This window comes from Onychostoma macrolepis, chromosome 18, assembly GCF_012432095.1.
Source record: "Onychostoma macrolepis isolate SWU-2019 chromosome 18, ASM1243209v1, whole genome shotgun sequence".
NCBI classification, from domain to species: domain Eukaryota; kingdom Metazoa; phylum Chordata; class Actinopteri; order Cypriniformes; family Cyprinidae; genus Onychostoma; species Onychostoma macrolepis.
In genome coordinates this window covers 6151879-6223967 of record NC_081172.1, presented here as the reverse complement: position 1 = coordinate 6223967, position 72089 = coordinate 6151879, and the positions used below count along the sequence as shown (strand labels likewise).

Genomic DNA, 72089 nt, shown 5'->3' with positions numbered 1-72089 from the left:
TAATCTAGATACTTACATTGCATTGAAGGTACACATTTACATTTTACAGGATACAGGAAAACCAAAATAAATAGAAATTAAATTTAAAAAAGTAAAATAAAATAAAATAAAATAAAATAAAATAAAATAAAATAAAATAAAATAAAATAAAATAAAATAAAATAAAATAAAATAAAATAAAATAAAATAAAATAATAATAAATAAAGTAAAGAACAACCCCGGCAACCACTACAAAATAACTAATTTAGAAAATAAATGCAATAAAAAGAATAGGCCCAAAATATAACTACAAAAAATGATTGTCCAGTGAAAATACAAGCACAAAACTCAACTTATTTAAGCTCACTGGACTTACATGCAATAGTATCACTTAGTAACACTAATGCCAAAGCAATACTAAGAAAGTACCTTGGCAGCAAATAGAAATATACAATATGTCTAGTGGAGACGACCTTTCCAAACTTAGAAATGCTGTAATACCTACAGCCAAGATAATGTACAACATATAAACATCTTAAAACAGAGCCGCCAACCAGCTGCAGGCCAGAAGCTTCACAGATCAAAGCACTCTGGGAAAAAGATCAAGGAGTCGCACCTATATGAACGTCAAAATATGTACCAATATGCAGCCTTAAAACCCTTTAAATTAGAAAAGTTACTCAAGGCATCAAAAGAAACCAAAAGTCACAAATATTATCATGCAGACAGACTATTGGCAGCTGGCTCATGTTCACATACAGACAGTGCGTCTTCAGAGTTGGTGGGATGGGAATAGCTCTGTCACACTAGTGAGAATATACAACCTAGTTTAGGTTACTGCCGCTAAGACCAGACTGCCTAGTAATAAGATCCAGCAATAACACATCTAGTTAGATAATACTGATAACGATGGGCATACATGCCATTGTTATAGACAACAACATGAAATAGCAAGGGCAAGTACATATACAGTAATAACAGCAATACAATTTTGGTCCATATTGCATACACTAGTGTATATCATGTTATATGTTTTCCGAAAAAAAAAAAATTATATATATATATATATATATATATATATAATAAAAAAGTAACCAAGAAAAAACAAAAGCAAATTATTAATCATAATATTTTTTTGTGAATTTTTAAATATAAGCATAATATAATAATAATAATAATAATATAATAAAAAATAAATAAAACTATTTTTTAATTTTATAACAACATAATTCCACCAACCATATACAAGAAAAACTGAGAGGTACTTTAACCATTTTTTAGGAGAATTTAAGAATAAAATAAACTTAGATTTAATGTAACCATACATGTATTATTTTTATTACACATACATATAATAAAGTCCATAAAAATACTACTCATTTGCTCAATGGTAGATTTTTTGCCAAGTAATACACACTAAACATGCTTGTAATTGTAATTCTGTATGAATAAAACATTAGAGATGTTTTGATAAATGAAAAGCTCAATGTTTCTCTTGGTTTTCTGGCATTTGTTTTGTTGCTTTGTCATAACCGCAGGATCTTATATTACACATTATTGTTGCTTGAGGCAATATATGCTGGTATCTGTGGCATATTTGACCCCTCACGATGGGTACATGCCCCTTCTGAAGATGGCTCTTGGCAAGCTGACACACTGGATGTGTCGGCTTAAAAACCATATTAATTACCAGCCAGACTCCTGAGTTCTGTTATTCAATACCTTCATCTCTCATCACGAAACAGTCGGCCATACACACACACACACACACAGTGTACCCTGCAGCCAAAAGCCAAACATTTCCATTACTCCGTGACCTTTCCTAAAATACCATAATGGAAACCACAGGCTGTTTAGCATTTGCATACTACACCAACATAAGTTCAGCCAAGAGCCTTTAACCTAAACACCAAACCTATACCTAGCCACCATGGAAAACTCTACAGTAATTGACAAAACCAAATACAAACCGTGAAGGAGACATGAATCCGTCCAATATGGGACTAACGTTCTCAAGCAAACAAGTTTCCACCATGATACCGAGCTACTTTAACCAGGTCTCGGTGCTCCTGAGGCCAGGCAGTAAAATGGCGCCATATCCCAGGACAAATACGCAGCTTTATTCTGGAACCACAAATCTGTTATTATTCCTCATGGTCTTCCAAGAGAAATTACACAAAGTTTCATGTTTAAAGGTAATAATGAGCCAGGCCGATCCGGCCCTTTGAGGACGAAAAGAAAACAACACCGTTACGAATAAAGAGCCAAGAAATAAGTACAGTCACCTCCACATGTGAATCAACGAAATATAAACATCAAAATGAATAAGCAAGCTAACACAAATACATGTCTTCTTAATCAAACTGTTCCATTTTCACCATGACAAACATTGGTGCATTTTTATTCTGGATTCTGCACTTACCTAAGATGACAAGTGGTCTTTATTAAAGATCAGATGAAGTGGTCGATTATGAATGTTCTCAAAATGTTACCACGAATGCCAAGTTCTATCATGTTACTTGGCACAAGCTGATTGGTTCAACATTTAAATGGTTGGTTAGCATTCACTACAGTATTTTGCAGCATGAAACCCTCCACCTTCCCCAGCTCCACCTGTATAGATCTGCTACGGGTTATTATATTATATATATATATATATATATATATATATATATATATATATGTCATTCATGGAACATTTTTTTTTTTTCTGAAAAGTTTTAGTTAGACATTTTTTAAATGTTACTACATGTTTCAGAATGTTGAGAGAACATTCAAAGTAATATTCCCTTCATGTATGCAAAATGATCAAATTGAATGTTTTTAAAACGTTTTTAAAAAAATGGACATTTTGAATGTTTAGAGAATATTCAGAATTTTTTATATTTTATTTAAATTTCAATCAACTGCTTGATTGTTACTGTATATCGTCAAAAAATGTAAACTATTTTATCGCTTATCGATATTTTAAAAGTTTTATATATAATACAGCCTAGTAGTACGTAAAGTACACTCACATAAAGCGATGTATATTCTATAGCAAGCTACATGATTAATCGTAGTATCACAAAAATGTCATCTGTATTATCACACAGCTCTATATTATATATATTTTTTTTAGCATACATACATTGCACTCATGTAAAATAAAATACACTATATAGCAAATCTCAACTGTCTGATTTTTTTGTTTATTTTTTTCCACATAACTATCACCCAGCTCTTTATATAAAGTTGGATAAATATATGTGTATGTCCAACGATAGATAGATAGATAGATAGATAGATAGATAGATAGATAGATAGATAGATAGATAGATAGATAGATAGATAGATAGATAGATAGATAGATAGATAGATAGATAGATAGATAGATAGATAGATAGATAGATAGATAGATAGATAGATAGATAGATAGATAGATAGATTTGTTCCAAGGGAATTGTCCCCTTAATAATGGGGCTGAAAGTTGCTTTGGATAAAAGTATCCGCTGAATGACTTCAGTGACACATAGCATCGTGGCAATAGGACATGTCTTCACTCGTAACGCAGGTCATTAAGACAGCGGAGTGTGGAAGATGCCTGCATGTTTTGAGGTTAGAGGAATGGTGGTTGATCAGAAGGAATGGGCTGGATCTGAATTCTTGTGTTTGAAGTTCAAGTAAAGGCGAGCGGTTCAGATAGCTGGGTTGATTTTGGCCTGGTTAAAGAGCAAAAAAAGCTCTGGGTGTTTACCCGAACCCGGGGTGTGTTTGGATTGGATATCCTCATTGCCCTTCACTGTGATCCTCTAGACTACTGGAGTTTCCCCTAGTCGGTTTCCTCGTCCTCTGTCATCCAGCGGGAACGATCTGCCAAGATTTTGTTTTTCTGCAATGAATCATGGATGTCCAAACAAGCTGGCGTGTTATATGCAATCTAAAAACCGCCACATGCACGGACACAAGTGCAGGACAGGCTGTGGCCCAGTTTCTCAGAGCGCCTGAATGTGTTAGACACGCGCGTGTGGCATTAGTGAGACGCTTGCTCTCCGTGTGGTCTGTAAGACTATACGAGCATGTATCGCTCATACGTGCCTGTCTCGGTTTCACATGGATCTACTGATACTACACCCAGCGTTCCTTTAGGGAGCTAATGACCGATCAGCGCTTTCATTCAGCTTTTGTTCTGCGAGTACGTACACTTGCATGAATAACTATAAAGGACTCTTTCATCGTATCTGCCATTTATTTATTACTACAGCTGTTCAGGAGTCCCTCCATAGTGCTGTGGTCAACTCAGGGTTATTATTGTTAACTAAAACTCAAAGCATAAAGAAAATAATTTTATTTTGTTCGTTTTATTAGTTATACTAAAATAACACTGGGTTAAATTAGTACAGGAGATACTTAGTTCTTCCCCTGTGACAACAACAATAATAAATGATATATATATATATATATCCTAATTGCTAGGATATTCATGTTCATTTCTAAGCCCAAAGTAATAGCACAACACTCAACAATCCACAAAAATGTAAAGTATCATTCGTTGCAAACAAACCAAAAAACATATAAAATAAAATAAATTTAGCCAATAATTATTCTATCTAAAATAAAAAAGAAGGGGGGAAAAAAACAATCAAACTAAAATCAATATATACTAATTTTGAAATTTGTTAAAAATTACATTTATTTATTAAATGAGTTATTAAATTATTATTGTTTTAAACCTTAACTTAAGATTATCATTCAATTATGGCAAAGGTAAACAAACAAACAAATAATCAATGACATGTTTACCAATAAAAAAAATAAAAAAATAAAATTAATTTATTAAATTATTATATAACAATTTAAGTTAAAGTTAAAAATAAAACAATAAAACTAAAATTAATCACTTAAATGTTACAAGTGAATTTAGCCATCACAACATTATAATTTACAAACTGAAAAATATATTTTTTTAACAATTTTGAAATTTGTTAAAACCCATGTCATTAAATTATTAGTGTTTTGATGATTCAAGGTTAATATTAAATTATGGCAAAGGTAATGAATGAAGTATATTTAATTGTGCACAATCAGTGCCTAAAATTGTATTTTTTATTACATTTGCCATCATCTAATGTTAATCTTAGATTACTCTTTAAATAAATAAATTATGATTAACCAGTACCAATTTGTGTATATAGAAAATGTCCAATATTGGCCGATAACCAATATCGCAAAACAGAAGTCCATCTAGACTGTGCTGGCAAGCACATATGGCTCTTGCTATAAAATTGAGGAGAAAGCAGTGTATTTCACAGCCTGTGACTAGCTATAACATTACAACCATTAATAAAGATCAAATTAAGATGTACCAGGAAGTGCTAAAGCTACTGAAATCCGCTCCACAGACACCCTGATCACTCCCATGAGGCGCATATGCAAACACATTGACATAAGCTCCTCCATTACCCTAAAGGCCTTGTGTGTGAGGACGGTGTCGACTGAATCACACTGACTGCTGATTGGACGTCTTCATGTCGGCGTAGTTTAATGTCTCTGTGTCTTCAGTGTGTCTGTTTCCACTGGGACGCGGGAGGTTGGAGTGTATGTGTCCGACCTCTTATTTTTAGTGGATGTAAACAGTATGAGTGACGCTCTTGTCAGTTATCTCAGAGTTTGAGCGAGGCTCTGAAGATGGATGGGTTAATTAGTTGGGTCAAGGTCTCTCCTCAACATTCCTAAAGTGACATCCATACAGCACGGGGTTAAAACTTCACCTCCCACAGTCAGGGCTGATATACTTTTAAAGTAACGCGTGCAGAGTGTCATCTCAAGGTTTGCGTCTCTACAGCACAATTCTGTTTGTCTCTAATTGTTTTCAAAAGAATAAAAGGATGTGATGCAGACTGGCTCCAGTGGCTGTCTGAAATTAAACACAAAAACTCATGTCCTGTCTACAAAGATGATTTATTATTTTAAAGGTATTCATAACATGATCTGGAGCAATAGATAAAAGTGAATCAATTCATAAACGTTTATTGTTTTCAACGTATGAATCCATAGTGGCAATTAAATAGGCATTAAATATTTATTTAGCTATCTCTAAAGTGCACTGGAATTTGTTTTAGATGATTAGACTTGACGTTATGGTGCCTTGGAAGCCTGCCTGAAATCAGTGTCCTTAAGAGGTGCCTTCAAAACATTGTCTGCGATTATAATAATTAATGAAAACTAAAATCTAACATTAAAAATGTTTTCATTGACTGAACTGTAAGTTCTATAAAAGCAGAACTGAGGTGAACTAAACGATACATTTTCATCACTCCAATACTAATTTAAATAAAAATGGCAACAAATGAAGTTTAGTTTTACCAGTTAGAGAATTAACTTTGGCAGCCCTAAAATCATAAAGCTACATTAAAATAATAAATAAATAAAAATAAAAAAATAAAAAAAATACATTTAAATAAATTTAAACTAAAAGTAAACAAACTAAGCTAAACTGAAAATAGAAATAAAATAATAATAATAATAAATATTTGAAACTATAATAACCCTGTAGTGAAGTCAACTCTGCGATGGAGGCACTTACTGACTTACCTTAAAATACATATTGAATACAAACTGAAAAAAGTTACTGACTGAGCTGTAAGGCACAGCGTGTGTGTTTGTGTGTGTGTGATAGCTAAGTACATTAGCGTTAAGTGTTTGTAGGTGTTGTGTGCTAGTGAATGATGTGATAGCACGTCTCCTAGAGTCTCAGTAGCCAATTATCTCGAGCTATCAGCATGTGTATGTGTGTGCTTAAAAGCAAAGTCCTGTATCCCATCTGCACCTCTTATATAAAGTGGTTGATGGCGTCTTTCAATGACCAGACATGACACGCGATGGACAAACAACTCTGCTGTGTGTTTGTGTGTGTGTGTGTGAGAGAGTGAGAGGGGTTGAGTAATGGACAGACTCAGGCTCAGATGTCACTCAGGATGCAGGTGTGAGTCTGATAAGTTGACCGCATCCACTGCAAAGCCCTCTCATTATCCTCTTGAAAGAGTGAGATGGAAGATGTGGAGGCAGCTATTTCAAATGAATAGGAAAATCGTCATGCCAGTTTCTTAGCAAGACAGTAATTCAGTTTGGAAAGGAATAGTTCAGCCAAAAATTGTGTCATCATTTGTTCACCTTTATGTTGTTTCAAACCTGTATGGCTTTCTGTCCTCCACTGTACAAAAGAGAATGTTTGAAAAATTATACTAGTTGCTCTTTTGCATTAGTTTTCAGGGGGATTTTCAGTAAATAAAAACTTAGAGGAATATTCCACCAAAAAATAAAGATTCTGCTATCATTTACTCATCCTTGTGTCATTCCAAAACTGTGACTTTCCTACTTCTATGAAACATAAGAAGATATTTTGAAGAATGTTTGGAACCAAACAATATTGACTTCCATTGTATGGATAAAATACTTTTTTCTTAAATGCATTTCTCCAAATATCATCATCTTGTATGTTTCACAAAACAAAGCAAGTCATCAAGCAAGTTTCTATATTAATTCAATATGAACATACAAGCCATGTTCATGATACATTTATGCTAACTTCAGTGTTCATTTTGAAGCTTAAAAGCTCCAGTTCCCAATTACAGTTCACATTAATAAGACAGCAACTAGCACAGTATTCAGGATTTTTAATTTTGTGTCTATTATTTTCCTAATAGAGAAACAAAGATATAGAAGTTTTGCTCAACATGAACAAAAAAATAGTAGGAAAAACCACCACCCTGAAGCAACAACACTACACTGTTCATATACTGGGAAATACCAATTTTTATATTAGTTAGATTGTTTTTTTTTAATACAACAATTTTATGGATTGCAAATTCATATTCAAATATATTCAGACACAGAGCAACTCTTTCACCAGACCTTATGAGTAGCACCACCTGAATAAACATACTAAAACAACAGGTGTAAAGGCACCCTTTAAAAGGCCTGTTGGTTGGCCAGCTGAAGGATCATTCTCACTCTTAAGAAAGTCAAATCACAAACCAGATCTCTTCAAAAAAAAAAAAAAAAAACAATATAATCCCCAACATTTCTCATAAAAGTACAAATAATCCAAACTATACCATCCAAATTCATTTTCTTAACACATGCCAACAACTGAGATAAAGTTGATCATGAAGTCATTCAAGTCTCCTGAGCTCTGAACTTCTTCCAGACACAAATTTTATGTAACTCTAAGTTTAGCAGAACAAATGGGTAGAAGTTTTTCTCCATTTTGGTCTCACTGTCCTTCACAACTCAGCTTTAACAATAGGAAAAAGGCAATATACTATTGAGCATGTCACAATGGCTATTTCCTGCCAAGTACAAACTATCGTCTGCTCAGCCAATGAAACGAGATGTTAGATGTCACGTTTTAAAGATCAAGCTCCACTAAACCACACAAGTTATTTTCTCAGAGCACCGTGACATATGACAACAAGAGAACAGAAAAAAGTGATGACGATTGTGCCGACTAATCGTTTTTTGCATCTTAGCGTAACCGTGAAGGGCAGTCAAACTGTTTAATGCCGTTCATCTGTGAGGTATTTGGCACAGACGAGGACTGGAAAGTCTCTGCCATGCCCGTGACTGTATCCTTCATGCTTTCTAGAGTATGAAATGATACTTCAGCCTCTGTCAGATTAAAGCAAAAGCAGAAGATGGGTTAGATAACCTTTAACTATAATGAAAACTTTGCTCACTTTCAGTATTTTTTGCCCTTCTGAATGTCCATTTTCCTATGTATGCAGCATATGGCCTTTAAACATCCTTTGGATCTGCATTACTTGACTGGAAGAGCTGCGTTTGGCTTCAATCCCAGAATGCATAGTGCTCTGCACAGACTATGTCAATGAGTACATGTTTGTTTTAAACAACCTAATATCGTAGGTCAACTCCAGACACAAATTTACCCTACTCTAAGACTAAAAGAAGTTTTTAATGGAGATGTTCCAGGAAAAATGCAGGTTAATGCAAAACTAAAATAACATAGGTCTGGACAAGCTTTCCTGTTATGCTAATATGGCTCTTTTGGTTAAAATAGCCACTCCTAATTATATTAAACACAACGTGTTTTTTATACAGCACGGAGCTCTTTAATCATGGCTGACACACTGGATGGGTTTGTGGACCTGATTAGCGCTCGCGGTTTTGACTCATCCTTCAGAATAGGTTATTTTGGTCATTTTGCACGATGTTAATTTAGATTTTCTGGCAGGTTAGGCCTCTGTGTGGCGTCTGGATCCCTCACGGCTCAGGTGCTGAAGAGCGGAGCAGTGATGACCATCTGCAGAGACTTCAAACAAACTGCCATCTGCTTCAGATTACCGCAACCAAAGCAGCTCACCAATAAACCAGCCATAGAGAGAGAGAGAGAGAGAGAGAGAGAAAGGTGGCATGCATACAGCTCTCATCAATCACTTTCACTTCTTCTCACAGACTCCTAAAAACTCTCTCGCACCTGTGTTGTGGATGCAGTTGCTATCAAAAACACCATATTTTGCTTTCCTTGTTAAATTGTACTTTACTTGTTGGCGCTCTGCGTGGAATATGGCATTAGTTGAATGTGCCATTGTTTGAAGCGTATGGAAATTGCTAAATATAATACATCTATCAGTCTGCTTAGGCTCATATTTGTCCCAGTGAAGGTTCTCTCAACACTCACTCAACAAATGGTTGTTATGGTGCCATTTCAGGTGCATTAATGGAAATGAAAACATCTGTTCGCTCGCAGACGTTAATTAGCGGTGATAAATCAGTGGTTAGAGAGCTCCTCTGAGATGAGATGTCTCATTCTACCAAATCCACGGTCATCAGCGTCATTGCTTGCTTACTATGACACTGGAGTGTAATGAGGCCACTAAGTTCATCAAAATTACTCAGTTTGAGGAATGAAACAAGCCCCAAAACAGACAAACAACCTCTTCCTGGCTTTAGTGCACTATTTATCAGAGATACACTATAGTAAATTGTAAAGCCCTTTTCCAAATGGCACACTTGATATGGACGTGTGGTACTCCACAAGTCATTTTGAGTCTCATTTGTCAAGTTTATTATTTACAAAGCTACTCACTAGTGCCCCTATTGTGCATTTTTACTATTCATTATTTTATTATTTATTATTTTGATTAAATGCTTTTAAAAAAAAAAAAAAAAATTAAAGCTTTTATTCAATAAGCATTAAACTGATCAAAAGTTACATTAAAGTCTTTTACGAAAAGAGTTAAAAAACCTTTACAAAAACAGCAATTTAAAATCATTCTTGTTGTTTTGAACTAAAATGATCCTGGTCTCCACAAAAATGTTAAGCAACACAATTCTTTTTAACATTTATAATAAAAAAAAATAATAATAATAAAAAATAAAATGTCCCTTGAGCAGTAAGTCAGCATATTAGAATGATTTATGAAGGATCATGTGACACTGAAGACAGGGGTAATGATGCTGAAAATTCAGCTTTGCATCACAGAAATAAATTACATTTTAAAATATATTCAACTAGAAAACAGTTATTTTTGATCAAATAAATGCAGCCTAAAGAGACTGTAATTTAAAAAAGCCTGTAAAGAAAAAAAAAGAAGAAAAAAAAACATGAAAGCTAAAAACTCATTTACCAAAAAAGTACCTAATTTTAATAATTCGCTATAAATATAATCGGATAATCTAATAAAAAACAAATTATGTGACATATTGAATTAAATCTGTAAAACACACCAAAGCTGTATGAATTTGATTAAGACTGAAGTACAATGAAAGCAGCTCTTTTGCGTGTTTTTCCTGCCAGTAACATTTACCTGATTTAACAATGCATGCTGAGTGTTTCTTTTGGCATTGTTTGCTCTATGTTTACTCAGCTGGGGTTATTCTCTTATGTAACATTCATGCAAATTCCAGCACGCAGTGGATTTTAAGTAATTAGCATTTTTTACAAGGGCTTTTTGGAGGCTTTCCTCAATAAAACAGAACAGGTCTTTATAAAAAAAAAAAAAAACATTTATTAAATTTACCCACTTCTCATTTTTTGTTTACAGCATTATGCATATAGACACATGACACTAAAGAGCTATATTTAAGTCTCTTGTCCATATGCCTTTATATAGCTTTGCTCAAAGATACTCAAAACTAATATTGCAGTGTACATTAGCTGAGAAGTTGTGATTAAAATGCAGCTAACAGCACTGACATGTTTGGAGGTGTTTTATATAGAGTGGGCTGCTTTCCTGGACACAACAGTGCATGTTTATGAGAAGTCTTGAAATAATTGCAGAGATGAAACGCCTGGACAAAAACTCTCGACCCTTATCAGCTGACTAGCAATACATTCAACGATCAGCCTGCCTTGTGCTATATGATTTCATTACACTGACAAAATACTGTATGAATGCAACTATTCATGCCTGCCGCCTGCGCAAATCTGCTGGATTAAATCAGCAAACATAATCAGAGTTAATCAGAGCCTCAGAGTAAAAAAAATAAAATCATGAGATAAAGCTTAAAATAAGAATGTTACTTTATGAGACATAATAACAAACTTTGAGAAATACAGTTACGATTGCTGAACATAAAGTCAATGTGAGAAATAATGTAATAATTACCTTATTTATTTATTTATTTAGCCTATTTATTTACTTACTTACGTACTTAACTCTGGGATGGAAACAAGCTTCCATGAAAAAAAATAAAATACTCAAAAACTTAAAACTGTATGTGTGCGTGCGTGCGTGCGTGCGTGCGTGCGTGTGTACACACATCAAGAGTTCATTTGCAACAACCGATAAATGGCACTTTAAAAAAAAAAAAAAGAGCTGATTGCCGTGCAATAGATCTGATCCCTAAACACGATTTGTCGTGAGCGGTATTGTCCACTTTCAAGGCATCGCGAGTTCACGTTTTATTGCAGAAGCCGACAAGCGTCCTTAGGCTTGTTTGAGATCATAGACTGTAAAAAAAAAAAAGTTACAAATATTACAAATATATATTTGATTATTATATCCGCCAATTCTGCGCAGATTTTGCTCATCTCAAACAAGCCTCTTGATGTTTTTGAACAGAAACCGATATGTCCATTTTAGCAAATCAGCACGCTGTATTCAGGTCAGGTGACAAGCCTGCTTTCACTTTGAAAACACGTGCTAGCTGAGAGGAGTTTCTGTCAAAGCTGGCTAAAAGTGAACGAGGATGGATAATTTCCACGAACTTGATGAACCTGTGATATCTTCTTTAGGCTTAGAGGAAAATAAAAGCTGAAACGTTTTCACGGAGCCTTGCAAAAGCAGCGCGTTACATGTTGAGGGAAAAGCTCCATGTATTGCGTGTAATCACATCCATACAGTTTATGATCACAACAACGTTTGTTAGGCATCTACATTGTCACCTGGGGAGATTACAAAGTTTAAATGAGTGTTTTTTAAAACTCTAAAACATGAAATGTGGAGTTATCTGCTTTTGCTGTAAAACAAACTTTTGATATGTAAAAAAAAAAAATATATACTAAGTTATTATTACTTAATCAAAACAACCCAACTGCAGTTTGATTGATATTACTTGGAATGCGCAATAAAAATACGTGATTTCTGGAAAAAAAAATTAGTTATCGGTTTTTGCAAATGAACTCTTCACATCTAAAGTCTTTACAAAATAAAAGTCTTTACAGTAGATACAAGTAAAATAAAATGACTATCACACTCTTAATAGTCATACCAGGAATAAGTGAAAAACACTGACTGGATCAGTACTTCTGAATATGTTTTTTAGGCAGGATTATATTGTCAGCTACACCCACCATCGTCCAAGGATATAAAGAGATGGTGAAAGGAAGAAGACTGCATGAAGAAAAGAAGTAAGAGATATTCTAAAAGACAATCTGACACCAGTTCTGCGGTGTTCTTCAGAAACTTGCTACCAGTCAATGTGCTTTTAATTCCTGTGCAGGGCGAATCTGATCTCTGTCCTGACTCTGGCCTTGGCCTTTAGTGAGTGAGTGAGAGTGGAGAGTGTATCAGTGATCAATAGAGCACAAGAACACACTTACTCACTGCTGTTTACTGAATCACACTCGAAGACCTGTCACACGAAACCTTACGGCTAGTTTATCAGTGTCTTATGATCAGAGGTGGGTAGTAACGAGTTACATTTACTTCGTTACATTTACTTGAGTAAATTTTTTGGGTAACTAATACTTTTAGAGTATATTTAAAAATGGGTACTTTTACTCTTACTCGAGTACATTTTTAGTGAAAAAACGGTACTTTTACTTCGTTACTGTGGGCGACGCTCCTCTCGTTACTTTATCTTAATGCATACAAGTTAAAAATCCTTCAATTTATTCCAAGCGCCATTTACTTTTTTCTGGGCAATGAGCGATGCCCGTTCGCGAATGATTCATTCTTTTGAGTCAATTCTATTCAAGGCTTGATCAAACCAGTTGGCAGACCAATGAATCGGTTCGCGAATCAGTTTGAATGATTCGTTCAGTTCCTGCCGCATGCGCTGAGTCGTCTGAAGCGGTTCTCACTCAGAGTTGTAACATCAAGAGCGCTGAAGACGTGGCTCTGGATCAACAGTCAGTTGAAAACATCTGCAAAGGTTATGGTTTGCTAGCTATGAAGATCTTTATTAGACGAACACCGCGTGTGCTGTCGGTTCCACAGGTATAGATTCGTTTACAGTACACGATACCACTATGACATTACCAGTTTGTTGTACATGTACCTTACACATTAAATACAATGTATATTTGATTAATTAAATAAACTGTGACAGAGTATGAAATACACACCCGATAACCCGCGTTAGTTCCAGGAGGAATGCCTTGCCTAGACACAATTAATATGGAAATTTTCACAATCTTTACGCTTGCAGAAATAAAGGCTACATTTGTTTACATTTTGCAGAACAGACGGAAGAAGATCCGTCAATGTGCATTTGTTTCGTTATGTTCAGATGTTCTGTAGCGGTCATGTGAGGAGATTTTACTCTTCTCCGTGTCAGAGGTTATATACATTTATAATACATAATTAAAATTTAAAATATAATTAAATTTAACTCAGTGATCAGGGCCGGATTATCCATAGACGGGATTGGGCGAGTGCCCTGGGGCACCAGCCAATAGGGTGGCACCAAGTGATTACGATAATGACAAGACCTTTAAAATATTTTTTCATGTTTTGTATATATTATTTTGCTGGAAGAGATACAGATGCATAGAAAATGAACAGTTAATGATACAATATACAGAGAGAATATCAAATACATGCACGCATATAAAGAATTGCGATTGGGTCAGGTCCCAGTGTATTTGCCCCTCCCCAGTCAGAGTCGAGCATATTTATTCACAAATGGATAGGCAGCATCGACTTGGCGGTTGTGCAAACGTAAATTAAAAAAAAAAGAGAAAATATCATGACACATAGCCAGGGCTATACAGGGCGACTGAAAAGTAGCTACTGTGTGCGACTATCAAAACATATTTAGGAGCACCTGTGCGACTAACCCGATCAGCATAGGCTATTTGTGTTTGCGCTGAGAGGAGCTTCAAAGATTTCTACTTGCGTGTTTGTGCAGCGGTGAGTGGGCCTACTGTATCGCAGACATATGTTGATTCCTTGAATGCAATGTTAATCAGAATCCACTCACTGCTCAAAATACTTTTGTTCAGTGCTGAGTTATGCACGCTCACAAATGCTCTCGTTATAACAAACAAAGTGTAGATAGTGTAAATAAGAGATTCGTTGTGCAGTGTAGAGAGCTTCATTGATTATAATGGAGTTTTGTGAGATTGCTGAAGTGAGTAACAGCTTTTAAAGATTATTAAAGGTATTTGTAAATGTGATATTAAATTAATACAACAGCTCAATAAACAATAAGTTATATAAAGTGATGTACATTGTATGACTTTTAACAATATTGCCTGATTTTGCTCTATTTAGTCAAGGAACATAGTTTCAAACAGTCACAGCCGAGCCTGCGCGTCTCCATTCAAACATAGCGGTGTTTCATTTATGAATGAACCTGCGTTTTTAAATGAGTCTAGTGAGTCAGTGATTCAATTACCCACTCATAAAGTGAGTCACTTGCTTCGTTCCTGAATGAATCAGCTGTTCAAACGAATCAGTGACTTACCGCCACCTGTTGGCAGTTTTATTTTTATGTTTAAAGTGTCCTTTCAGTTATTTAAATCATTTCAATCAAACAATAGTTCTATATTCAAAATGTTATATTTAAAACATTAATCTCACAACATTGCTATGAATTTAAAACATCCATGCCACCTCTGAGCCTCTCTAAATGTCTGTAAATTTACCTACATGCCACTTTTGTGTTCTTCTGTGCCACCTTTGTAGTGGAAACTAATTTTGTTGAATGATTTCTTTTGATTAGTAACTTATTCTTCTTATTCTACCTGTTCTTATGGAATTGTTTTTTATTATTAAAAAACGGGGGCCTTCAAATGTGGTCACCCTAGGGCACTACACTGTGTTAATCCGGGCCTGTCAGTGATGCAAATCAGAATTTGTATCAGCTGTTACTCCAGTTTTCAGTGTAATATGATCCTTCAGAAATCATTAAAATATATTGTTTTATTACCAGTGTTGTTGAAAAAACAAAAACAAAAACAGCATATGCTGGTTAGGTATGTTTTGAAGCTGGGATGCTGGTTTGTGCTGGTCATGTGCTGGTCTTGAGCAGGTCGGACCAGCTTAGGACAAGCAAAGGACCAGCTTAAATCAGTTCAAACCAGCATCCCATGCTTCAAAACATACCATACCAGCATATGCTGTTTTTTTCAACAGGGAACAGTTTTGCTGCTTAATATTTTTTGGAACCTGTGACAGTTTGTTCAGGATTCTTTTATGAATAGAAAGCTAAAAAAGAACAGCATTGATAATAAATCAGGCTGATAAAAATTCTGATTTGCATCACTGAAATAAATTACATTAAAAAAAAATTAAAGGTATTTTGAACGGCAGTGTGTGTGTGTGTGTGTGTGTGTGTGTGTATAAAATTGTATCTAAATATCTATATATCTAAATAAAAATAGACTATATTCAGTATATGATCCAAAGTAACTAGTAACTAACTACTTGAGTAGTTTTTTTATCCGATACTTTTTTACTCTTACTCAAGTAACTATTCAGACTATTACTTTTACTTTTACTTGAGTAAATATTTCTTCAAGTACTTTTACTTTTACTTGAGTACAGTTTTTGGGTACTCTACCCACCTCTGCTTATGATGTCTTATGATTTCTAATTACTGTGTTTTTGTGTAGTGTTTCAGTACATATTTAGATTTAGAGTATATTTATATATCTAGAAATGAACTGACAATTGATGTGACTTGAATGTATGTGTGTGTTTGTGTGTGTGTGTGTGTGTGTATGTGTCAATAATTTCCACATTTAAAGTCACATCGATTGTCAAACCTACTGTCTTTTTGGATTGTTCGCTTTCTTTGTCTCCAGGTTTTTTAGGTGAGATCTACAGTTTTGGACAAGTGCAACTAGAGGAGTTAGATTGATATTTCTGCCTCAACAGACACTGGAAAACCAGTAGACCTAAATAAATAAGACTGACAGCATTCAACTAAATTTTCTGCTCTATTATTTGCCTCAGAAAAAGAAGAGAGCTTTTCTTTAGCAAGGCCAATGAAATACACATGATATTGTGATTGTATTAAATAATCAGCGTAGGAAACTGAATGGTTATGATACCAAGACGTTTGAATGAAATTATTTCTGACATGCACTGAGAGGTTCGCTGTGGTTTCCAGAGTGCAGCTCTGAAAAGTCGCCAAAATCCTGTCAAACTGCACTTGTTTTACGCAAGCTAACATTCCTAGAGTTTAATCTGGGACAGAGTTTATACACTCAGCACTGCTTTGAAGCTCATTAGTAGTTGATATAATATTTTTCTCATTATGTTTTTGTGCCTAACATGATTGCTGTCTTCTGGTGAGTCAACTAGACAGGCAGTAAAGTAGTCGCTTTTTAAATTTATTTATTTATTTTTTAGCTTTAATGATTTTCAGCCGTTTTAGCACACTAACAGCAACTGTAAAGTCCCAGCCATGAGCCAAAACACTCTCTGGCAACTTGAGCCTCTAAATTCATCCCTTTAAAGGAAGAGTTCAACCAAAAAATGAAAAATTGCTTAAAATTGACTTACCCTTGAGCTATCCAAGATGTGGATGAGTTTGTTTCTTCATCAAAACAATGTGAAAAAATTTAGCATTACATTACTTGCTTGCCAACGGATGCTCTGCAGTGAATGGGTGCCGTCAGAATGAGAGTCCAAACAGCTGATAAAAACATCGCAATAATCCAGTTAACGTCTTGTGAAGTGAAAAGCTGTGTGTTTGTAAGAAACAAATCCATCAGAGGCATTTTAACTTCAAACCAAAATACAAATCCAAAATAATCCATAATCATGTTTTCTCCAGTGAAAAAATCCCGTTGTTTAGATATTTTAGATTTTTTTTTTTTTTTGACTGTTTTCACTTGTAAATAATGCTTGATCTGTGCATATTCCTCTCCTAATTCAGATGAGATTACTTTTTTTTTTTTTTTTTTTTTTAAAAAGGGGTATTATGGACAGAGAACACATAGCCAAAAGCAAGAATTTGAAGTTAAAAATGTCAGTGTTGGATTTGTTTCTTACAAACACACAGCTTTTCACTTCACAAGACATTAATTTATGCACTGAAGTGGTGTGGATTATTGTGATGTTTTTATCAGCTGTTTTGACTCTCATTCTGACGGCACCCATTCACTGCAAGCAAAGGATGCATTGGTGAGCAAGTGATGTAATGCTAAATTTCTCTAAATCTGTTCTGATGAAGAAATGGCCTGAGAGTAAGGAGATTTTTAGCAAATTTTCATTTTGGGGGAACTATTTTTATAATGCAATGTCGATACAGCCACAAACAATGAAAAAAAAAAAGAAAAGTCAACAATAAATTTCAAGACAATTATTGTTGAACACTGACTGTTTGATGCTTTTTAGGTTACATCAGGTTAGTGTTATTGCAAATGACATTGTTTCTCTGTGTTGAGTGATCCATGAAAAGCTTGTGCTGCCCTGCCACAACCTTTTACCCACAAACCCTGGGAGCACAGGGTCAAAGGTCAAACCGAAGGTTTTTGAGTGGAGTTGATTGTCAAGTTATTCAAAATATCTCTTAGGTGAGTAAATTAGTTAAACGAGTGAAAAAAAACTAATCGGTTACAAAGATTCTGTTCACCATTCAACAGATATTGCCTCATTCACAAACTTGAGTATTGAGTATTCTTTCATCTTCCAAAACATCTGCATAGTGATGATCAGCAACGGCAGGTTTCTACTAAAGGCACCCTCCATCATCTTTGATGTCAGCGACACAAGCAGCCTTCCCAGAGCTCCTACTGACCCTAAATCAACAAACATTTACCCATAACGCATGATCAAGACGGGGGAGAACTGAATACAGATGAGTCTATGCAGGAGCTGTAACTCAATCCCCAACCATCTGACCCTTGCACTCAAAAAACTCCATCAGCCAAATCAATTCAGCTAATTATGAGTCCAATACAGGCAGATTATTTGCTCTTTACTGATGATTCTGCTTTTGTGAATGTCACACCTAATTTATCTATTCACAAAATTAATGCTATTCTATTCACAATGTCTGAGCCACCTTGCCACCTTATAATATTTTATTTAATACTTTTGTTTAGTATTATTTTGTAATCAAATGGCCAATTTTGTGTGCCATTTTATGTTCTTTTTTATTTTAAGGTTATATATTTTATTTTAATGTTTATTGCATTATTTTAGTGTAATTTGTGTTACCCTAATGGCACCTTTTTGACATTGTGTGTGGAATAAAGGAATTCCCTGTATCTACAGGCCCATATTGTTTGGATCTTAAACCAGCTGCAGCCTGTAATGTCAGAGATGGTGGTGCATGGAAAATTAAGATGCTTCCTAAACACAGACATACATATGTATCCTGTGAATGAAGCCATCACTCCACAGGTGTGTGTGTGTGTGTGTGTGTGTGTGTGTGTTCAGCGTGTCGTGGCAGCGCTCAGGTGAAGAGATACCGGGCATAAATCAGGTGTGAGCTTCACAGGTAGTCATTACCCCCTCAGAGGTAACAACTGTTTCTCTCTCCATCATACATTCCTCCTTCCCTTCTTCCCTCAGGACACTATCAATATTCCTCTCTTGTCACTGGCTTAAAGGAAGCTGCTCTCTCTCTCTTTCTGTCTGTCAGCGCTGCCGTACACATCTGGAGCAGCGTAATTGCCCTGTAATATTCTGCCAACACACACCTTGTCCCTCCTTGATATCTCAATCCTCTACTTTTTTCCATGACATTTGTGTTGAGAAGTCAATCCTGTCAGCTCCTGCGTTCAAACGCACACAAACATACCTGTATGTGTTTTTGTAGCTTATATGCAGATAAATTATTCAAATCAGTCAGCTCAAAGAAATATGTCTATTATATTAAAAATACCGTTGTTTTTTTTTCAATAGTCCTTATTTATAATATTTAGATGCTGTTGTTTCAAAGTCTTCTTCTCCTTTTTTTTTTTTTTTTTTGTTCAGCAAGGACACATTAAATTGATCAAAAGTGACATTAAAACATGCATAATGAAATCAAATAAATGCTGTTCTTTTTCAGTCTCAATTTCCAGAAAAAAGATTAACTGTATAAAAAAAGCTTGTTTTCAGCTTTGACAATAATTTAAATAAATAAATAAATAAAATTCTCGAGCAAGTCGACATATTGAATGATTTCTGAAGGATCATGTGACACTGACGACTGGAGGAATGATGCTGAAAATTCAGCTTTGCATCACAGGAATAAAATAAATTTTAAAATATATTAAAATAGAAAACAATATTTTAAAACTGTAATAATATTTCACAATATTACTTGCAAAAACATTAAAAAAATCTTGCAGACAAACGGTAGTATTTATATACACATATTTTCTCAGAATGCATTTCCCAGAATAAATTCTACTTCCTGTCATCCCAATTCAACTTCCTGTGGAGTAGCCCAATTCAATTTAATGTATTTGTTTTTCATGTCCATCTCACCACTATTATCTGCTTACATTAATATCTATTACTAAAATGAGAATAATCGTGTGCATCAGTCAATACTAGACTTGATACTAGGAAAAAGAAAACTTAAATTTAGTAGCAAGAATCACAACTGGCCTCTAGTTTTCTACTGGTTTCTTGCGATAGGTGCTCCAATTTGTTCTGGGTATTAAATAAACCATGAAGCTTCAAAAACTCTCAAACGCACGGTCTGAAATATTCATCAGCTTTGTTAACAAAGAGAGAGCGAGAGAGCAAGCGCTCTTATAAACTCAACAACAAAGCCGAGAATAATAGATAAGAAACCAACACAATATTTCCCTGCTTATTTCTCCCTTTTCAATGATAAATTAATTCAAGCAGAATACTGTAGAACATCCATTCCACATGAAGATCATATAATTATCTATATCCGTCTTTTCTCCTCTCCACAGGCTTTTGGAAAACCGCAGGCTTGCCGTAAGGAATTCGTGAACCCTGTGTGCCGGATTCACGGCGGGAGAGAATCAAAAACACTCAACGCAACTACTGATGATACAACCACAAATTCCTCAAATACTCAGATCTCAGCTGGAGCAGAAGCAACTTTATATGGTTATGATAATGCTGCTTGAAATGGTATGTGCTTTCGCTCCAGGTCTCATAAATCATCGTTTTTGTCTTTGTCCTGTAGAGGACACGGTCATCGTGTGTCCTGTGTCCACTGGGAGAGTGTAAGATACATTTGTTAGTTTGAGTCAGGACACTCATATCTGCAAACGTGCACTTTTTGGGATCAAGAGTGGACTGACCTACAGCAGAGTCTGTTTTATCTAGTTGCACAAAATTAATGTCTACAAAACTGTTCAGCATCATACTCTGTATATGGTATATACTCAACTTTACTTGAAGAAAGTACAGCTAAAGCACTTTCAGTTCACTAAGCATATGACATACATATTATTGGTTTTGTATTAAAGCACCAGCTTTTCACAGAAAATGTGAGGCTGTAATGATAAAATGAGCAGTGAGCAATACTAAACAAAGGAGATGATTATAAAACATTTCAGATCACAGTCCAACCCAACACATGGTAGCTGGGCAAAAACATCTTTACTTTCATAAGTTGGCAGCCAGCATTGGTAAAATATGCAAAATCAGAGCCAAGTAGCAAAACTGTGGCCCAATTTAGTCTCGATATCTTCCAAAAGACTTGAAGGAACATGAATGACTGAGGCAAGCACACTAATTTCTACCAACAAAGCACAGAGCTTGCCCATCAGGTCAGACTCACTCTTTTGTGGCCTTCAGGTCACATGGTGACTTCAAATCATGTAAGATCAAATGTAGAAGTTGAATGCAAGTCGTAATTATGAATGGGATTTTCTTTAGTTTCCAAGTTAATTATTAAAATTAATGGGTTTTTTTTTTTTTCCAATGAATCATATACAAAATACCATAGCATTGCACAATTGCAATAGAATATATAATGATTCGATTTACAGAACCTTTATAAATTGAATAAAATAACAAAAAAGCAAAAATATACCCTACGCACATTCTTTAGTCATCATTTTGTAGACGTAGAGTTAAAAAATGAATTACATATATATATTTTGAATAAATTTTTTTTTAAATGAATTTTATGTAGAAAAGGTACATCGTTATCTTGATCCAACTAAAAGTTATTTGAACAGACCTGATGACGTAATTGCTCAATATTTTTATGGGATGAATTTGCCATCATGCTCTGTGGCTGCATGTAAATGTGAAAATAAAATAAAATAAAAATGGGAAATTGAAAAAAAAATGAAGAAACAAAAATCTGCTAAAACAAACTTAAACTTCACATTAATTGTAGTTTTCCTAAACTTATAAGTAGCAGTATTTAAATATATGATTATTGGCAAAGACACTCATTCGTATAGACAACACCCAGCTGAGCCTAATCTATCCCATTTGAACCTCTCATGCTCTTTCTGTCTGTTTCTCTCTTGTTCCATCAACCCGCTCCACCTTTGACCTGCCTCAGCTCGAAGCAGAACATCTCTGTTAATAGATGCTGTTGTATGGTTAGAGAGCTCCAGTGATTACCACTACAGGAGGGCATTCTGGAAAGAAAAGATCACTTTCTGCTTGTCTTGGCCATGGCGGGAGGTACAGGAAAAGACAGTGGTATTACTCAAGACTTTAACACTGATAAATGAGTTCTCCCATCAGCCCAGAAACAGTCATTTCCATTTCATTGCACTCCACATGTGGTTGTCACTGCCGTCCACGGCCGTGCCCCAAATCAGACAAAAAAGCCCTTATTGTCGAATCCAGAGCAAAGTGTTGGTGTTCTGGCATGATGTGGTTCATTCAGGACTTGTTTACTTGTGTAAAATGATTATTAATTAGGTTAATGACGGATTAAACTGGCGTTTATTTCTCCCTTTAAGATGCAATGAATTTGTGAGTGTTGATTTGTGTGTGCGATTGTGACCTACTGACCTTGACTTCCTCAGCAGGGCACCGCATGTACTATTGACCAAACGATGGAGGAGATGAGAAATCCTGATTGGAGAGGAGTCCTGACCTTGAAAACACAAGCACACACGCTTCAGGCGGTGAGGTTATCTGAGGTCATGCTCTATTGTAAAGTATGTGTGAGGAGTTCACTCCCTCTCTAACCTGATCTGAGGCAGCTTTACACCGTCCAGCGATGAATCTCTCAGATCAATCATAACAGCAGCACTGCGTGACTTTCGTTCAGAGGTGAAGTCATGGGATATATGAGATATAACTGTGCCTGGAGTGTGTGTCTGCGCGTACATGTGATTATGCGGCTGTGGCAGAGATATGGGGTCAGGTTGTTTAATCTATATTACATCACATGTATTGAACTCTTGTGTTTAACCCTTAAATGGTTTTTGTATCCTGAGGGAGACAGATATTGGAGAGCCTGGGGGAGGAACAGTGAGTGAGACAAAAATAATATACTTGGAATAAATACTCTGGTATAAACACTCCATCTTTACCTAAACATAAAATAACAAGATATACTATGAAATTCAAAATGAAAAGCAATAATTTGAAGATTATTTACATCCTATTTGTAGTGGTAATAGTAAATAATTTTCTGTGGTATTTTGTGGATTAAAAAAAATGGCAAAATACATATGATGTTATATTAAAATCATAAAATACTGAAGTGACGACAATGAATTGAATATATTATATCTTGCTGCCTGTGCCATAGCAAATTATTATTATTATTTTATTTATTTGTTTCTTGATAGCCTTAAATTTGTGAAGGATTACATGAAGGGATTGGTCACCAAAAAAAAAATACAATTCTACTCACCACAAACTCTTTTCATTATGCTATCATATACCTTCAGAATACTTAAAATATAGTGCACGAGTCTTATGGACCAAATTTTTGGCACTCTTGGAGCTTAACAAGACCATGGTCAACATAAACAGCTAAATCTCCTTTTGTACTCACCTGAAGGAAAAAAATACTTGGTTTGAGTGAATTGGAGAAAGGAAGACAGAATTTGCATTCTTGCGTGAACCACTTCTTCAAATAATAAAGTCATTGTCTTTTCTTGATTGCACAGTTAAGTAGAAATAAAAAAACTGTTTATTTCAACACCATGGTAATTTTAAATATTGTCATGTGCCGTAAAACAAATGACCTACAGTAAGACACATCGCAAAAATACAAAAATAATGTAATTTACTCAGTGAAACATAAATGCTTGATTAAAAATGTAATTTCAAAAGAGAACTCTATGTAAATAATCCTAAAGCATGCACAATCTCATGTACAAATAATATAAATATTTACATACATTCAACATGAATGCAATTTTATTCTTGGTTAAAATTAGAGCGCAATGAACTGGTGTTATGTTTCTTTGAAAAACGTCTCAATCCAGACATTTTTAGACTGGAAAAATCTTTGTTTTGAACATTGTTTATAGATTTACAGGAATATAATTTTAGTATACCATACCTTGCCCAAAGAGGCTTTAACAAAACTAATAGATTCTGACGTATTTTCAAGATCAGTCAAGATGACTGGTGTTCAAGTGGGTATTTTTGCAAAAAAGGATCTGTGTGTCACTTTTTTTAAGGGACAAGTCAAGAGATGATTAATTTCTGTCTTTGTATTTGGTTTAGAGTTCATTTCCACATCCAGAGGCTCCATGGGCATTGTGACCCATCTAACCTCACACTCGATTCCAGGCCTCATTGGTGCCTCTAGTGGTGGCGTCGGTTCCTGCCCTTGCGGAGCTCTTGAACGTGCTTCCATTTGCCCTTCTGTTTTTGCTTCTTCTCTTTGTGCCAGAGCGTTTCGCAGTACTCGTCCAGAGAGCGCACGGGGCCGCTCAACATGCGCAAGTAGTCCTTATAGCGCTGGCGAGGTTCGGTCACGGACGGATTTTCTGATGATTCCCGTGTAGCAGGTTGGTGTGCTTGGATCTGTCCGCGGTCCAGGACGTGAAGAGAGAGGTGGAGGAGGGTACGGGTGAAGCTGTGCTCCTGGGAGGTGCAGAAGTATGAACCTGCGTCGCTACGCTGGAGCCAACGAATCAGCAAACCTCGCTCGGTTATCAGCACACGCTCGTCCGGTTTGATCTGCAACAAATACACAGAATTATGGATTCTTTCATAAAAATCAACCATATCGACACATACTTTCTTGGACACACACAACAGCTTAATCACAGACAAACAGTGAATTTATGTGTCACTTGCTGGGTTTATTCTCATAAATCATTCTGCCCAGGTGCCCACAGCGAGACTCCTTCAAGGTCAGAGATCAGTCTTTAACCTCTGCGCTCCGTTTCCTGCTGACCTCACATTACACCATCTGATTGATCATTAGAATCTTATTAGACAAATGAGACAAGCTGACCACATGTTAATGCTAATGAGGGAGAAAAAGGGGGCAGAGTAGCATTATGCCCTTGGTCTTGTGATTTCAGGGTCTACTTTCAACTTAAAAGTGTTTGCATGATCTATTGCACTGATCTATATCCAAGGTGTCCATCTTTCTGGTGACCTCTGACATACAGTAGAAGTGCTCTGTGTTCTGTGCATACAAACCTGTTTGTGAAATCTGATTAATTCATATAAATCAAAAAAATTGTTTGTCACTTTGATTCACTTGATTCATTATTTAAAAATTCCCTGTGTGTGACATTTTTTGTAGTTTTGTAGCTTTTAAGTAACTTATTGTTTACTCAGAGTGCAAAAAAAAAAAAAAAAAAACATCTTCCAAATCAGGTCTTTACCCATATATGATAAACCTATAATAACGATTTATATTTTAGAAGTGTCTGGACAGATTTCACAGGAAATTTCATATTATTTGCATGCTATTTGCCTAACTGTGTAACATGGTGTTCCTACACAGAAAAAAAAGTAGCTCAGGCTGTGGATAGTGTGAAGCTGAAAGTTTGTTGTCATAACAAGCAAGAAAAATTGACCATGGATCATTCAAATTGACAAATTTTCAAAATAATGTTTGTAAAAACAGCAACAAAAACAAAACAAGATGTTCTATATCCATCTGTGCACCAATGCCTCGAACCACACTCATCCATGCAAAGTTATTCAGTAAGAGGCATGTGGATTTAGTTTTAAATCATAATGGGCCAAAGTTATATAGTGTAGCTTTAAATGCTGCTGATATCACAATTCCTTTTGATTTCGTTGTATAAATCAAGCTGATTTAAATTGCATTATTCATATTTATTATAAATTTAGGTTCAAGGCTGATGCTCTCAAGCAAAGAAAGCCATTTTCATAGATTTCGATTTAGTCAAATGAATCAGTTTCGCTGAATCATTTAAAATAACTGATTCAAACTAACAATTTATTCATAAATCAGTCATCTCCCCCATTTTAAGTCATGCTAATATTTTCTTGTATTTTCTTTCTGTAAATATCAGTTTTCCATCTCTTCACCTCCCTTCCCTTCCGTTCTTTCTCTCTCTTATTTTTTTTCCTGTTATCTGTGTTTTTGAGCCTGCTGATTTCTCCTGCTAGTCACGCTGTTGTCGTGGACTAAATCAATACAGCTGTGCAGTACGAAGAGGAGGGAAAGAAAGCTTCAAAGACACTGAATCCATGTAAAACACACACAAACCGCTTACTGCTGCATTGATTTATGCTAATCTCTCTGCCATCTAAAGGACGCTTCAAGGAAATGCAATAGTCATGATCGCACTAAACAACTCTTTATATTTGCATTTTAAATTTGGAGTGTGACTTTTAAGTGATACCTTGCAGAAATGTGTCAGGAATGAGAGGAAATAGGGCGGTTTCACACTGTCTCCTGCACCTGTGACAGCTGGAACTACAATATAAAGGCTAAGGGCACATGAGTGTCAAGATGAAACGCGTGTGTATGTCATGGAGATGTTCTGGTGTGTGGGTGTGTTTTAAGTGAATGTGTGTGTCTGTGTTTCGAATCTCGGCAGTATATCATGGCGTGTAACTCCCGCTGAAGGTTTTACTGGGGGGCAGGAGGAAACTGGCCTCTGATCACAGACGCAGGTTTAAGCGCAGCATCGGTCTCAGTGCTGGGTCAAAGGCATTAAAACCACGATACGAGGCCTCTGTCTGTCTGCGGCCCCTCCGCACACCGCTGGGTCTGCTGTGGGTTTTGAGAAAAAGAGAGAAGGTCTGGAACCTTCAGTACAGGATCTGTCTCACATCTCAAATACGAGCTGGCCTGCCGGTGACCCACAGTCCTATGGGAAATTATATTTAGTTGTAAAAAGAGGGTAGTGAAGAGCGTGGAAAAATTGGGTAGAGGGATGGAGGGAAAAAGAGGGAGAGAAGGCATGAAAGAGTGAGAACAGTCCTGTTTAGAATTGGTAGTCAATAACAGGTTCTTAGTCAAATTTTTTAAATAATACTTGCAAGATTTTCATGACGTTTGGTTCTGTTAACTGTTCCAGAATGTCAGCATGTCATAAGAAAATATGCTGCAATACTTAATGCATTTAAACTTTAGACTAAAACTTTGCTGTTGTCATGTCATATCACATTTTCAAAATGTAATTATTCAAATTACTTAGAATTAGCATACAGTAAATCTGTTAAGTGTGAAAACAATCAAATTGAATTAGTTGAACATGGTTCAAATATGGCTAGATCAAGCAAGATTAATTTAGTTAAAAAGTATGAGATTGGTTTGCATAATAAAATTGTGTGTGACAATGCAAAAGGACAACAGTAAACACACAATTTTCAGTTAAACTTACTCTTTCTTGTTTCATTTATGCAATTAAAATACATAAATCTTAAACATAGGCCTAATTATTTTTAAGTGTGTATCACCTTTGCATGCCTTTAGACTTTTTTTTTTTCAACAAAATCAATCCAAGTAAGTTTAGGCATTTTTTTAAGAATTACGTAACAAGTTAATTGTTTTTATTGAATTGTTAAAGAGCTAAAATCAGAATTGGAACCAGAATAAATAAATTCTTTACAATTCCCATCCCACAGTTCTCTTGTTGTGTTCTCAGCTATGTGGGATATGAAGGGTCCATTCTGTTATTGCAACCAGATATCTGTTCACTCTGATTCGATAAACATTCACACAAACACCCAAGAGCTGTTTTCTCTTCTATCATTCATTGTTGTCTTTTACGAGGTGAAGTGTGGGCTGATATTTTAAGATTGCACCACACGTGTGAGTGTGAGTGTGCGTGTGTTGCAGGTGTTTTGGGCAGCTGTGTGGTAGGGAGTCGTTTTGTGCTGTGGGAAAGACAGGAGAAAGAGAGGAGGAGAAGAAAAGCAGGAAGGGAAACTAAAACAAAACAAATGCATCGTAGCAGGAGTAATGTTTACTTGAGACGTGGGACTGCAGGATATTTCTAAAAGCAGGAAACGGAACGTTTTTTTCTTGAATTGCGTATACGCTGTGACATTTGTGCTGAGATTTGACCTTCTGCTGTCATGCCTCCCCATACGTGTCTTCAATTCTCTCTCTCTCACACACTCACATACTCCTGTTGGGATTAACTGTTGTGGAGATGGATCAATAAAAGGATATGCTGATCTACCACTCCAGAGTCAGATCTTGGCCCCAGTCTATTCATCACAGCTAATAAAGACAAGAGACACCCACGACACAAGGTTAAAATGACCTCTGTATCCGCACTATGAACTTTCCATTACTTTCCATAGTTCCATTACTACTCACTTGAAAGGACTACTGTTCACAAATGCTGCAAAACTCTGTGTTTCAGAAGGTAGCACAAATAAACTTCCTTCAGGCAGTATAAAGGGACAGAGATATCTGAAAGACCAATGAATTTGTATGTTTCTAAAGTAAGATATGCATGTCACCCAGGTGCGTGACTCCCAATCGACAGAAATGAAGATGAGATGAGATTAAATGCGTAGGAGTAAAACATTGAATAAGAGAGATGAATCCACCAGTGAAGGTCACTTCTTGACAGTACTGCTGTGTTCTGCATCTCTGTTTGTGTTCCCTCAGTTTCTAAGCCTCAGGCCATTTTCACTATAACCAGCAGAACTGTTCCAGTTCTCTGTTTCTCTGTTATAACACATTGTTTAGTAAGACGATCTTCAGAATTATGCAACATCTATTTTTCCTAAGCATCAGGGGGTTCAGAGTTACTGTAAATCAGCTTCTAGAGTGTGTCCAATCATAAAAAGCCTGTGATATTGAAAAGATATGACTGGAATACGCCCAGGCTATACTTTACACATTTATGCTAAGTGATGTTTAAAACACTGCCAAACAAAACAATCATTTTTAACTCCATTTTAACCATTCATTTTAGTGGTTTTATTAATATGGTTCATGTAAACAAAATAATTGATCAAATAAACAATTCACCAACTAAATTTATTTGTTGCATCTGATATAAAGTAAAATACTGAAATATATAAATAATAAATACTTATGAAATATTTACTTTTGTAGTGTAACTAACTACTTACTACAAAGGCACAGACTGAGACAATGCATGTTGATTATACCTCTTGACGGTGGTCCGCTCCTGGCTTCAGTATGAACCAGCGGATCAAGGCCTGCTGGGATTTTGAAACGCACTCAAGAAAAGAGGAGTTACTCTCTACTCCATACAACACCTTCTCCTCGACATTCCTCCCTAACACTGCCAAAGATAGAGAGAGAGAGTGATCAGCATATCAGAAAGACAGTAAAGGTATTTTTTGGGTTAGTGTTGAGATCCATTAGGTGAGCCCCACAGGACAATGCAGCCTCTTAAAACAAAACAGAGCTTTTAGTGCTTTTATGCTCCATATGTGCACACACACATACACCCTCATATGCCTCCTTACCATCCTCTGTGTCCCAGCAATGGCTGGATGGGTCTCCATGTTTGATATCCTGCCTTCTGGCCCTCCTGTAAGCACAAGTAAAAAGCCTGTTTTAGTTTCAGATTAATTTTGATTACATTTTAGTATTTGATATTTGATTACTTCTTAAACAACAAAAATATTTAAAGGGGTCATATGATGCGATTTCAAGTTTTCCTTTCTCTTTGGAGTGTTACAAGCTGTCCCTAAAGTTGCAAATACTAAAGTCTCAAAACCAAAGAGGTATTCTTTATAAAAGTTAAGACTCGACCACGCCCCCCTAAAACGGCTCGTTCAAACACACCCCCACATGTCTATGTCATGGTGTGGGGAGATTTGCAAAACACCGCCCAAACGTATACGCAATGAAAGAAGGCGTAACTTTTATTCTCGCTGTAGTATTGTTGCTGCCGCCGGCACCATGTCCTGGAGATGCTGTGTTTTGTTGTGAAAGAGAAAGTACTTTGTTTGGGCTTCCAAAAGAGGACACAACTAGAAATCAGTGGTTAAGTTATATTTACAACACTGTTCCAGAACAGTTCAATGCAAATATTCGAGTGTGTGCAGCGCATTTTACGGAGGACTATTTCCTGAACCTGGGAGAGAGTAGCCTACAATATGAACACTATGAATGGCTGTGAACACTATAAAGTGGGGAAATTCCAACATCGCAAGGAAAGTCTGGTGCTTCTGACTCACAGCCTGTAAGTACGTTTCGATATTTAAAGAATTTGCCACTGACAATTCAAATGCGAGTTTTTTTTTTTATCAACTTTTTATTCATTTTTCTACATAACATCACAACATCCACTCAAAACAAATAAAACAAAACAGACATACAATCAACACTTCAAAAGTCCAGTCAAAAAGGAGAGCGAGAGGGAGAAAAAAAAAAAAAGTAATTCCTTTATATAATCGAGTATGTTAAAGAAAAAACCCTGCCAAGCATCAGTAGTAGAAGGCTTGGCCCCATTAATTTGCGCTGTTATCTCGCAGTTATCTCTATGAAATACACCATGTTCAATTGCAAAATTAAATGAATTAAGCATAAGTGTCCCTACCAAATCCCAAATTTCCAAATATAATTAAGGGGGGAGACCATCTAGACCCGGCGATTTGCCCTTTTGAAGGCTTTTTAGAGAGACGTGGAGCTCCTCCAAACTTAATGGGGCCTCCAAAAGATTCTTTATCCATCTGTGAGATCCATGGCAATTCCAATTTATCTAAATACTGCTTACAAATTGGTTCATCAAAATATGTTTCGGCTTTATACAGATTTGTGTAAAAACCTTTAAATATGTCGTTAATCACCGCAGGGTTCGTAGTGACCTGACCATCCAATGATTTTATTGCGCTAATATACTGTATGCCTTAGACTCACATTCTTTCAGCCTAAGGGCCAATAGGTGACTAGGTCTCTCTGATTCGAAATAATATTTTTGCCTAGTCCTATGTAAGATAAATTCCGCCTTTGAGTGTGAAAGGAAATCATATTCTTCTTTTAAAGAGGACAGCTGTGTAGCCTGTTGCTCAGTAAAATGTTGTTTTTGTAGGTTTTGTAATTATTGAATTTTATTTTCTAATTGTGTAAACTGGTGAATTTTCACTTTGGCAAGAGTAGAAGAGAAAGATATACAGAATCCTCATATACATTTACATTTACATTTAGCAGACGCTTTTATCCAAAGCGACTTACAAATGAGGACATTAGAAGCAATCAAAATATATATCATATAGTACACTTAGTCGTTTCCCACAGTATTTGAGGATCCACATCAGAGGGCATATTAATTTGAAGAAATTATTTTATATATTCTTTTAGAGAAGTAATGAAGGTCTGATTACTTAATAATGATATGTTAAAGTGCCATCTAGTGGATTTGGTTTTAATATCGGAAAGAGGAATATTGCATAACACAGCAGAATGATCAGATAATAAAATTGGTAATATAGAGATGAAGGAATTAGACAAAATTAAAGATGGGCTGAGAAATATGTAGTCTATCCTAGAGAAAGTCTTATGTCTATTAGAAAAAAAATGAAGTCCTTAGATTTAGTATTCTGAATTCTCCAAAGATCGATTAAGTTCAGTGATAAATTTATTCAGTAATTTAGAAGATGGATTGACTGTTGTATCAGATTGAGATTCATCCAAAGCAGGATTTACGACAGCATTAAAATCACCACCCACCACTAATGGGCAACAAGTCTGCTCAAGCAGTGTTTTGGAAATATTTGTAAAGAATTCACTGTCTGTCTCATTTGGACTGTAAATAGAGACCAATGCTAACCTATTATTATGTATCTTGCAACGGATAAAAACAAATATACCCTCCTCATCACTTCCGATATGTTCAATTGTTAAATGTAACTTCCTGTTAACAAGGATAAGCATCCCCTTCGTTTTATTAAGAGCGCAGGAGAAGGCTGCCAATTTATAATACTTATTCTGGAAAAGTGCCACGTCAGATTGCTTTAAATGTGTCTCTTGTATCAGCACAAAGGAAATCGACTTACGGTGTAAATATTCTAACACACGAGTACGTTTAACAGCAGAATTTAGGCCATTCACATTCAATGATAAAATATTTAGAGTATGCATTGAGTATTCATAATCCCAAAACTGTATTCAGTAAATGAAGAAAAGCAAAAGCACTCCTATTCTGTAAGTAACATGTAAACGCTGGTGTGCATTCTAGATATCAAACCACCTCGATGAAAAATCCTTTTAGAAATAAGGTAAAATAAATAAAAGTATGAATGTCTGTTGTAAAAAATAAAAGCAACACAGAAACAGGAACAACAAACTGTCACGGTTCATGGGTCCGTGTGCTCATTCCTTTGTGCGTGTTATGTGTTTCGCGTGGTTCTGCCACTTTTGGCAACCCCGCTTCCTAATCAGGGGTTTCACCTGCACCCTATTTTGCTGCCTATATCTGGGTCGCTCTTTCATGATCCTTTGTCAGTTTGTTTTCTCAATCACCTCTGTTTGTTCTCTCCTCGGCTTCTAGTGTGCTTTCTGTGATTGGATTGTTCCCTCCTCGGTTGGACTTCTGTTCTCACGGACCATTGCTCTACGAGCTCGGACGTCACTCTGGGATTATTTGAAAACTGCTGTGGTTTCTTCATTCTGTGAAGCCAATAAACCGTTTCTTCACTCGCAATTGGATCTGAGTCTATGATAACGTGACACAAACAACTATAAATAAGAAACAACTCAGACCGCACATTACAGAGAAACGTAGGTCTGATTGAGCAACAAAAAATGGTGATGATACGTGACCGGTCAACCTCAATGCAGGACATGTCCCCAAAAGGCCCACATAGTCAAAAATTATTGTAATTAAACCTACTCTCCATTAAACCCCCTCCAAAAAAAAAGGGTGTTAGTCTTACCAGTAAAGAGACAGTTGTGCTGGATAAATAGGAACAATATCCCAGGAGGAGAGAGAGAGAGAGAAAAAAAAAAAAAGAGATTTAACAAGTGTCCATGTCCACCTTGTTATTATCCTCTCCTGGGCAGCTGGAATCGCCTCCATCCCGGTCATTAAGTTCTTCTCGCTGGGTCGAAGAGATGGAGATAGTGGCCACTGTTTTCCCATTGCTTTTCCCATTGCTTTGTAGAGCTGCAGCATATGTCTTCTTCTGTGACAGTGAGCTGATAAAATCCTCTGCTTTCTGAGGAGAGTCTAATATCATCTGCTCACCTTTGTGCCATAGTTTAATTACCACCAGATAGAGAAAGGGCTAGAGAGCAAGTGCTGTCATCTTCTTCAAGACTGGATTAAAGCTCTTTCTCTTGGTAGTTGTGGCTGGACTAAAATCGGGAAAAAATAGTAGCGTGACATTGTCCTGCGTATATTTCACCAGATATGCCTGCCGAGCACCCTTCAGGACCGCCGATCTGTCATGCCATCTTAGTACACGGAAGATGAGAGTGCACGGCCGATTGGAGTTTTTCCTTCCTTTATACATGAGATGGGCCCGGTCAATCTCGACGTCACAGCCTTTCAGGGAAGGGATCCACTTGGAAAGATTAGCTTTGAGGAAGCCAGCTGCATCGGAGCCCTCCGCCCCCTCTGGCAACCCCACCAGTCACACGTTATTTCTCCTGCTCCTATCTTCAATGTCCGTCATCTTCTCAGTGAGTTGCTCCAGGTGATTTCTTAAGTTTGTGACTGTCCTCCTATCCTCACGTGCAGCGTGCACCCGGTCACGTGTCTGCTTCGCCGCGCTAGCTAGTCCCACTTGTATGTCCGGAGAGGCCCAAGAAAACAGGACAATGTCGTAAAGATGCCTATCTCCGACCTCTGGAGCAAGCCTAACCAACAAGCCTCTTCCAGAACAGTTTGCAACATTAAGACAAAATAACACTTATTGATAAATCCAACGCAGGAAGGAGATCGTCAAATTTGGGGTAAATAGTCAAGATTAATGGTCAAAGAGATGGCCATCACATGTGTTCCACAAGAGAAATCACGAGCTTCTTTAGATTGACTTTTCCCCCACACATAGAAGACAAAGACTGAGACTGAAATTCCTTTGTCCAAAGAACATATCTTTTGGTCTCCACAGAACTATACAGAGACTTCCTTTTTCACATGCATATAAAATCATCCTAGAAGGACATTTCTAGGCATAACACTATATTATGTATGTAACCCACACATTAGACTATCATGTTTTAAGCACATATTATGTATGTCTTTTTAATAACTATTGAATGACTTTAAGGTTTATTCGTGTTTGGTATGTATGAGTTTGACAATTCTAGCTTGAAACGTTTCTTCCAATTGATTCTTTGTCAAATGTATCATATTCTGGTTATAGAAATCACATCAAAAGTATACTTTGCAAGAGTGTGTAAAATTCAGACCATGTGACCAGATAACATGCTGATTTATGATGGAAGGAACAACCCTAGCTAAGATAATAGCCTATCTAATTGGTCAAGACACCAAATGGAATGTGTCCCAAAAGCCGAGTTTAAAACCTCAGGACACCATCAAATCTCTCTCTCTCATCCTTCTCCTCTTCTTCTCGCCACCGCGTTTTGACGCTGTTTTAACGCTCTTTGAGCGTGCTCTGGCCTACAGGCCAGTTGCTACTTAACACCACGATGAGAGGAAAAACCACCTAGTCTCGTTACTCAATTTATTCTTTTACTGTAGTTTCTTTTCTTTCCGTTGAGTCTCGTGTTCAAAAGTTAAGTTTGCCGCAAAGTCCAGCTCCGACTGCACCCGCTTCAAACTTCAACCAGCAACCGACTCAAACCATCCTCAGCCAACGCCCAACCATTGGCTTCCCAAGACATCACTTCAAAGATTACTGAACTTCCAGCCAATCACCAACTCGGGAAACCCCTTTCCTGCAACGATGACGACAGAAGGGAATCCCTTAACACAAAGGCAACGCAACGCAAGTAACCTCCAGATTCTGGCTGAACTGGTGCATTTAATATAAATTTTAGCCTCATTGAGAAACTCAATGCGAGGGTTAATTAAGTGATTGATGGTTTGTTCAGGTCTGCGATAGCACATATTGCTATAAACTTGGGATTTCACATTCTCATTCTCTAAACTCATCCTTTCTCTCTTTCTGCAACGTGTGAATGTGTGAATGCGTGTGTTCATGTTAGATTAATTTATGTCTTAGGTTTATATAAATAAAGTCTTATTTATATTGAAAAGAGAAGTATCTTGTGTTTTGTGCTTACAAGTTAATGTCTTAATCTGCCGATCTTGTTACTGTGCTTATTAATAGTGTTTACACTATATTTTGGATTTTAATATCCAGTGCAGAATTAATGTTATACGGCTCGTTCAGTGAATCGCTGCCGACTCAGTGATCAGCCGCAAAACAGTGATTCTGTTCAAATTCCCTGTAAAATCATAAATGATTCCTTTTGAGCTAAATTAAATTATATTTATGTATCAAACCCTACAGTGGAATCTTTGGTGGATTGCTCAATCTCTCTTTTCCGATTGTCTTTGGCTGTATTCATGATGGGTTAAATATAGAGTGGTTCGAAATTTACTGACAGGATTATATAATATTTGACAGAGTGAGCAGAGCGAAGGACTACGCATGCTTCGCTGTCGAAGGGTCACGTGATTCTCTCAAACGCGAGTTTTGAGCAGTGTAGAGTAGTGCTTGTTTGGCGTTTCTACGATCACAAATGCAGACATGGTGTTATGTTTGTGCTGCGCAACGCGTTTCCGTCACACACTTGAGGTATTCGGCCAATCACAACACACTGGATAGCTGGCCAATCAGAGCACGCCTCGCTTCCCAGAACGATGAGCTTTGTAAAAATCGGCGCGTTTCAGAAAGGCGGGGCATAGAGGAGCAACAATAATATACAGTATGTGGAAAATAATGTGTTTTTTTAACCTCGAACCGCGTAAACACATTGCATTACACCAAATACACAAAATAATGTTCTATTTAGCCACATCATATGACCCCTTTAAAGAGCTGCTGACCAAATTAGACAAGCACAGCTTGAGTTTTTAATATTGTTCAGAATCCATTCATTAATATTCAAACATAACTAGTCAGTATAACATTTTCAGACTTTGTATAATGTATATGCATTCTTCTTGTTATGCCAAGCTATAAAATAATGTATTGAGTAGAAACTGTGTGTGAAAAATATTTTTTAAATCCTTATTGAGAAAATCACAAACTACTGGAAGAGTGGGTCATGGGGTCTATGAACATTGTTGTAGACAATGGAGGGCCTGGAGTCAAAAAGGTTGAGAACTACTAGATTAATCAATCATATATAAAAACAGTAAGACTGCAGTCATGCTATGTATTTTATTTCATTTTAAACACAAAAGCAGTACCACCATGATTTTTCTAAAAATACCCTTAGCTCTTTCTGTAGTACAACAAACTTCAGTGAATCTTAATGAAGCCACACAGCGTATTTCAAACAGAGCCATCTGACAGCCAAATAATCTCCAAAACAAACTAAAATTCCTCACTCTGTGTGTCTCCCTATCTCTCGCTCGCTCTCTCTGCAGGATTGACCTGGCCTCCTTGCGTCAGTGGCGGACCGGAGAGCCGGGAAGAGAAAGGGCAAGAAAACTTCTCTGGCAGCTCACATACATCATCTCAACAACAAAGCAACTTTAATCAATTTGCCTGTCCAGTCCAGTCCCACTACACCCTATGGCACAGGAAAAATCAAATATTTATCATTTTCTTCTCTGTGCTGAACTCCAGGAAACAACTCACCCTGGAGAAGTAGGTCAGAACGAGGGCACCATAAAACCCTCTCTCTCTTTTAACTTTCTGCTATGCCAAAAACCTCAGAGCACCAAACTGCACACGGTGCACATCTGAGGGATATCGTAGGACACATGTGGCTTTGCGTTTTTGTGTGTGCCGATAAGACGAAAGAACAGTTAAACAGAAGTGCTGACTCTGTGAATCAATGTCAAGGCTTTGCATTGACTCTTTGGGACAATGGCTTTATCGGTTCATGTTTGTGTGTGTGTGCTACCTTTTGGAGGCTGGAATGTATCTGGAGCACTGGGTGCCGTCCCAAGCGCAGTAGGGGTCTCTAGCCAGGCAGCATTCTGCACAGCCCTGACCATAAATATGGCACCTGTGAAGGGACACCTGCACCAACCCGTCGCTTCCTCCAACAAACAGCTGCTGCTGCACACACAAACACACACACACACATGCACAAAGTACTAAACCAGGTGCAATGACAAAAAAAGTGCTTACTGGAGCAAACTCTCTAACAGAGTTATCAATCAGCACAATTTGTATTTTTGGTCAAACAAACTCTAAAAAGAAGCATGTGTACACGTGACTCAGAGAAATAAGAAAACAACAATAAGCACAATAAAAGTTGTGGTGCTATTGCTTTTCCCTCAGCATGAGTCTGAAAAAAATCAGGCAGTCACAGCAGAGCTTCCCATAAAACACCCTTGTAAAAGCAAATGCTGTTCAGGAACTGATTTGAAACCATTTAATGATTTCAAGTCGTAGCATTCACCGTAATGAATTAGAGGCAGTAAAATGTAGATTAGATAATGAGACAAAGTTTCAATCCAATCCCTGTATTATCCATACGATTTCTTATCTGTACTCAATTATCCTCTGCTATTAAAAAGAAAAAGGCCTTAAAAAAGTAATAATTGTGGAAAGAACTGGTCAAGTGGCCCGCTGATGTATCCATAAGGTTCTAACTTTGTGCAGAGGAAAGGAGGATAAAAGCTTTTGGATGAACTGCAAACTTAACCATGAACTCCAAAAGATAATAAGAGATAACTGGACAAATGGGAATGTAAAGGGAAAATGAAAGGAATGGCCAAAAAACAGGAGAAACAGACTTATCTGTGAGACTCTGATAAAACAGTACAAACAATGGAGGCCATAACACATCTGTTATGAGACTGAGGTTTGAGTTTGATTTTCTTAAATATAACAAAAAGTCCTGTAGAATGTCTAAAACAGCTGGCTGATGAACGCTGTCACTCAATTCTTGAGGAAATCATTTATGAAATTAATAATTAATATTTAGTTTACTAGAACCAAGTTTGAACTTCTGTTCTTACCTGCTTTGAGGAGATTTCCATGTTGAGGATGGGTGAGGGACTCTGGATAAATGAATGCACCAATATAGTTAGAAGGTGAACTTTTTGTTTAATAGTGTTTGTTTATTGTTTTTATTCGTTTGTTGTTTTTCATTCATCATCTATGCAACATTTACCTTGAACACCTGAAGCTCCTCTAAGATGATCTCCTCTGTGGACCAGTTTTCTTGAGTGATGCTGACAACCTTCAAAACCGATCCCATATCTGTACAGACACACACGCACACATTTTTGTATCTTAAGCTGTACTGCCATCTTCTGGCTATTTTACAAGAAAAATGTTCTTGTATGTTTTACAAGAAAATACTATTTCAGTTTTTCTGCTTCAAAACTTCAAGTCAATTTCAGTGTTACAATGTGTAATTATTTGTGAAATTTCTAAGCAATTTCTGAGTTTTTCACCAGTATTTTTTTCAGTGTACAGGGTTTAAAGTATATCAAACCTTTACTGCATTCTGGACACCACAGTTATGTAGAACAAGCAAAATGCTGTCTATGTAGCCACTTCACTAGATCATTAAAGCTTTTTAAAATACTAAAATCAAATATGCATCATATTTTCTTAATTGGTGCAAAATGCAACATTATATCTAATTGTTACATATCACTAGTAACCTTTGTGTTGTATTTTTTACCTGTGCCCAAGAACATAACATCATAGTGTCCATCCTCAGCTGCCACGCGGTCCACTACAATCTGAGTAAGCCGATACTCCGTATTGATACGAGTGAAAATTGGCCGGCCCGTCATTGGGTGCACAGAGCGGTACATTAGCGGGTGCAGCCGTATAAAACTGATGACTTCATCTGGAAAGTCTTTAGTCGTTTTTATATGAGGATCATATGTCCGACTGGGGCACTGCGAAAGAAAAATAAGATTTACAGTTATACATTTTTAAAATATAACAGCAAAAAATCCTGGAACTAATTACAAATATAGACTCAAATGAAGTAATGTAACTGCCTTTGGCATTATCATAAATTATGTGTTTGTGTAAACCAGGAACATCCAATCATGCTCCAGTATGGCGGCCAGCGTCCTTCGGAGTTTAGCTCCAACACACAATGCCTGGGTGTTTTTGGTGAGTCTGAAGACCTTAATTAGCTGGTTCAGGTGTGTTTAATTAGGGTTGGAGCTAAACTCTGCAGGACAATGGCCTTTCAGGAGCAGGTTTGGACACCCCAGGTATAAACAGTATTTTGAATCACAGCAAGTCAAGTATTGGTATACATAGTGTTATGTCTCCCTCTAGTGGTAATGTATAAAAATCCTCATTCAAAGTGTCAGTGACTAAAAGTTAGACGAAAAACAGGCCTGACAGAGTGTTACTAACAGTGCCTGGTCTTGGGTAGGGGATTCTGCCTTCATATTCCACCCAGCGATGGTCCGGTCCCTCTTTATGAGCATACGGTCCATTAAACACAGCACGGATGTCTTCCATGTTGTAGACACATACCGCTGATCCTCTAAAGATAGAACTGACCCCAAAAAAGATGTTGAAAACAAAACAACATGAATGCCACAGTAAAAGAAAGGGCATTACAAATGAGCAACTTTAAACAAATAACCATGTTTTTAATTGCTATATTAATCTATAAAATATATTTAAAATCATTTTATACCAAATCAACATTTAACAATGGATTTCAAGCTATGGTACTCAGACCAAAAGCAATGAAATATTGACATGCTCACTGTAGGAGCTGCGTCTCACCTGGTGGTAGTGAACACTCCGTACACCATTGGATTTCTTTCAGCTCTGCTAGGGAGGAGAAAGATGTCCTCTGTAACACACACACACACACAAAATAAAAATAAAAAATCACAATGAGCATCTTTTTAAATGCTAAGAAGAATGATAACTGAAATATGTGTTTGTAAGAGGGAGCAGGAACAGAAAACATATCACTCACGGAGCTCATCAAACTGCGTGTCCACTCCATCAGGTCCAGGAATGGAGCACACAAGTCTTGCTTTGAGGAATGTCGTCCACTTGTTGGTAAGACTTCTCAAACCTCCAACGTCATTCTGTATGCAAACACAAGAGCATAGAGGGACTCTTAATTCTGTCATGCTGAAAGCACGTTTCTCATTTAAATCCTACATTTTATAGTCTTTATAATAAAAGTGAAAAACCAGCATTTGATTCAGATTAGAGCAGCTTATCTAATTAAGCATGAGACTACAAAAAACACAAACCTCTCAGTTATACACAGACTTCAGAGGTACACAAACTCGCACACAAGAGACAAAGAAAGAGAGTTCAAGAAGTTGAGAAGAGTGAGTGAGGGAGTTTATAATGGGAATATAACGACCCTCTCTGTGAATTCTCCAAGTGCAGGTTTATGTCTTTAGATGCACAATAGAGCACTGAGAGGTCTTAGAACAAGAAGACATGCTGAGAACACTTAAATGAATCTCCTCATTATAGCCAGAAGGGTTTAATCAAAGGATTCCAATGATTTCACCTACACCCACTTAGAGCAGCAAACATATTCCTCCTCTGCCATTATCCTTGTTGAATAACACACACACTTGAGAAAAAGGGGGGGGAAAGACCTAAAAGAGGTTTAGGAGTGGTGTTATCCAAATTCTTTAATCTTCAAAGATGCCCTCTCTAGTGTTAGGCCAGTTATCCAGTGAGGAATCTGGCCACGGATAGCTTTACAGCTCACTCCTAAAGCTATAAAAACCCACCCACTTCAGACCAAGAATTTTGCAATAGAGCTTGGAATTTTTATAGCATACAGTCTGGGAGGATGAGCCTACAGCATTAAGGAAACTGCTTTAAATCATTGACTTTTTATAATTGCAGGCTGACAGGTGACATGCATGGACAATTAATTAAAATGACTACAGAGCTCTCTACAATATTTGATTCTGATTGGTCAACTGCAGCATTCAGCATTTAAATATTTATAACTGTTTTCAACATACAATATAAACTGTATAATTTATATATTAATCATTTAAATGTATGGGGTCAGAAAGCTTTTTTTATTGTTTCTGAAAGAACTCTTATGTTCACCAAGGTTGCATTTATTTGATAGAAAATACAGTTAAACAGTAACATTGTGAAATCTTATTACAATTTAAACATTTACAACTTATTGCCTGGTTGTTCCTTGTCTTGATTTGATATTCTATCTATAGTGCAAGTTTCTTTATTTGCACATCATATTGTGAATAATCTGTACTGAATTACTGAATCGTACTGAATTAATAATTGTGGTGGTTTTCACCTGACCCCAATAGTTTACGGCTAAATACTGCTACAATTTGAACGGTAGTGTACATGTATCAGTGCTGGTTTTAAGTCTCTTGTATAACTCATGGTCATATTACTATGTGGTCTCTTTCTTCTCACATAGTACAATAATTTTAACTCAAAACAGTATTTAATAAGCAGTATAATGTATAGTCAGACTCTACATTAGTTTCCTCATAAATTAAAAAACAGAAAAAGAAAATCTACAGCTGTCTTTCCATATGCTTTTGTTTAAAACGCTTGCCATTTGTTTATTGCATTGATTATCCATGTGTACATGTTGAGGGTTTTAAAAGTTCAAAACAAGATTAAATGTAGCTAATAATATTAAATTAAACTGAAGGTTTTTATGAGTAATCGCCACCCAGGATAGCAAACTGCAAAATTACTTCCATCTTCTGTGTGCTTTGATGACAGCCTTTTGGAAGACACCTTTGTGAAGGGAATCAATTACTCACTTTCTTTAGGGAGTGACCTAGTGAATAGAGTTCATTTCCCACAGTGTTCTTCATGGATGTAAAAATGATGCATTTGCGGTCAGTGTGATGTTTGAACTGTTGTTCCCCATAGTTTATCTTGACTTCAAATGAATTAAAATCTGACTTATTTATGGATGGTTTTTATGTAATGCCCCCAGCCTTCATAGTGAACTGTTGTTAAGGGATGGGCAGAACACAATGTGTTAACATGGAGTCATTAAGTACACTTATTTCGCTACGTAAGGTACTTCCACTGTCATCATGAACAACGACCTGGGCAGCAATTTCATGGCCAGACCTCTGCTATGATTTACCCTGCCTGACAACAGTGGTTTGGTCCGCTTTCAGCAGATCACATCAAGGGGAATGTACCAGGAAGCCTCTCCTCCCAGGGGAAGCACATTTAATCTTATGTGCTAAGGAAGGATCAGAGAGATGAGGTGAGTTCCTCTCTGATCAGGCAGCGTGAGGACAGGTCTTACCCGGCATATCCGGGCGACACGAGACAGCACGCTCTTGTCCGTAGTGCTCCCATCACGGGACGCCTCGCGGAAAAAGAAGTAAATCTTGTCATCGTCGGGGTTGTAGGTGTCCGCGATGGGATGGGCGGAAATAAACCTGCCCTCTGTGGAGACAAAAAGAGAGAAAAGCTGGTCAGCTTTAATTTATTTCTGTGATGCCAATCCACCAATCACTTTATAAGACTCACAAGAAAGTGTGGAGGCCTATTAAAAGAGCTAAGACTCACTGTTTGTGTGTGTGTGTGTGTGTGTGTGTGTGTGTGTGTGTGTGTGTGTGTGTGTGTGACAGAGTATAAAGACCAAACTGTATCCTACTGTTTAGTGTAAATGTTAGGCATTTCCTTTTAGACTCACAGCAGACTGTTAATGGGTGTTTAGGATTGAAAATAGACTGTGTGGGTTCAAACTAAAAATTAAATTGCATCATCATTGAGGAGGAAACCAAAGGTGGAAGAAAGACGGTCATTAACTCAATGACTAGACAAAAACTGTATTATATTGGACTCTGCAAATGACTCAGACCCAAATAGAGAGTGGAGAAGAGGAGATGAAAATGCCAGCAGTTGGTAGGATTGGAGTGTCTCTCAGAATTATTCAGAGTCCAAGCAGAAGATATACTGTATCACATTTAGTTTTTCAAGATATTTAAGAGGTGGAAGTCCAAAGATAATATTTATGAGCTATTTGACACTTTTATGGGTATCTCTAAAAACCTCAAGTTGAGTTAATAACAGCCAATGCGATTTTTGTAAACACTGGCAACTCACACACACCTGACCATAAATTTAATCTTCTGTGCTGAGTGATTTGACTCATCAATTTTTATGATTTAAGGATCTTTTCTCCTAATCATGTGAGTTATATATCCTAGACACACAGGCAACGCCTCAAATGTGGCTTATTTTAATGCCGTAATAACTTTTCCACAGACTGTGAGAATAAATCAGTTTGTGGTATCAGTATATTAATGACTGTGCCTTTGCTATTTTCTGTGGTTTTGGTTTTTCCCATTCTGTCACTTATGTTTTGTATGTGTTTTAGCATGAGTGTGAGCTTATGTGTGTGGCCAAATGCTGTTTTTATATACACTACCGTTTAGGGTACAAAAAAGTTTAGGGTAAAGCCGCGGTCACACTAGTCTTTGAGCATGCGAAATTGTTTCGCATGCTGCAACGGTTGTGATATGACGTCACGCTGTGCAGCGTCTTTTTAAAAACTTAAATTCAACAAGTAACATATAATAATACATCTAAAATGTAAAAACATACAATCTACTCCACTTTCCTGCAGCGCTGCAGTTTTCTTTGAATTCAGACAGAAGGTCATGCTGTGACGCATCGATCTGCCGTTGGTCACACGGTACCACGTGATGCGAATTCGCAGGCCAGAGTTCACCAAGTTTGAACTTTGGAACGCAGCGAAATGCAAAAACTTTTCGCACAGGCTTACTTTTGCGGTCTGACGCATATGCATGCGTATGAATGGAAGTCAATGGAGTGAAAAGAGCAGTGTGGCCGCAGCTTAAGGAAGACTTATTTTTTGTGGAAAGAAATGAATACTTTTTTCAGAGAGGATGCATTAATTCTATGAAAAGCAAAAGATTTCTATTTCCAATAAATGCTTTTTTTACTTTCTATATTTCATAAAAGAATCCTGAAAAAATATTAAGCAGCACAATTGTTTTCAACATTGACTATAATAGGAAATGTTTTTTAATCACCAAATTAGTATAATAAAATTATAGAATCATGTGACCTTGAAGACTGGAGTAATATGTGCTTAAAATTTAGCTTTGCATCACAGGAAAAAACTACATTTTGAAAAAACATCAAAATAGAAAACAGTCATTTTAAATTGTAATACTATTACAGAATATTGATGTTTTACGCTGTATGCTTTGATCAAATAAATGCAGCCTTAGTGAGCATAACTGATTTCTTTCGAAAACAAAAATGCAACATGTAAACCATCACTGCAAAATTCCCTCATTCAGAACTTTTCAAGGACAATAAATTAAACCTAAAAACTAAACTAAACACAGGTTGTATGTCATTCACTGAGTGCTGGTATGAGTGGACTGGTGGGGAGTGCTGACCGTTGATCCAGTAGTCCTCAGAGATGTCTGTGCGAATGTACTGCTGGTCTGGGGGCGGGCCGAGAGAACGGCTAAACGTGCTGTCCTTGCCCAGGAAATCAGACGCCGTGCCAGCATAGAGATACTGATCTGAAAACATAAAATGGGAGCATCTCAGCGTAAACATAGAGCTGCGGTCACTTGGGCTGTAGGCACGTTTACTACAGCTGACCATCAAGTCATCGCCATCAGCATTCTCTTGTTCTCTTTTCCTCACACGTGCACTAAAAAAAAATATTCATTGAATTTACTTTTTTTTAAGCTAAGTGGTTTCAATCAATGTATTTTAGCTACATTTAAATAAACTAATTTAGTTGACTAAATTTCAACATTTTTTTTTTTAATTTAAATGTAGCTAAAATAAATTGTTTGCAACCAACCACTTACATTAAAATAAATTTGTATCATTTTTTTCAGTGTCTGATATACAAGCCCAATATGTTCCATAAATAAATTACCATCTCCATAATATCCATGACAGCTAAAATGGGTTTATGGATTATGTTTTTAGAATCACTCAGCGATTTCTATCTGAGTTATCATTTGGTGTTTGGGCCTCCACCCTACCTCACCCTTCTCTCTATGTATGTGGTTTGGAGCAAATCTCGATGCTCTGTGTTCTCCCAGAGTTATTCCCTGTTGATTATGGCTGTCCGTGTAAATAAACAAACACACTCAACCACACTGTTGAAGGAGAAGTTCAACCAAAAGTAAAAAATCTCATTTGCAATACTGTTTATGGATTTTAACTTTGGAGCTTTGTAAAGAGGATATATAACCACACACTCACTTGCAAATAAACTACTTTATTTAATTAACCAATGTTTTGGCAAGAAATCTTTGCAAAAACGTTGGTTAATTAAATAAAGTAGTTTATTTGCAAGTGAGTGTATATATCCTCTTTACACAACTTTGATATCTTCCGACCTGCAACTCATACGGTGTGCATGTGCTTGTTTATTTTATTAAGAAACTTTTTTTGGAGTGTGTCACAAAATGTTTTCACTGCATTACATTTCCTCAAAACTCCTTTTGTGTTTCATGCAAGTCAATCTTGAAATGATATGAGAGTAAATGATGTCAATTTTCCCTTTTGAGTAAACTTTTTGTTTTTTTAACTTTCCTAGTTCAGGTCTTTTTATGAAGATTACATTATAGCAATCCAATTTCTGGTAAGAAGGAAGGATCTGTAATGACTAATGGCTGTAATTAATCAAACTTTGTTCAGCTGGAAAAATTCAGGCTTCAATACAACCCAACGCAAGAAAAAAAAAAGTAAAGTTTACAGCTGGTACTCTTGACAGGGTGTGACATTTCTCTTCAGCCCTCCATGGTCGGTTTAACTTGAAGCCAAAAACAAATGTCTGACAGACGGTACAGAGAAACCAGGTTTTTCGTGGGAGAAAGCCGATCACGTGCAAAGAGTAAAATGCTCTTTTACATCAGGTTTGTGTTTAGAGAAGCAAGATCTGTTAGATTCAGGCTCACCTGTGAGTACTGAAGCAAAGGGCTGGTGTGGATCAAAAGGACATTTCATTCGGCCAGATTCCACAGTGTTGCTGTGTAGGTGCAGCCAGCTGTCCTAATGATTGCACAAAACACTCACCATTACTACTTACCATACAGGTCAAATGACTTAACACATTTTCAAGAATACTAGTGAATCAAACAAAAAAAACTCAATGTAATCTGTGTGGAAACAGTCAATAATTTAATTCCTTGCCTCTTTGTGACCTTTGACCTCTAAGAAAGCACAGGTGGGGTGGAACGCTCCAGTACCACAGACGTAGACATGAGTTCGGTTATAGCTGTGTAAAACTCGAATGAAATTAGCACATTCGGTCTGAGGTAGAGAGAGAAAGAGAGATAATGTGAGAATGTGAAGTGGCCTTAAAAACTATTCGGATATTTATAACACATTTAGTGTATCGATGTCATTGCATAGCAGAATATCTAACAAAGTGGTTTTTATCATGAATGATATCATCAGCATACTGCTTAAGGTTTGCCCCTTGGTTGAAGGGACTGACTTAATACATTCACTAAAAATCACTTTGGGATGAAGTGATATAATATACACTACTGTTTAAAGGTTGGTAAGAAAACACTTCTTATTATCAATGTTGAAAACAGTTGTGCAGCTTGAAGGAGGTCTGAAGCAAATAGTTCACAGTTCTCTTTTACAAGACGGGTTTGAGTTAGAGATAGGGTGACCATACGGGCCATTTTTACGGGAAGCGTCCTTGCCAGGATTTCTATATTGCCTAAAATATCCAGGTTTTGGCTGTTTGCACTGTGCAGATTGATCGTTGTGTGATATTCATGAGAGTTATAGAGAGCAGAGCAGACGGCTCCTTATGCTTTCGAATCGTTCTCGTGCCTACCTTGGTGTCTTTTTTGATCGGTGCGCAGTGACGCAGTGACGCCAAGGTTTGTAACAAACACGTGCGCATATTTGCATCACTTTTATCGTTCTCTGTAGATCTCACCTTCTCACGCGCAGCGCCACGATCGGTCGATTATGTACAATACCTGCATGTTATCGGTCAAACTACTTTGGATGTTTTAGGCAATATTAAAATCCTGGCCAGGACGTGGCTCGTATAAACGGCACATATGGCCACCCTAGTTAGAGAGGACAGGCTGTGTATTGAAATGCTCATTCGACAGACATATATCCTGACTGATACTTACAAGAGGGTTTTTGCCAGCCAGTACACACATATCCACCCTGTCTCTTGGAGCTGGCCAGCTCAGCTGGACGTGAGAAACATACACACAAAAAGCAAGTCAATTCAGGTAAAAATGCAAGCAACACATACCTTGTAATTTATATAGTGATCATAAGTGTTTACAATTGTCTCTCATGGAGTTGTTTCAGAAAGGTAATTCAGCTATGAAGTGTAAACTGTACAAAACTTTGATTTAGACTAAGATTAAACTGGGACTCAAAGTATGATTTTAAACAGAGTTTAATCCATTGTGTATTTAACAGATGAAAAACTGTACACATGAAATACTGTACAAACATGAGTTCTGGGTTAAGCTCACGAGAGGGAGGATGACGTACAGATAAAGAGTGATGAAGGGGCTGCAGGCCCTGTCTCTGCATACATGTTATAAAAAGCTTAAGCGCTTAGCACACACAGGCCTGACCTTTGACCTTGATCTACAAGAGCCGTCTCTACATGTAATAAGCAATCCATGATTACACATGCTCGTGAGACGACTTTACATGATGGTGCTTTGAAGATTGGCATGCCTACCGCAAATTGAAAATGGGCTCAATACGCACACTCCACTATACAAATGAGAACAAGTGCATGAACAGACAAACACATTACATAAACACACACACACACACACACTCACATACAAAGGTCAAAGGCCTCACATCAGAAAGGCCTTTTTTTTTTTTTTGCATGTCAATCTCTGCCTCCACCTACTGGTTTTGCCATTATTGGTATATTTTGAAATGCATCTGAAAATATATAATTTTGCTGTATGGGTGTCTTTACTTGTATATGAGAAAGACAAAAAAAATGTTTTGGTAGGGCCGTCTCAGGAGCTCTGTAGGTTGATGCTGAGGGAATATCTAGATGTGACAGTGAAATAACTGTGAGAACTTCTTAAAGTGAAAGTACAAAGTGAACTAAAGGAACTCCTGAGGCAGAGACATGCAGAGACACATAAGCACACTTATACCATGAATGTATTCATAAGCTAAACATATCCAGAGACTCTCACACCATGCTATCAGGCATTTTTGTGAGATTAAAACGGTATAAACAGTTTTGATTTGTTCTTAGTTTAAACCAGATTATGTTGTCCAAGCACAGGAGTATTACCAGTCGACAAGTCAACAGTTTTATAACAAAAAAAGGGAAAATAATTTTGTTCTCACAATAAAACATGCACCTGTTTGACAAAAGACAGACAAATACATAAAACCATCAAATTTATTAAATGAATCTGACTTGGGGATAGGCTCTTGGACCAGTAAAGCGACCACCTACAAACAACACTCTGGAAATGAATAGTACTGCACTGATCAAAACAGCAACGTTTGCACTGGCAAGCACCATTTTTCTTTAAAAAATATACAGGATCTAGTTTACACACAATGTTTCACTCAAAACTTGCATTTGATATAGTTCTATTCACTAAATGAGAAAAGAGGGTCAACCAGTTTGAGAGTGAGTGAATGCTCTTCTAAATTATTCTATGGAAAAATGTGTTATGTTTCGCCCCAGACCACACATTGTGTAAAGTCTTTACGTTCCTTTTCACGGAGACCTGATTCTGCATGTCTGCAGGTGTGAGCCTTTTACGGTGTGTGTATTTACCTTTTTGGGGTGTTTATTTATGTCGTCTGGGTCCAGTAGGTAGATGTGGTCTTTGGCTCCCAGCAGTAATCGGCTTCTCTCTTCATCCAATAGGACTGTCTGAAACCGCTGCCCCTCGCTGGAACCCACAAACGGCACCACGCTTCGAGAATGGATCAGCTCTGAAGAAGTCAAATAAGGGTGAATACATACAAATAAACACATAGCATGTACTATATGCACAAACATACTAAATAACCTGTGTATCAGAATAGAGACTTGTGCATTTGTCTAAGCATTGCAGTGTAGCAATAAATCGAAAATTTTATCATATCACCGCTATTGCCCTGTCTCCTGAATCTCTCACTCTTCTAATATAATGAGAGACTTTGTTACTTCTATATTCCATAGTATCTACAGTAACCATAACCTCGGGGCTATCTGTCATCTACGTGTTTTGATTCTATACTGATAAGGTTTCATCCTCTCTTTAAAATCAGCCCTTCTACTAAACCTCCCTCCTCTAGCCCTTACTTCACCTGCCGAACATTAACCAAAAGCCTCTGAGCTGTCTGAAAATTCAGCTGGATCTAATTGCTCCACCTATCAATTCTCACACGTCGACACAGCGGCAGATTAGTTCGATGGTTCATTTGCTGTAGGTTTCATATTTCACTTCTTCTGCTCTCTGAGGGAGCAATGACACATTCTGTTATTCTCTCTGAAGAGTGCCGGTTAACAGCTTAGACAGCTGAGTTCAGATTGGCGTTTGCACACAATGAACGTAAGCCAAAAGCTGTCATGATAACACAAATAAGTTTAAAAGTTCCAGGCTATCAACACCAACAGGTGGAAAATCTGCAAAGATGACGTTGTTAAGCCTTGTTCATACTCTCTTTGGTACGTACAAGCTGAACTCTCTAGATACATAATTCTTAGGATTTTTTTGAAACACGTAATGGCATTTGACTAAAGCACGCAGTTTTAGTAGACTTGGACAGAGTCCTAACATTTCTCCACCCTATGTTCTGCTCTCCTTGCACACAAACATAACCATCTGCCAGCAGCCTCAAAGCAAGAAAATCTGGCAGTGTGCACTTAAACACCATGGAAAGCAGGTCTGTAGATTCATTTATGTTTTCTGATCCTCTTTTTTTTCTGTTTTAAATTCTGAATTTCACATATACACACAATTTTACATTCATTCTTTCCATCTCTCAGTTTTCAGCTACCTCCCTGCATGTCTGCCATGTGCATACATCGTTTAAACAGCCATGTGAGGGGTGGGTCATGGGGCGTCAGGGTTATGAGTCTAGAGCGTCAAGAAGCTGAATAAATCCTAGGACTTAACTGTTTATTCTCTGGGGTGCAGGGTCGAGGACAGGTCATTTCTGATCAATATTTATAAGACAAAAATTCCTCTCCAAAATAAAACCCCATTCATGCTAATGCCTGACTAGCTGACACTAATCTACTCCGCAAACAGCTTAAGGTCAGAGCCCTGCTGAAAGATCCCTGCTTAGCAATGAAGTCTACAGAGGTTTATCTGGAGTTCTGGAGCTTTATCTGGACCCCTCAGGGAATCAACTATCGCGTCCCCTAAGAGCAGTAGTCTGTAAATAACAGCTATACAATGTTTTTTGAGGATATTTAAGATGTGCATTGACAAATCCATTACAAAGTTTAAATGTTCTTTCCTAAGTAATATCAGAGACAATATAATGAGGAGAAAATGGATCTTTTGTCTTTAAAGGGATAAAATTCAAACCTACAGTATATGATTTCTTCTATATGAAAGGAGACATTTAGCAGAATGTTTGAGCTACTTGTTTCCATTCAACAGAAGGGGATGGGAACCAAGGTTTGTAAAGCAAAAAAGTAGTAAAAGTAGTCCAGACAACTCAAATATGCATATTTATGTCATTATTCACCAATATTTGTCTTACTGCTGTGGTCGCCGTTCACGTTTATTGAATGAACAAGGGAATCTTAGACATTCTGATATAAATAACTTCTTTTGTGCTCCACAGAAGAAAGAATTCTTTTAAAAAGAATTTTAAAATTAACTATTTTCATTCATCTGCCCTGGAACATGCAAGCATGTTAGCTAAAATTTTAATAAATAAATGAACTGTTTATTTCAGCAGAAGATACAAAATTTGCATACCCTTGTTATACTGTATTGTAATATTTTTAAATGCAAGCTTGGCAAATAAGTTATACTTCCATGTCTAGACGGGCTGTTGCCAAAATGGCCACAGAGTGAACGGACTCTAAAAAGAACTTCTTAAAAGTCCAATTTTATAAGCTTGTAGTGTAATCCTACACTTCTGCGGTTTGCTGATCGTAGTGGCTTAATAATTATTCTTATAAGAAATGCAGACTCCCTGTGGAAACATAAAGGAAGCATTGTCCATTCAGTTCAATCTTTACATTGTGCTGTACAGTTCAACCTTCACACTGCAAGCTATTTCAGCCCTACAGGTACATCATTTATCTTCAGGCAATGGCAAAGCATAAAGGTTGATGAGTGAAATACAAACCTATGAAGTAATGCACAATTTGAGGGGTTGACAAATGAAGGTACCCCCAGCTATGCGCCAAAAACAGAGCACTAATGTCACAGAGCAAGACTTCTTTTAAGATTTCTCAGACGGTAAAGGATTACACTCTTAGGTGTAATCAATATCCTGCCTGTGGTTTGGGAAGAGAGCCAAACTAGTGGAAAATAGTGTAACTCTGTGTACAGTACATTAGGAAGACGCATGACCATATTTATGACCTGCTTGTTTTACATCTGTTTAGAGAGCCACAGCCAACTGGGAGCCATGTAGTTATAAATTCACTGTAAACTATACTGTAAGTTCTTAAATTGCTGTTTTCCTATTGCAAAACAAGGCTTTGTGTTTGCATGTTTCACGTTCACGACTCTGCCATGCATGTCTATACCATCATGCATGTACACTTCATGTCAAACATACGAAAATATACCACTCATAAAACAATCAATTACCCTCACTCAAGACCCCCATGCCGAGGGAGACTTGTCTTTAGTAGAAATATTTACACAACCTGAAGATAATATTTTGATGCGTTTCACTGGACATTGTCAGCTAGGAGTGATGTTAGCGACAGAAAGAATATTGTTTAGTTGACTCCAGAGAACATTATGAGATGTACTATATCTAACGCAGATCAGATGTTCCCCTTTTAGCCTTCCTTTAAGAGAAAAACAAGAGGAACTTACTGCCGATCGGCCTTGAGGTGTGCACACAGCCCTGCATACTTCTGGATAATGACACACTCTGTTTTAAAGAAGTGCAGTGATACAGAAATGGTGCCGATGTTTTTATGAGAGCATCTGCTCAGATGATGGATTGTGAAAGACTTTACTTCTGCATCCTCTCCAAACAGGACCAAACATGGAGCGGAACAGCAAGTTTTAAGATCAAACTGACCCGCTCAGTGTAGGTTAAAAACTTGTAAAAAAGCCCAGCAGGAACCAATATATTATACAAAATGTATAGGATATTATAGACAGTTTTAAATGACTATTCAAAAATAAAACAAAATAAAATAAAATAAATAAATATATACATATATATATATATATATATATATATATATATATATATATATATATATATATATTAATCACATCCCAAATAAAATTTGTTGTTCACATAATATATGTGTGTGTACTGGGTATATTAATTATGTATATATAAATACAAACACATGCATGTATATATTTAAGAAACATAGGTTATGTTTATATAATGTATATATATACACACATGTAAATATTTTCAAAATATATACTGTATGTGTGTGCTTTTATATATACATAATAAATATACATAATACACATACACATATTATGTAAACAAAAACTTTTATTTTGGATGCGATTAATCGTGATGAATCATTTGACAGCACTAAAATATAAAAATATTAGTATATTAAAAATAATTATATATATATATATATATATATATATATACAGGTCCTGGTCATATAATTAGAATATCATCAAAAAGTTGATTTATTTCACTAATTCCATTCAAAAAGTGAAACTTGTATATTATATTCATTCATTACACACAGATTGATATATTTCAAATGTTTATTTCTTTTCATTTTGATGATTATAACTGACAACTAAGGAAAATCCCAAAGTATCTAAATTAGAATATTGTGAAAAGGTTCAATATTGAAGACACCTGGTGCCACACTCCAATCAGCTAATTAACTCAAAACACCTGCAAAGGCCTTTAAAGGAACACTCCACTTTTTTTGGAAATAGGCTCATTCTCCAACTCCCCCAGAGTTAATAAGTTGAGTTTTACCGTTTTGGAATCCATTCAGCTGATCTCTGGATCTGGCGATAGCACTTTTAGCATAGCTTAGCATAGATCATTGAATCCGATTAGACCAGTAGCATCGCTTTCAAAAATGACCAAAGAGTTTCGATATTTGTCCTATTTAAAACTTGACTCTTATGTAGTTATATCGTGTACTAAGACCGGCGGAAAATGAAAAGTTGCGATTTTCTAGGCTGATATGATTAAGAACTATACTCTCATTCCGGCGTAATAATCAAGGAACTTTGCTGCCATACCATGGCACAGCAGGTGCAGTGATATTACGCAGCGCCTGAAAGTAGTCCCCAGCTAGGTACCTAGTTATAATATAGCTGGGGACTACTTTCAGGCGCTACGTAATATCACTGCGCCAAAAGTGGAGTGTTCCTTTAAATGGTCTCTCAGTCTAGTTCTGTAGGCTACACAATCATGGGGAAGACTGCTGACTTGACAGTTGTCCAAAAGACGACCATTGACACGTTGCACAAGGAGAGCAAGACACAAAAGGTCATTGCAAAAGAGGCTGGCTGTTCACAGAGCTCTGTGTCCAAGCACATTAATAGAGAGGCGAAGGGAAGGAAAATATGTGGTATAAAAAAGTGTACAAGCAATAGGGATAACCGCACCCTGGAGAGGATTGTGAAACAAAAGCCATTCAAAAATGTGGTTGAGATTCACAAAGAGTGGACTGCAGCTGGAGTCAAGAACCACTACGCATAGTCGTATGCAAGACATGGGTTTCAGCTGTCGCATTCCTTGTGTCAAGCCACTTTTGAACAACAGACAGCGTCAGAAGTGGTCCAAAGTTATGTTCTCTGATGAAAGTAAATTTTGCATTTCCTTTGGAAATCAGGGTCCCAGAGTCTGGAGGAAGAGAGGAGAGGCACACAATCCACGTTGCTTGAGGTCCAGTGTAAAGTTTCCAGTCAGTGATGGTTTGGGGTGCCATGTCATCTGCTGGTGTTGGTCCACTGTGTTTTCTGAGGTCCAAGGTCAACGCAGCCGTATACCAGGAAGTTTTAGAGCACTTCATGCTTCCTGCTGCTGACCAACTTTATGGAGATGCAGATTTCATTTTCCAACAGGACTTGGCACCTGCACACAGTGCCAAAGCAACCAGTATCTGGTTTAAGGACCATGGTATCCCTGTTCTTAATTGGCCAGCAAACTTGCCTGACCTTAACCCCATAGAAAATCTATGGGGTATTGTGAAGAGGAAGATGCGATATGCCAGACCCAACAATGCAGAAGAGCTGAAGTCCACTATCAGAGCAACCTGGGCTCTCATAACACCTGAGCAGTGCCACAGACTGATCGACTCCATGCCACGCCGCATTGCTGCCGTAATTCAGGCAAAAGGAGCCCCAACTAAGTATTGAGTGCTGTACATGCTCATACTTTTCATGTTCATACTTTTCAGTTGGCCAAGATTTCTAAAAATCCTTTCTTTGTATTGGTCTTAAGTAATATTCAAATTTTCTGAGATACTGAATTTGGGATTTTCCTTAGTTGTCAGTTATAATCATCAAAATTAAAAGAAATAAACATTTGAAATATATCAGTCTGTGTGTAATGAATGAATATAATATACAAGTTTCACTTTTTGAATGGAATTAGTGAAATAAATCAAATTTTTGATGATATTCTAATTATATGACCAGCACCTGTATATATATATTTTTTTGTTTTGTTTTGTTTTTTTAATATACTAATATTTGTTAGATTTTATGCTTCAAAACAGAAAAACAATGGCAATGTGTTAAGACAAATAAACTAAAGTACTTTTAAAACACTTATATTTATTTAGTGATTTATTTTTATTGCATAGTTGGGCTTCCCAGTAAATTTATCTTGTTTAAAGGATGCTTAATGTTAGATATAGATTAACATATGTAATTTTCTCACAAAACTTAAAGTTTATTTATTTTATTTAAAATGCATTTATTATATTTATTTATTTATTTATTGCAGTGAAACATTAATGTTTATTTGCACTTTAATTTGTATATAAAAATACAGGTTTCTTTATTATCTGTCTCTCTCAAAAAAAAAACATAAAACACAGTTCAACATTCAAATTTCAACTGTAGACACTTCAAGAAAATCGCTTCAAGAGCTCAGTCATTGCATGCACAAAACATAATTTCTAGTACAAGTCAGACAGATGTCTGTTCTCTCCTCTCATTCACGTCATTCTCGCCAGCTCAGCTATGGCAAACTGACACACAGCATGTAGGATTTTTATGCTAAAGAAACTGAAAATAAACAGACGCCCCTGCACAGTCACTCATATTTTTATTGGCGTGAGTTTCCTGATACGGATGAAGGTCTGTTTCAGTAGTGCTGGCATGCTGTGGGTCAGTCTTTAAGGAGCTATAACTTTTATTTCCCTCGGTCGCATAAAACAAACACTGCATTCAGTTAACTCCTCAAATCGAAGCAGGGACTGAACACAGAAGAGAATGAAAAAGAGAAAGAAAAGAAACAATCAGAGAAAATGACTTTTATCTCTTCTTGTTGGTTAGAAAAAACATTAATGTCTAATGGATTCTTTATCACTTGTCAGCACTATCAAAAACATGTTCTAGAACAACATGGTATCTAATCAAAGTTGCTACTGATGTTGTAAAGCCCAGTGCAGATTTATCATGCGTCTACAACTGTGGACAAGGTATGCATGACTTTTACAGTGTCCATGTGTCGGTGCACTTAAATGAGTAAGGACATGTTGTTACTTTTAACAGTTGATTCTTTTACGCCTCACTTACTTTATAGCATCATGCATTTATCTTGCCCAGGAATCCCACCCATAATACACACAGCATAAGTGTGTGTGTGTGTGTGTGTGTGTGTGTGTGTGTGTGTGTTTGAGAGTGTGGCACTGCTATGGTGTTGTCAGCGTAACTCCAGTGATAAGCTAAAATGTGCTGTGCTCGTGGGATCGCTGTTGAGATCAGAGAGTTAACGCCTTATTGACTTATCAAACCTTTGAAGCCGCAGCTGCAGTCGAGTGATCAAACACAACCACAGGTAGAGGGAGGAGGGCGCTCACAGCATGAAACAGTGGTTAGAAAATACCACAAGAGATGCAGACAGTTACAGTGAGGTACTGGGTAAAATCCCAGACCTTAGTCGTCAAGTCCTTATTTAACCTCTCATTATGAAATGGTAATTTTGTTCTAGAACGTCTGACGCAGCAAAATATACTGCACTATGCTCATAAACAAACAAATGCAGGTGTACATGGAATGTATTAAACTAGATTTTTACATGTGAGAGGTGGGGGTTGGTGATATGACCCAAATCTTACATTATGATATGAGTAATTTTAAAGTTACTTTTTTGAAATAAAAATGTAAGATACTGTTGAAATGTTACAATTTTTGACACCAATTTTAACATCACAGCAAAAACTAATAGTAGTCTAATAGTAGTCTAGCTATTTTTAGTAGTAACTAATAGTAGTCTAGCTATAAGCAAAAAGTTCTTATTAAAGACAATTAAACAGGAAGTAATAAAATAAGAAAAAGAAAATAATTTTGAGCAATAGAACAAATAAATATAATAGAACAAAGACAAATGAAATACAGTGCTTGACATTTTTCATTTGTCAGAAGAAATGCTACAAAAAATTAATTAATGTAAAATAAAAGTGCATAGTCTTCACTGTATGATTTAAATATATACTGATTCTTGTTAAAGCTACTAAAGTTATCCAGTCAAGAGAAGTGAGTGAACTTCTCTGTCTTTTAGGTTACACTTTATTTTAGGGTGTCCTTGTTACAGTGTAATTATACATTTAAGGAATGAGTAATATTAATTAACTACATGTACTTAACTACAGTGGGGGGAAAAAATGATTTGATCCCCTGCTGATTTTTGTACGTTTGCCCACTGACAAAGAAATTATCAGTCTATAATTTTAATGGTAGGTTTATTTTAACAGTGAGAGACAGAATAACAACAAAAAAAAATCTAGAAAAACGCATTTAAAAAAAGTTGTAAATTGATTTGCATTTTAATGAGTCAAATAAGTATTTGATTCCCTATCAATCAGCAAGATTTCTGGCTCCCGGGTGTCTTTTATAAAGGTAACGAGCTGAGATCAGAAGCACTGTCTTAAAGGGAGTGCTCCTAATCTCAGTTTGTTACCTGTATAAAAGACATCTGTCCACAGAAGCAATCAATCAATCAATCAGATTCCAAACTCTGAGCTGTCCAAGGATGTCAGGGACAAGATTGTAGACCTACACAAGGCTGGAATGGGCTACAAAACCATCGTCAAGCAGCTTGGTGAGAAGGTGACAACAGTTGGTGCGATTATTCGCAAATGGAAGAAACACAAAATAACTGTCAATCTCCTTCGGTCTGGGGCTCCATGCAAGATCTCACTTTGTGGAGTTTCAATGATCATGAGAACGGTGAGGAATCAGCCCAGAACTACACAGGAGGATCTTGGAATTTCAACAGGAATGGAGGTGGAAACAGGGCATTGAAGCCAGCCAGGGCATTGAAAATGGGTCGTGGATGGGTATTCCAGCATGACAATGACCCAAAACACATGGCCAATGCAACAAAGGAGTAGCTCAAGAAGAAGCACATTAAGGTCCTGGAGTGGCCTAGCCAGTCTCCAGACCTTAATCCCATAGAAAATCTGTGGAGGGAGCTGAAGGTTCGAGTTGCCAAACGTCAGCCTCGAAACCTTAATGACTTGGAGAGGATCTGCAAAGAGGAGTGGGACAAAATCCCTCCTGAGATGTGTGCAAACCTTGTGCCCAACTACAAGAAACGTCTGACCTCTGTGATTGCCAACAAGGGTTTTGCCACCAATTTGATCAATTAAGTGCAATAAGGCGCAAAAAACCATATCTAGTTCTCTTTCACGACTTAATGCACTTGAATGGTTTAAATTAACTGGCAAAGCATTTAAACTGGCAAAGATTAATCTCAAATTAATCTAATCTCTTTGTCCTATGGTTGTATGTTGTTGCCAAGGCATTGCAATTTGTTTGCTGTGGTGTTCTGAGTGGCTGCTAGGTCGTTGCTAAATGGTTTGTCTGAGCACCATTATGAAATAAGACAATGTATATGTGTATAGAAGGAATATCTATAGTGTAAGGACCAAAATAAATAAATAAAAGCAAAGATAATATTTTTCTAAAGATATTAGTTTTTCTTTTAAAAATAATTTGGTCTATAGAAATTAAAATCAGCTTCATATAAAAACAATAGATGTCTACGACATATATCATTTAGATAGTGAAGTGTGTATATATGTGTGCTTCCAGTAAAAACAATATACAAAATGTGCATACTGCTACTGTGATATCAAGCACATCCCTTATGTACACTCAATCAGTCACATGCAAAGTCTAAATATTGACCTCATATAAGTGAGTTGTAAACCTCTCATCACACTCCTACATGTACTTCAAAATGTATCCTTTAAAAATGACAAATGTTCCAGCAGATGTTTAAAATAAATACATGGAAATTTAGCAGAACACTAAAGATTTAATAGATAATTTTAGAAAGAAATCATCTACATAGAGCACTGTAAAAGCTTTTTGGAATAAACAGAATGTTAAATAAAGTTTAAAAGTCTCATAAGGACAAACTTTACCTTTGTAGCCGAGTTTAACTCTTGGCACACTCTCCTTCATAGAGTTCACCTCCGGCAGAGAGAAGAAGAGCATCACCAATGTAGACCACCAGACACTGGAGAACCACCCCATCTGGAGACGCTGATGTCTGCTCCTCTGTCTTTGTTTGTCTGGTTCCTCGGCAGTCTTCATGATGAGAGAGGAAAGTTCTGCTGCTGCGGACCTGTGATGGAGTGGACAGTTAGATGGAGTCATCTAAGGGAGTGGCAGGGCATCTGTGGGAGGTGTGTGTGTGTGTGTGTGTGTGTGTTTGAGCTCTTGTTAAATCCCAAGCAAATGTTCAGCTGCTTTACTGTGGTCTCTTTCAGGCATGTCTATGCATTTTAGCAGCTCTGCATCAGCTGCTGCTCTATTCAAGTCCTTTCTTTTGTCCACCAACACACATACTTTCTCCCTCTCTTTCTAAATCTGTTTGTCTCTAAACAAAAGGTCAGCTTGATGAGGGCAGCCACTTTCAGCCTTCTTTCAAATGCCTTTCTTTTATTTTCTCACACCATCTTTCATCTGTTCTGTCTCCATCTCCCTTTCTCACTTCTTCAACAAACAGCATTCGGCTGGGGGCGACAATCATGTCTGAATCTCTGCTTCATTAGTCAACAGAGTGCCATGAAATTGTGGGAGAGAGTGAGAAAACTGTAGTAGTCTGTCTTCATTAGGAGATTTCCTTCAGCAGGGAATCATTTAGAACAAGGATTCACACACTTCAGATCAGGGGCTCTCAAAACAGTCCTATCATTTTGAATGAAGGAACGAGTGAAAGAGTGAATGAAAAGGGGCCATGGAGGGTCTTATACAATGTTGTCCAACAACCAGCTAGTGAATTTACGTAGATTATTAGCAGTGTTGTTTTAAAGGAAATGAATTAGGAGACTTCTCAGCGAGGGTTTTAGCGTGCTGACAGCGTGCTGTGCTTAATCCTCCCTGAGAAGTTTCATCTCAAATTCATCTTTTAAAGCACCGCTTTTTCCAAAGCAACAAATTTTGAAACAAATTCACCATCTTTGACAATAAATTTCAGATCTGTACAATAAATGGTTATACACTCTAAAAACACTGGGTTATTTAATTAGACCCAGTTTGAGTTAAAAATCATTTATAAGTAGAAACCAAATTATGCGAGGTTGGAAATGTTTCTAGTGTTTATTACAGGCTTTCTGAGTGTTTCTTGATGGCACTCAAAGCTTAATGATTTGGCCACAGAAAGACTATTGTGGTTGGTGAAGAAGAAAAACAAATGAGCCAAATAACTGGTTAAATTTAGTCTTAAACCCAAGGTATTCAATATTTATTCAGCAATGTTCACTGAAAGTAAAAAAAAAGAAGAAAAGAAGCAACTTCTATTCACTGAATAAGTTAACTTGATTTGTCATTCATTTCTTCACTTTCTCTCACTCACACATTTTGTTTTTACTATTGCTTGTATTTTTATTTTCAGTTTCCTGTGTTGTTACTGTAATTATTCTGCATGTGTTATGTGACTTTTATTACCCATACCCATTTGGGTTATTTTTACAATAGTTGAGTTAAAACAACAACCCAGAATGTTGGGTCAAACCAACCCAGCATCAAGTTCATCCCTTTTTGACCCAGCAAAAATGACACAAACTGGGTTGTTTCAAACCAAGATTTGTTTTTAGATTGCAGCATATTTATTTGATGAACATCAATCACCATATTGAATTTAATGCAAATAGTGTTATATATATATATATATATATGTATATATATATATATATCAAATATATATATTTCAAAGACCTATAATGCAACCCAAACACATCTAGTTTTTAGGCATCTGATAAAGATATACATTGTCACTAAGGAATGTTCCTCTAATACTGCACATTTATCAACAGCAGACAGACATATCTCTAACTCTAACATAAAGATAAGTCAGATTTGTCTGTTTATTTAAAGAACAAGGCGGCATCACAGATAGCTTTGATTATGATGGATCATACTGCATTCATGACATGTAGAGCAGATTTAAAGGGGCTGAGGGAGCGATCTCTGAGAGCAAGTGTCACGAGGATATCAGCATGGGAGCTCTTGGGTAATGCCTGAGTCTTGTAAGTTCATATATCAAACAATATAACTTTTTTCCAAAGTTTTTAAAGTTTTCTTCCTCCTCCACAAAGACATTTTCCCTCTTCTTTGACATTACGGCTATTGTCTCTTGCAAACATCTCCTGGATGGATTCCTACACCTACCACAGACATAGTTCATTACATTATTTTACTGTTCAGCCTTACAGGTCAGTCCAAGTTCATTATTATGAGCTCGGGTTACGTATTTGTGTTATTCTTGGCATGAGTCAATCTTTTCGCTGTGGTTGTAGTCGGGTGTAAGGGTTACCCCTCACTCTGTGTAAATAATGTTCATATCAACATAAGCACACGCAGACACCAAGGCCATGTTATGTTTTCATAATCATAACACACAACGAAAATTTGTCTTTGTAGCATTGCAAGTAATTCATATCATTTTCAAGGTGGCGGTTGGACTAACACTGGTTTTTATAGAAGATAATAATTTCCTATCATTTGACCCCATATTTTTCTGGCTTCAATATTTTATATAGCCCAGTTACATTATATTACATTTACCTCCCATGGATCTTAGAATTTCAGCTCCCATGGCTGCAAGCTGTACAGCTACTGTTTTGTTCATTAAAACAGAACAATTCAAAAGCTAAAAAATTACAATTATTTAAATAACACTGTTTGAGAGGGGTCTCTTTTCTATACTATTGCATTGTGGTGAGGACACGTGTCATAAAATATAATAAAATACTAACTACATACATATAATAAAATACTAACTACACTAAAATATAATAAAATACCTAACTACATAATACTACTATTGTTAGAAATTGCAACAAAATTAAAATAGAAATATAAACTTTTGAACTGCGGGTTTCGTCTGGTCAGAGGAGAACTGGCCCCAAGACTGAGCCTGGTTTCTCCCAAGGTTTTTTTGGCATCTCACACACACAAGCGTGACTTTAGCACTATATTTAGCAACTTTCAGACCCTTTTAGCGGCTTTTTTCCATAGAATGTACAAACTGACAAACCTAGCGGCTTTTTTGGATAAACCTTAACTATGGTTCAGTTGGAAGATGTCGCCAGTGCTGCCCCGCGAGCGCAAGATCTGACTCTCCCGGCACAGTGTCGCCTCTCTCTGCGTCTGTTCTGTGCAGCGAGCGGCAGAGAAGCACCGCCGTACCGCAGCAGATTCGTCAGTAAATGAGTACAAAATAGCGTTTCCAAGCACCTAACACTAACTGACTGTTTGGAATTATAAATATGAGCATAGTTCGTCTGTTAATATTATGCACTTTTTAAAAAAAATGTTTAGTTTGTTATACAGACGCAGGCAGTGCGCTGCATGAGACAAAAAAGTAATATAGCCAAAACCACCGCATAGCCGCTCTTTAGTGTAAAGTTAGATGCATGTTGATTTTATCAGATGATGTTGCGATTATAAATGAGAGTGACTCCTGGTTAACATGTATTAATGAGTCGTGTTTAGTCACTATTTAGTGTTGAATTTTTCTACAATATTTGCTCACCATGGCAGTAAAAACTGCAGTTTTTCCTCTCAATCAGTAAACACCCGGTCATGCATGATAAAAATAAATACCGTCATATACCGTGAAAACGGTATAATTTAGAAAAATACCGTGATATAAATTTTTGGTCATACCGCCCAGCACTAACTCTAATTGTACTCTAATGACTGAATTATGCAAAATAACGCCAAGGCTATTTATACTAAGTATAAAAAAGACAAAGACTGTTTACACAAAGTGTAGATACTGTTTGCACCAAGTATAAATAGCAAAAAACAGCATTTCTTTACAGTACTGTTAAGTGCAAATAGTGACAGATGCTACTCACACAAAATGTAAATGCTTTTGTTTGTGTTTGCTGAGGCTTATTTGTCCCAGTGGTCTTGGCCATTATACTGATACCTATTGGTGTAAAAGTAAATGTTTTACTATTCACATTTCTATAATTATCATCAGAAACAGTAGTAGTAGTAGTAACAGCTGTGATCATGTGATCTTTAACATTTCACATGTCCCACAAAGAAATTTATTCTAGAAGACTGACTGGAGTTTGGAGTCTATATTTCATGTGAGTAAAATTTTAATGATAGTTAATAAAACTGATGTTTATTTCTTCATGTGTAAAACCTGAAAACTCCTCAGAGCACCTTCAAGTTTCCATTGTGAAAACGTGCTGCATGGTCTGTAACGTAAACATGGAAATTGCTCTTAAAATTTCAAATAAAATGAATGCTTGGGAAAAATCAGTTAAAAGTAAAACTATGTTAAGTATTTTTAGTGAATAAATAAACTTAATGACATGCATATACTCACACAGACTGAAATAAAAAGTTGTTCGTTTACAAAAAACTCTATTTATTCCAGTCATAACTGTGTATATGTGATTCTGTGACCCGGTAATGTGTATACAACCCATCTCAATACCTATAACGAAAACATTTGTAAAATCTTATTTCCCTCACTTGTTGTGAATACATTATATTTGCCTCAGGACATTACTGAATGACTGACAGCTTACATATGCAGAGAAAGGAAAAGCAGACCTTTACTTGAACTCGTTGAATAGTTTTCATATGAAAATTTGGACAGTCCTTTGGCCTCAACTTATACGCCCAATCACACGGCACAAAAGCAGACACATAGACGATGTCATAACGATGCAATCTCAAATTTAATTTCTAATCCTCAACAACTGTTTCTAACAGTCTATAAGTCTGACTTAAGGCAGTTTTTTATATATATATCCACAGCTGCTCATGAAGGTTATCATCATCATGCATGGATTGTTGCACTCTGTCTGTTATGGTAAAGGCAACTAAAAAAGATATCAAGTATAGCCACATTGTTAGACAGAGGAAAGAGTACAGTAAAAAAGCTTTCAATTGTTCTGCAGACTTTTAAAAGGGTGAAACTCTGTATTTAGTCCTGTTTGTTTGAGCCAAGTCCATGTTTAATGATATGTTTTTAATCCCCCTTCTCATCTTTAAAGGAGGAAACGTTTTAACTTTCATACCTGCACTTAGCTCAGAGAGAGCCAGGTGCATATCTAATGACAGAGAGCAGAAAGAGAGCGGTGAAGAAATTCCTCTCTGCCAACATTCCCAAACCTCATTATATGTACGGAATACCTGACACTCTGTCTGTCTGTCTGTGAGTGACAGGTTTAGGGAATTATGGGTAATTCAATACATCCTGAGAGGAACCTCCATAGCCGTAATGGAGAGCAGACAAAGTGCTCGGCTAATGTCTCCTGTCGATTATCTGTGTTTGGAGTGAACGGATTAAAAACTGTACTGTTACCCACACACAGGTGAAGAGGGGGAGGATGGTGTAAGGTTTAGGCCGTGTGAAGGAAGGATAAGGACGAGGTGTTTGACATTGTTCTGTGTTTTTATCGAGAGTGTTCAGGTGTGTAAGGCCGCTGACAGGAGCCCTTTGAGGGAGACAAGGTTGAACACAACATGTCAGTCAATCATTTTAAGATACAAACATTCACACACTTAAAGCAGTATCAGTGAAAAACAGGAACTCGGGTAACACCAATTAGGGGTGTGGTGTGTCCAAAACATAACAGAATTGTTCCAAAACCTATAGCCTATTTCATAAGGCCTGTTTTGGTGGCTCTGCTAATGCCAAGTTCACACTGTACGATTTTAGCCCTGATTTTCACTTGCATTTTCAGTTTTGCGAAATTGCCGACAAATGCCCGAAATCGGAGGCAAATCGGTGCTCGTTCATGTGAGTGACAATTGCGCAGTGTGAATTACCAAAGACGCGATCAAAGGTTCTCTGCACCACTTCGCTAAAGATAGGCACCTAGTCTATTTTTGATGGATGCCGTGTCCAAGCCGCACAGCTCAAATACAAAATAAAAAAAAATCTAAATATACACCCTGTGCAAAACTGGCACAATTGTAAATAGTTACTTGTTTTAAAAATGTGAAAGTGTTTAATTTGTTTTAAAAAATGCCTTGTATTGGTAGCCTACTGTTTTAAAAATGCTTAAAAGGCTCTGTCGACTTTCCAGTAGGAGAACAAATGCCAGTTTATTCTTCTGCTCATGAGCACTGTAATGTTGTGGGAAAAACATGGAAATAATTTGTCGTTTTATTTAGCAAAGATTCTGTTTTCCACTGATTCTGATTCTGCAACCACGCCACTAGTTTCAGTTTCGCTTTAGTTATTTAGGCTGGGTGTTTATAATAAATGTTTATAGTGAATGACACTATAATTTGAGTGGTTGAGGAGAGACCCCCTATATGATTGTAAAGTGCTTTGGGTATATAGCAATACACAATAAAGCGCTATATAAATGCTTCATTCATTCATTCATTCAATTTGTGTTTGTTTTTTACTTATATTTTCGTTCCTTTTTCTGTTCAGAACACTGCTAAATTTACAGGATTTTTTGTGGAGTGAAGGGAATATGAATACATGTTTCTAATATTTGTGAACGTTTAGTTTATTTTACATTATTTCTGAATGAAATGATAAAATGTGTCTTATACATCAATCGACTTGTACACCAATGCAACTTATCTGTGTGTCAAAGGTACAAGACTAGAACTGCCATGTGTGTATAAGTATACATGCAGTACAGTATCAAAGCTTTATTTGTCATACACATATTATGCGGCCCCTCACTTGGTGTGGAAAATTTGATGTGGCCCTCGAGTCAAAAAGTTTGCCCACCCCTGGTCTACAATCTTGTTCCTGACATCTTTGTACAGCTCTTTGGTCTTTTACCATGGTTGAGAGTTTGGAATATGATTGATTGATTGCTTCGGTGGAGAGGTTGTCTTTTACGCAAGTAACAAACTGAGATTAGGAGCACTCCCTTTAAAAGACACCTGGGAGCCAGAAATCTTGCTGATTGATAGGGGATCAAATACTTATTTCACTCATTAAAATGCAAATCAATTTATGACTTTTTTGAAATACGTTTTTCTGGATTTTGTTGTTATTGTTGTTGTTATTCTGTCTCTCACTGTTAAAATAAACCTAACATTAAAATTATAGACTGATCATTTCTTTGTCAGTGGGCAAACGTACAAAATCAGCAGGGGATCAAATTTTTTTTCCCCCCACTGTATATAAATTAATTAAATTAGTTCTGTTTACTAATTTGCATTAATATAATCAGATATTTTTCAGCTGCTGTCTCCAAACTTTGTGGCAGTTGCTGTGTTTTTCTTGCCTTAAAAATTGTTTGCAATTAATTCTATTTTTCGTAACGATCGCTTACTCTTCAGCAAAGAAGTGAACTCTAAACTTTCTCTGAAACTGAGCTTCTTCAACTAAACACTATTGAAGTGGCTCACTAAATGATACTTCAAATTGTGAGGTGTGCCATTCATTTTCTAAACAATCAGATGATTTTCATATGGTGGATAATAATAAAAATAAAAAAAAACATTTACACTGAAGAACAACACAGAGAAAACCTAAATAATATAGACATGGGTCAACTACACCCTGGCAACCACCTAACAATGCCGCAGCAACCACTTAAAGGCTACTTTTGCATGGAAAGCATCACTTTTTCTTCATAAAAATGAAGAAAAGAAATAAAAAGCCTTTTCAGCCTTCTGCCTTCTAAATGAGTCAAGAAACCTGGGATTTAAAAGAATCAAGGTTGGTTTGTCTTACTGGCTCATAAAGTGCTGATGTAGTGAGGAGAGACAGTGAGGCGAGTCAGACAGAGAGAAAATGTACGAGAGAGAGACATAAGTCTAAGAAATCAGTCGCACTTCTGTGCTAGAGCCTTTTAACACCCAGGTGGCACTATGCTCCACGGACGTACAGTAAACACACTTAGACACGGACTCACACACACACACACACAGCAACTAGAATCCATCACTCTGCCGCTTACTGCCCTACTTTGATTTTTCAGCAGAGGAAATCCAGCTCCCCACCCTCTCTGGTATCATGTTTTCCTCTCCAAATATATGTCAGAGGTCCAGCTTGCTGAATTAAGCAAAGCAAAACATTATACTGAGAACATAGATACAACTATACTTTACGGCATGTGTGCCTGTGTATGCAAATTAAACAAAAACAGCTGTTTTACTATTTAAAAAAGGAAGTATTTTTTAATATAGATATATGAACTATTTTAATATAGATATATGAGTATTTATTTTAATAAATACTTAATAAGAAACACACACATGCATATAGTCTGTAAAGTGTGTATACGACATCTGTGGCTTATGACTGAGACTTTCTCTTGGTCTCACCCCATAAAACCGCAGGGTGTGTGAGCGAGAGTTTCCATAAAGTCTGTGTGGATCACAGAGAGGTATTATCCGGCCCGTTAACACGGGGCAAATGCCGCTGGGAAGAGAAAGAGCCCCCTCTCATCCACTCAAGTACTACGTTCTGGCTTGCTTTCGTCCTCTTACTCTTCTGAAGAAGCACAGAGTCGAGAGTTAATGCCGATCCCAGCTCAGCTGTTGGCGCGGATGTGTGAGGAGGACCAGAGGCAGACTGAGAATCTCCCATCTTTCATTCCCTTGACAGACACCACAGACACGCTTTTACTCCCATCACACATTCCTCACCAGCAAATCTGGCCAGCCATTTGAAAATAAACCTTATCTGCTTTTATAACCGTATTAATCTTTTCCTTAATTTAAAGTCGCCCATGAAATCAAAATGGGAGTTTAATGGCTTTAATCCATGTTTTGAGGCCTTCAGTGTGCTAGAAAGTTGATACAAATGAGCAGATATACAGAACGCACTTAAAACTTAGAGATATTTGTAAACAAAACCTACTGATGACCCACTTCGCCAAATGACACCCTAAGCCTTTGTGGTCCTCCTCCGAATCCACACTATCGTGACGTAATGCCACATAGACTGTCGAGCAGTAGCCTACTCTGTCCCGCAGCAGTATACACTTTTCTGAAACTTAAAATTACATCATACGCATCATAAGTCCCTCACCATTCCTCTAATACCACCTGCCACTGACTAGAAGTGGCAAAATCAAATCACAATTCCGCGCGGAATAAAACCTAAGTCAATTTCCTATTAAGTAAAACTACAATGGACACATGAGAGAAAATTGCTTCTCAAATAATTCATATAATTTTTAACCATACACCAATATTAATCTGACACATAGGCCTAGCAAACTACATCTGTGTGTATATAGGCTATATATATATATATATATATATATATATATATATATAGTTATTTTATTAATATTTAAATTATGCATGATGAAAACTAATTCATTTATATAAATAAAATAAATAATAAATAAAAATAATAATGTAAATAAAAGAATATCTATATTATTTATTTAATCATGCTTTCATTAATTTTAACATTAAGCAATATATTCATTTTATTAATATATTAATTAAATTGCAAATTAAAATATGTAAATAAAATAATTACGTTTATAATAAAACATGTAAATAAATAATAAAATACAACAGCAAGCATGCATGTCGATAAATGGAGGTGTTTTTGTGAAGATGCCGTTTTACAATAGCAAATACAATTTTTAAAGTCAAACATTTGCTTTACACTAACTTGCCACTGCCAGTAAGACAATGTTTAGTAAAGCGAAGCTGCGATGTAAATCTTCTGAAATGAAACCTGTTTCCTATCACCTAAAAATGAGTGGAGAGGAAAAAAAGGGGAGAGCCACGCATGATTAACAGCCTCAAACAACAGCACTGCAAATAACTATTTATCCTCATGAGAGCAGCGATTTATTTTACACATTGAAGTTTGTATCACCCAGAGCAGACATGCCACTGTAGTGCTGGTGTATCTTTAATATGAATGTGGTAATAATATAATCATATAACATAACTATCGTATGACTATCGCTTTCGACTATAGTCCGTCAAAATTAAAAGACACAAACTGTCATATCCTCAGTGATGCTCCTAAAACTTCATGAAAATATGTTTGAACTCCTTAAGATAGAAATTTTAATGACGTTAGCTCAATATCCACCAATGAAATGCAATCAAACATTGAAATATTAATAATAAATGGGTACCTGTGAGAGCTGGTGTCTGTCGTTGTTTTCTGGAAGTCTGAGGCGCAGTTTGACACTTCAAGATCCGTTATTATCCAAAGTCATGCTTTAAATGTCTTCAAGACGTGTCCACTGTTCCCAAACTAAGCTCTCTTCAACTTAATGAGGGGAGACACATAAAACGAAAACAAATAAAAAGACTAATGAGCTGTTCTCTGAGTGTGACTGGACTCTGTGAATTTGGCTGAGGTATCCGCGTCTGTGGCGCTCGTGGCTGCTGGCTCGAGCTGAGAGCGCCAATTAGCGCCGCGTGCAGAGACTGGAGGGCGGGGAGCGCGAGAGAGCAGCGCACGCTTCAACATACTCATACTTGTCCCGTGAGTTGGAGATACTGTCATTTGTGCTGACTATTTTAATCGGTAACACTTTATTTTGATAGTCTACTTTAGACATTCTACTAACAGTAAGTAACTTTGCAACTACATGTAGCAGACATTAGAGTATTAGTAGACTCTCTGCTTAATATCTTCTTTATTTTAATGGGTGCACAACATACAACATACTGACTATGAGAAACTTTGCCAATATATGTCAACTTATTCTACTAACCCTAAACCTAACCTAAGAGTCTACTCTGAGAGTTAGTAGACATGTTGCAAATTAGTGAGAATAGTTGACATGTAGGCTAGTTGCAAAGTTACAGAGAATGTCTAAAGTGGACTATCAAAATAAAGCGTAGGCATAACCTTTTAATCGATTAAACTATATTTCTTTTATGAAAAAATATATATATATATATTCGATTTGAATAAAATGCTGACTGAAGGAGACATTTTTCCCTACATGAAAATAAAAACTAGAATGAACTCGAAGTCGAACAATCAAATGGTGAAGTCGGATTAGGTACTTTCCGGGTTTGTGACATAACAAACCCAGATAAACCCCGCCCCCAGGAACACGCAGGGCCATGCTGTGCTGCTTTAGAGAAGAGGAAGAAAAAACTAGGGGTGCACGTAAAAATCTATTCATATATGAATCGCGATTCTGTCTTCTAATGATTCTAATGGATTCACAAGTTTCAAAATCATTGTTCTAAAGCAGCAGACCTCACGTCTCCCTGCTCTGCACATGCTCTGCTCTGCATCTCTCTCTCTCTCTCTCTCTCTCTCTCTCATTCAGATCATCAGCTCAGTATAAATTATGCCATTGTTTACAATACAACCGGAGCAAATTCTGAGCTGAGGGGCGGAACGTTTAGACGCACCCTAGAAGCGGTTTAGCCAATCACAACACACTGGCCCAGCTGACCAATCTCAGCCCATTACGTATTTCTGAGGGAGGGGCTTCATAAAAGCAGGAAATGATCGGAACGTTTATCAGAGAAGGGACAGAGTGGTGTGGAATAAAGGTAAATTATGTGAAAAATAATGCTTTTTTTTCCTTCTTATTTTTTAAACGAAGCATTATCACATATTAGACTGCACCCCATAAACACAATCAAGCCTAGAAAAAGCCAGTCAACCACCCCTTTAAATCTGATTGGCTGATGAATGTTCTAAGGTGTGCAATTATTTTCAGGGAAACGCATGGTGAACATAGTTCCAGGCTTTGACTGGATATGTCCATATCATTGCCAAATGATTTCAGTTATTTCAAAGGACCTTACAGCCTAAAACAGCAAAATAACCAAAACCCACAACGACACTGGCCAAACAATAGGATAAAAATGACAGAATAGTCTTAGCCACAAAATTACATTTTATTTATAATTATCATACATACACTGTTGAGAGATGCACAGACACAAGAGAGGTCATTCACACTCTTAAATGTCTCTCTCTCTCTCTATCATAACTTACTTGTTAACTGCATTAGTCTGCTATCAACGGCCCAAGCCTCCATTACTAGGTCTAAAATGACGTTTTGGAATTAGCAACGGAGGCATTGTATGAGATGCGTAAGAAATACTCACAATAGCGTTTTAAGTACAAAAACTGGACAAATGCCTTGAAATATATCATCTGATTGATGTCTTTATGTAGTAGGCTATCCTTTCTGCAATGCTTTATGACCTGCACCCCAACATTGAGTATTGTAGTGTTGTAACCGTAGTATAAGTGGAATATTAATTATTGAATAATTTAATTATTAAAAAATAATGCTTCACTTCGGTCGTGGCCGCATCACCAACTCGGGTGTGCATTATTTTCTAATAATTCAATGGCCCGTCAATTATTCCTTACGTATACACTATGAGGATACTTTATTTTTTTATTTCGTTAATGGCTATCATTGACTGTTTGGTTATCAACATTCTTCAGAATATCCTCTTTCATCTGTGCCGAACAGATGAAAGAAACTCATGTTTGGAACAATTTGAGGGTGAATAAATGATGACAGAATTTTCACTTTTGGGTGAACGATACCTATAAGTAGCCTATACCATATTTTACGATTTAGAAAATTAATGGGAAAAATCATTCTGGATCCAAAGCCCCTGAAAAAGGGGTCTACTGCATTCATGGCTTGGTCAAGGTCTCAATATGAGTCATTTCTCTCTGCCTACAAACGTCATTAATGATAGTTAATGTCATTCATTTTTGCAGTGACTAACATAGTTCTTTATGAATGCTGACATATACAATAAATTCAGAAGACTGTTACTGTACAGAATGCGGTGTACAATTCAGTCATTGTATGAGCCTTTGGCCGGCAAGCCAGCCAAAGTGAGAGAGAGAGAGAGTACTGAGAAATGACATCCTTCAATTGATGTGATTTTTCACTTCCACATTTGGAGTAGCATTACATACATGAGGTTGAAACCCAGCTCCGCCATACTTTACCCTTCCCATGAATTCATCAAGACATACTGCACTCAAAAAGCTTCAGAAAATGAATCTAAACTCAGCTACCCTTCTGGGTATATTACAGTTTTTCTCGACTGCTAACACACTATAACTGAGTCATTTGACCCAGTTTTCCAAACCATTCATACAGTTCTCGAAACAAAGGCACGTTTCTCAAAACTTTTAACACATTCCACCTGCTTTTCTCAATGTTTTCTGTAAAACTCTACACAGTAACAGCATCATTTTGCAAAGGTTTAACCATGTTATCATTTAGAAAACACAAATACACAATATACCTACCTCAAGAACAATAAAATGAACGCAAATAGCACACATTTATCCGTGTTTGAACATTC

General features: G+C 36.8%; 1 protein-coding gene across 1 annotated transcript; it reads right to left on the bottom strand.

Annotated features, from left to right (window-relative positions):
* Nucleotides 1–23907: 23907 nt before the first annotated feature.
* Nucleotides 23908–69170, bottom strand: sema3d (sema domain, immunoglobulin domain (Ig), short basic domain, secreted, (semaphorin) 3D). Its single transcript, XM_058752202.1, has 18 exons — nucleotides 68906–69170; nucleotides 58760–58962; nucleotides 48794–48954; nucleotides 47142–47204; nucleotides 46171–46290; nucleotides 45936–46029; nucleotides 44409–44537; nucleotides 42275–42417; nucleotides 39959–40073; nucleotides 39760–39829; nucleotides 39379–39523; nucleotides 38681–38903; nucleotides 38162–38250; nucleotides 38007–38048; nucleotides 36941–37098; nucleotides 29410–29474; nucleotides 29086–29222; nucleotides 23908–24696 (listed from the first exon to the last, which is right to left on the bottom strand). The coding sequence occupies exons 2-18, from the start codon at nucleotides 58929–58931 to the stop codon at nucleotides 24319–24321; spliced, it is 2304 nt and encodes a 767-aa protein (XP_058608185.1). The 5' UTR covers nucleotides 58932–58962; nucleotides 68906–69170; the 3' UTR covers nucleotides 23908–24318.
* Between the last annotated feature and the right edge of the window lie 2919 nt (nucleotides 69171–72089).

Coding starts and splice junctions, on each gene's coding strand:
- sema3d (XM_058752202.1), bottom strand. CDS start 58,931: ATGAAGACTGCCGAGGAACCAGACAAACAAAGACAGAGGAGCAGACAT. Junction 48,955..58,759: donor AGTTAAACTCGGCTACAAAG/GTAAAGTTTGTC, acceptor TGACTTCTTCAG/AGCTGATCCATTCTCGAAGC. Junction 47,205..48,793: donor TAAATAAACACCCCAAAAAG/GTAAATACACAC, acceptor TCTCACGTCCAG/CTGAGCTGGCCAGCTCCAAG.